This window comes from Eucalyptus grandis, chromosome 9 (assembly GCF_016545825.1).
Source record: "Eucalyptus grandis isolate ANBG69807.140 chromosome 9, ASM1654582v1, whole genome shotgun sequence".
Taxonomy (NCBI): Eukaryota; Viridiplantae; Streptophyta; class Magnoliopsida; order Myrtales; family Myrtaceae; genus Eucalyptus; species Eucalyptus grandis.
Genome location: NC_052620.1, coordinates 27,867,369 through 27,936,045, shown reverse-complemented (window position 1 = coordinate 27,936,045; position 68,677 = coordinate 27,867,369). Strand labels below are relative to the sequence as shown.

General features: G+C 42.2%; 11 protein-coding genes across 12 annotated transcripts in view; 7 read left to right on the top strand and 4 right to left on the bottom strand.

Moving 5' to 3' along the window:
* LOC104419084 (ATP-dependent DNA helicase At3g02060, chloroplastic) overlaps nt 1–5 on the top strand; it is a 10,836-nt gene extending 10,831 nt beyond the window's left edge. For both annotated transcript variants that reach the window (XM_039302198.1, XM_039302197.1), the window contains one exon: nt 1–5. This exon is cut by the window's left edge and continues 379 nt beyond it. The gene's annotated coding sequence lies outside the window, so the exon portion shown is untranslated.
* Nucleotides 6–1,410: 1,405 nt separating this feature from the next.
* On the top strand, nt 1,411–2,962 carry LOC104419083. The gene has a single exon (XM_010030612.3). The coding sequence runs from the start codon at nt 1,747–1,749 to the stop codon at nt 2,659–2,661; it is 915 nt and encodes a 304-aa protein (XP_010028914.2). The 5' UTR covers nt 1,411–1,746; the 3' UTR covers nt 2,662–2,962.
* A 5,337-nt stretch (nt 2,963–8,299) lies between these two features.
* On the bottom strand, nt 8,300–11,841 carry LOC104419082 (DNA cross-link repair protein SNM1). The gene is made up of 10 exons (XM_010030610.3): nt 11,587–11,841; nt 11,176–11,356; nt 10,796–11,035; nt 10,544–10,688; nt 9,589–9,723; nt 9,422–9,488; nt 9,262–9,333; nt 8,939–8,991; nt 8,654–8,844; nt 8,300–8,563 (listed from the first exon to the last, which is right to left on the bottom strand). The coding sequence occupies exons 1-9, from the start codon at nt 11,813–11,815 to the stop codon at nt 8,725–8,727; spliced, it is 1,242 nt and encodes a 413-aa protein (XP_010028912.2). The 5' UTR covers nt 11,816–11,841; the 3' UTR covers nt 8,300–8,563; nt 8,654–8,724.
* A 2,433-nt stretch (nt 11,842–14,274) lies between these two features.
* On the top strand, nt 14,275–19,281 carry LOC104419079 (probable magnesium transporter NIPA8). Its single transcript, XM_039301733.1, has 14 exons — nt 14,275–14,652; nt 15,070–15,363; nt 15,873–15,960; nt 16,062–16,123; nt 16,263–16,348; nt 16,464–16,537; nt 17,336–17,438; nt 17,548–17,676; nt 17,774–17,873; nt 17,965–18,084; nt 18,166–18,256; nt 18,342–18,411; nt 18,588–18,690; nt 18,780–19,281. Exons 2-14 carry the CDS (start codon nt 15,271–15,273, stop codon nt 18,990–18,992), a joined length of 1,332 nt encoding a protein of 443 aa, XP_039157667.1. The 5' UTR covers nt 14,275–14,652; nt 15,070–15,270; the 3' UTR covers nt 18,993–19,281.
* Nucleotides 19,282–19,458: 177 nt separating this feature from the next.
* On the top strand, nt 19,459–21,039 carry LOC120288208 (cytokinesis protein sepA-like). The gene has a single exon (XM_039301734.1). The coding sequence runs from the start codon at nt 19,823–19,825 to the stop codon at nt 20,720–20,722; it is 900 nt and encodes a 299-aa protein (XP_039157668.1). The 5' UTR covers nt 19,459–19,822; the 3' UTR covers nt 20,723–21,039.
* A 7,950-nt stretch (nt 21,040–28,989) lies between these two features.
* On the bottom strand, nt 28,990–30,169 carry LOC104419078 (hypothetical protein). Its single transcript, XM_010030605.3, has one exon. It carries the CDS (start codon nt 29,963–29,965, stop codon nt 29,318–29,320), a length of 648 nt encoding a protein of 215 aa, XP_010028907.2. The 5' UTR covers nt 29,966–30,169; the 3' UTR covers nt 28,990–29,317.
* An 11,182-nt stretch (nt 30,170–41,351) lies between these two features.
* On the top strand, nt 41,352–41,897 carry LOC104419077 (hypothetical protein). The gene has a single exon (XM_010030604.3). It carries the CDS (start codon nt 41,352–41,354, stop codon nt 41,895–41,897), a length of 546 nt encoding a protein of 181 aa, XP_010028906.2.
* A 1,028-nt stretch (nt 41,898–42,925) lies between these two features.
* LOC104419076 (hypothetical protein) lies at nt 42,926–48,588 on the top strand. Its single transcript, XM_010030602.3, has 7 exons — nt 42,926–43,156; nt 43,257–43,711; nt 44,126–44,311; nt 44,830–44,937; nt 45,521–45,721; nt 45,826–47,708; nt 48,014–48,588. Exons 1-7 carry the CDS (start codon nt 43,081–43,083, stop codon nt 48,534–48,536), a joined length of 3,432 nt encoding a protein of 1,143 aa, XP_010028904.2. The 5' UTR covers nt 42,926–43,080; the 3' UTR covers nt 48,537–48,588.
* Nucleotides 48,589–49,979: 1,391 nt separating this feature from the next.
* On the top strand, nt 49,980–54,566 carry LOC104419075 (OVARIAN TUMOR DOMAIN-containing deubiquitinating enzyme 12). The gene is given in 11 exon segments (XM_010030599.3): nt 49,980–50,208; nt 50,400–50,590; nt 51,534–51,561; nt 51,564–51,606; nt 52,405–52,459; nt 52,533–52,607; nt 52,904–52,977; nt 53,121–53,169; nt 53,649–53,733; nt 54,029–54,085; nt 54,167–54,566. Coding segments are annotated over 11 exon segments (918 nt in total). The 5' UTR covers nt 49,980–49,994; the 3' UTR covers nt 54,214–54,566.
* Nucleotides 54,567–55,906: 1,340 nt separating this feature from the next.
* On the bottom strand, nt 55,907–58,164 carry LOC104419074 (tyrosine--tRNA ligase, chloroplastic/mitochondrial). The gene is given in 3 exon segments (XM_039302502.1): nt 55,907–57,271; nt 57,273–57,703; nt 58,152–58,164. Coding segments are annotated over 3 exon segments (1,542 nt in total). The 3' UTR covers nt 55,907–56,173.
* Nucleotides 58,165–58,582: 418 nt separating this feature from the next.
* On the bottom strand, nt 58,583–61,064 carry LOC104419073 (glyceraldehyde-3-phosphate dehydrogenase A, chloroplastic). Its single transcript, XM_010030597.3, has 5 exons — nt 60,834–61,064; nt 60,559–60,672; nt 59,794–60,098; nt 59,440–59,684; nt 58,583–59,299 (listed from the first exon to the last, which is right to left on the bottom strand). Exons 1-5 carry the CDS (start codon nt 60,873–60,875, stop codon nt 58,797–58,799), a joined length of 1,209 nt encoding a protein of 402 aa, XP_010028899.1. The 5' UTR covers nt 60,876–61,064; the 3' UTR covers nt 58,583–58,796.
* Between the last annotated feature and the right edge of the window lie 7,613 nt (nt 61,065–68,677).

Genomic DNA, 68,677 nt, shown 5'->3' with positions numbered 1-68,677 from the left:
GCATTCACATCTGCCCGATTGAACCAGATTGATTTCACAATGTATCAAAGGGTTCCCTCGAGCATTCGTTGGTTTTCGTGGGATTACGCGGTGGAAGTAATTGTGGAAAGAAAGAGTTAAGAAAGCATGATTCATCGACGATGACGTTCTTTGGGACACTAGTGTTACTGGAGTTTTTCCTCATGAACTAGAACAGAGAACTCCCTCTCTTTCCGTCCTCTTCTCCTGTATGCTTATTTTTAGGGTCTTGATATTTTCATTTCCTTATTGACTCCGATATGGAAATTATAACAAAATTAAAACTAAGAAAAATAAAAGAACATCAATTTATGTGGAAAACCCTTAACAGGAAAAATCACAGGGGAGAAGAAGCAAAATTCACTATAGAAATTCAAGAATTACAGGAGGTGGCTTTAGAAAATTAAGATTTTTTTATCTCAACTTCGTAACCTAATAACTTGAGAAAAATAATATTTATTTTGCTCCCAAGCCCTAATGTTGGCCCGAGCCTATAAAGAGTTTAAAACATAATTAATATCCATTTTACATTAAATTGAGTATGTTATCCATTGAGGGCTCCACTCTTGATTAAGAATTATTTCATACCTTTTTTTCTCTTACTTTTGTTTTAATTTTAATGAAACTACCGCTCCTTTCAAACAAAATATATTAAGGTTAAACACGGGATCCACTCTTGATTTTAAGACTAATGCTTATCTTCTTCTTTTTTCTTTTTTCTTTTGTTCCAAAAAATAATTTATTTTGTAGATAGCTACCTAATTATTGTATTTCTGACCAAAAAAACTATTTATTTTGTTAATGAGCTGTACATATCTTTTTTTTTCCTTACACTAGGATAAACTTGTAAATTTGTTTGAAAAATCGAAGTTGAAAAATTCACGACTTTGATGATAATCTTAGGAGATTAAGTAAAAAATATGCAGATAAAACTAACCTTATTTTACATCGGTATATGATTAGTGTTTTCTCATAATAATGGAGAATAAGTGAGAAGAGGGCAAACGTGAAGGAAAAAAGGTTTTTCCTTTAGTGAAATGAATTTAAAATAAGAAATAATCTCAAATTAAGAGTGGGACTCGCAAGAGATAATGTAATTAGTTTAATGTAAGATGAGGTATCATGAGTCAATAAGAAGGTATAAATAGCGCGAGCCTATTTTTTTTTATCCATTTGCCCCATTTGTTTTCTTTCCTTCGGAGGAATATTTGAGGCAAGTGACAGCAGTAATTACTAATTAATACTGATCTTCCTTCATGGCTCTATCCCGTACTATAATGGGCCGTAGAAGAGCGTCGTCCAATATCATAACCCTCCACCCTCGGGCCGGCCCTCCAAGCCGGAAAAGCACCCCCCCACCCCAAAACAAGGTCAACGGAGCGCGTGCGCTCTCTCCGACTCGGACCGCGCATTACTGGGGAGGGGGGGATGCGCAGGAGAGGCAAATCTCAAATCTCCTCGTCCCTGTTCGGGCGCTGTCGGAGAGTGTCGTGTTCGCAAGACATAAAAGAGTTTTCGACCTGCGACGATCGCCATCGTCGTATCATCGCCGAATGTCAACATCGCCTCTCCAACTCCCCAACTCCGACTCCCGACTCCACTGTCACGTCGCGTCCAATCTGAACTAAACCCATCATCCCATCCATCATCATCATCATCATCATCAAGAACCTCGAACCTCCAGATCGATCACTTCCCTCCGATCGATCCGTCCACGACCCGATTCGAATGGCGGCCTTCCTGTACCACGTCTTCTCCTCCTCCTCCCTCCTCTCCCTCGGCCTCTACCACTCCATCTCCGCCACCCGGAGCCACCTGAAATCCCCCTCCACCTACGCCGCCCGGCCTCACCACCCGCTCCCGCCGTCCGCCCACCCCCGCCTCCGCCCCCTCCAGCTCTACCTGGCCTCCCTCTGCCTCCTCGTCGCCTTCTGCCACCAGGCCCTCTCCGCCTCCGACGCCGACCCCCTCCTCAAGGGCTCCACCCCCGTCCACCGCTTCTCCTCCCTCCAGTCTGCCGCCGTCCTCCTCCTCTTCCTCCTCCTCTCCCTCTCCCTCCTCCTCTCCGACCTCCTCCCCCTCCCTCCTCCCCTCCCCCACGACCTCTCCTTCGCCCTCGCCTCTGCCGCCTTCTTCCTCCAGTCCTCCTCCTCCTCCGCCGCCGCCTCCGTCCAGAACTCCGACCTCCAGGCCAAGTGCGACTCCGTCTCCGCCCTCGTCTCCGCCCTCTCCTCCCTCCTCTGCCTCGCCCTCGCCTGCTCCCCGCGCCTCTTCGTCGCCGACGTCGCCCTCGGGGCCTCCTTCTGCCTCCAGGGCCTCTGGTCCCTGCAGACGGGGCTCTCCCTCTACGTCGACGCCTTCATCCCCGAAGGGTGTCACAAGCTGCTCGATGTGGTCAATGGGGTGGAGGGATCTACCAAGTGCGATTTGGAGGAGTCGAGGTTGAGGGCCGTCGCCATTCTTGATCTGGTGTTTGTGGTCCACGTCATGTTCGTGGTGGTCATCGTGTTGGTCGTTTACGCTGCCGTGGCTAAGAGCGTAGGCGTGAGGAGGATGGGGTCTTACGAAGCGTTGCCTACGACTGGGGATCGAGATGCGAATAACCATATTCAGATGAAGGCTTTGTCCGGCACGCAGGCTTGACTCGATCTCCTTTTTTTCTCTTTTTACTCTTAGCATTGTTGGGTATGAGTGACGAGCTGAAATGGAATTCGACGAATCCTTTTCTTTCGCTTGAGATTTTGGAAAAACACTGTAACCCTCTTAGAGTTAGAGGAGGGTTTCTCTTGTACACAAACTTGGCTTTTTATCTCGAGCCGTAGCTATGGTACTGGCAGTTGATTTTTGGTCTCTGTTACTGTCTGTCATCACTACGGTGCTTTGTGACCGATCCACTTGGCGATCATGGTGGAAATTATCTGCTCGTTCTAAGATTTGTTGTAAATTGACTGTGGTTCTGGAAGTTGAATTATCTGCTGACTAACTGTTTCACTCTCAACAAGCTGTGCATCGTCCCTCCAAAACCTCTCTTCTCATGCCAAACCTGGAGGATGAAGAGTTCTTCTTTCATTTGATGAGGCCCAATAGAAGCTTGCATAATAGGCCGATTATATTGTCGCCAAACCACAATGAATGTGAACTTATAATTGTCTAAAATTCGTGAACAATAGCAGATACTGGTTTCTATGCTCTTCTCCATGAAGCTCCTAGTCTCAGAAATTACATTAGGTGGTTCTGTATGGCTGAGTGAACTGAATTAGCGAAGGGACATGTGTATATCTTAGTGCAAGCCTCTTACTGACAAAAGAATACTTTATGGATGTTGAAACTGCTTTTCTTAACATGACTGTCGTGTAATATTAAGAAGGAAGAGATGGCGACATCTTTATGTTACTTAATTGCTGCCTTTGAATCTTTGGTCCTTCTTGTTGGGTCGGCAAAGTGCAAACGACCCATAGTTCCAGTATTCTGTAAATATAGCCAGCAAGTTGGCTCGTCTTGTTTATAGCTTGCATAGTGGTGCATGAATCTGGCTTTTCTATCTCTTGCGCCATTAAAGGTGTAAAGCTTCAAGTGCTCTGATCTTGCATTGTTATCATCTTTAGTAGTAGCTGGTGATTCTGCATGTGACCTATTTGAATTCTAACGTTGAAGTTTTGATCTACTTGTCCTTTATGCCTCCTTGAAATAAAGTTTTTATTTGACTGGGATTCGTTTCACATTCTTCATTTGCCTGCTATATTAAGTGGAGTATGCATGGCTCCAAGTTTACTAGAAGGAAAACATATGCCATATGTTGTTGGCAAGACTATCTGGATGCTTGATTGAGTTGCTTCAAGGTTTTCTGGCTGTTTGTGGATGTTCCTATATTTGGTGCAAAGATTAGACTCTAGGAGAGAGTGGGTTTCTTTATTTTATTGTTCTTTGTTGCTGCATTCAGTGAAAATAAAAGTGGATTACTCCTTGAGCATTTACTTTCTGCACTTGAGCCCATTTGAACATGCTTTAGGTTTAGTTCTTAGTTCAGCTTCAGTAAAACTATTCACTTGTTAGCACTTGACGGTGTGATATTGAAATTGATGCGCATTACATGACACACAGGAGATGACTGTTTGCATGTGTTTTTATGTGACTTCTTGCTCATTCGTCAGCAAAATGCTCCTCTGCTTTTCAATTTGGAAAAAGCTGCACAAAGACAAGATCTTTTACTAGATAGTATTCTAAATCAAAAATCCAGTGGGAGGAGTTATTCCATAGTACCTTCTTATGAAACAGTTGGATGTCATGCTTAACCAGAATAAGAGTGCATGTCCCCGTTCGCGAGTCTGTGGCCATTCTGTCTAAACCAGAGGCTAGTCCAACTACCATCTTTGTTTCCACCCTGATTGACATTACGAGGCAATTCTCTGAAGGGGTAATGCTATTATCATTGGTCAGACACCTGGATCAGGGTCGTCCTACTCTTTGGATCAAACCCTCTCTTTTGTCGGTGGCTTCACAGTTTGGATCTGTTGATTTTGTATCATGAATCATCAGGCTATGACCAAAGACAACCAACAGATAGATGATTCTGACCTTGAATTACTCTTGCTGGCCAGGAACCTTCATTTTATATGGTAATTTAAATTCTAGGATCTGCTTCCTAACAAAATTGCATGATGGCATGTAATATGAATATTTAGGAGATTGTTGAACATCCTGTGGAGTGGGTTTGCATGGATGGATGGACCATAGAATGATCTCTTTGACAGGTTCACCAGAGCATTGCTTCGTTACGGTTGCAGCCAACTGAGTCTAATTCTACAACCGAGCATTCTACTTGGGGATTGCAAGAAGCCAACTGTTGACCAGTTTCTGCTTCATGAGGTCTGGCAGGTATGAGTGGTTAAGAGATGATGCGATGTAAATAAATGATGGATGAGCAGAGGAATCATCGGCTCATTGCTGTCACAATGACAACATCCTGAGTCATTTCCACCATTCAATGTGTTGGATTTTTGTTTCTTCATCAACAGAGATGAGGAAATTTCACTGTAAGAACCAAGAAACTTCAATGCACTCCCTCTTCAAATTTGGATGCAAGCCAACAGATTTGTTTTCATCGATCAAGTCATTATTGATCGAGTCATTGGAAGAACGTTTTTGCCACGTCGCAAGTGAGCATAACAGGGGAACCAGTAGTTGCAGTGCAATTTCACCCAATGCTAGTTGCTCGATGTTATTAGAAACAAGCAGATGTTGTTAGAAACGAAACGACCAGACAAACAAGAGGATATGAGTTGGTTTCCTATGTCGAGGCACGCAACCCAGAAGTTTCACCTGTCTAAATGGGACAAGAAAGAGTTGACTTTTACATCTCGTGCTGTGCCTATATAATGCTGCCTTAAAACCATCATCAGCATCTCTCTCTCTCTCTCTAAGCAAGGAGGCGTTGATCGACTGAAGCATCAGGAGTCTTAGAGAGATGAACTATATTTGAATTCTCTCCCTCGCAGGCTTCCTGTCCTCTCATTTCTCAGTGTCTTCTCTCGAGCGAATGATACAATCCACCTTTGACTAAGACGTTGGGGTGACTCTCCCCGTCCCCAACCAAACCACACCCCCAAAAAAAAAAAAAAAAAAAAAACCCAACAACAACAGCGTAGATAGTGTTTACGATAATTGCTTATTGAACTTACAGGGTAAAAGGAGGAGAAGCCTGCAGGGACGGAATTCATATAAAGTTTGTTTCTCTTCAAAATGTTCGTCAATCTGGCCCCGCAAGCAGAATGGGCGAGCTTCTTGCAATTTGTTACAGCTTTTTGCTTGTGATAAGTTTTCTATTACCAAAAGATAGAATTCTGCAAAACGGGAATTCATTCATTAACCCTTATTTGGAGAACCAGAATAAACTGCACGTGTTAGGCGATGTGCATTGAAAATTAGTTTTTCGACCAACCCAATGAGGGAATTTTTTTGATGATATCTTCTCTGTACTTAAATGCAAAAGGAGGTATATTCTCATTAGGTACAAAAATATGCGATTAAAATACATCTCTATCCATGTGAATTGGTTGTCTTTTCTGATTCCGTAGTCAAACTACAATACACGTCAAGGCTTGGCTAGTTGATCAGCTATTATTTTGCATGACATGTACACTCATTGTGCGTATGTTGGTGTGGAATTTGCTATATTCAAAGACCAAAATACACATGATAGAGAAAATGAAATTCTGTATTAGTAAGATTTACAGGGAAAACAAAATTATGAGGAATTGAACATTGAACAATAAGGGCATGCATGTTTATGTTCTTTTTTTCTATTCATGAACAAATTTTCGGTTTTTTTTTTTGTTTTGGGAACAAAAAGAACAAAAATGCGTTTGTTTGCGTTTTTGTTCAAAATCTGTTTTTTTGTTCTCGAAACAAAATTGAAACGGAAATGAGAAAAAAAAAGTTATTTTTTGTTCCGAAACACTTTTGAAGAACATTTTTCTCTCTCCTTTCTTTTCTTCTCTTCTCTTTTCTTCTTCTTTTCTTCTTCTTTTTTTCTTTGGCCGGCAACGCCGTCGAGAGTCGGCCGACCTCGCCGGATCCGGGCGAGGCCAAGCTCGCCCAACCAAGGTGAGGCCGAGCCTCGCCCGCACCGACGACACTCGGCCTCGTCGGATCTAGGCGAGGCCAAGCTCGCCCGGCCAAGGCGAGGCCGAGCCTTGCTCGGCCATGGCGAGGCTCGGCAACCACCAAAAGAAGAAAAAAAAAAAGAAAGGAAAAAAGGAAAAATAAAATAAAATTATTAAAAAATTAAAGGAAACTAAAAAGAATATAAATTTATCGTTTTATTCATTTTTTTCCCGGAATAAGTTTACCAAACGTATCTTTCTGGTCAAAAATTGTTCTCCGGAACAAAAATAATTTTTATTTCTGTTTCCTAGAACACTTTTTGAATAGAAACACAAACAAACACTCCTAAAGATCCTAAAGATCCATGAGAAGAAGATTCCCAGTCTCCCAGATCAGGTAACATGAAAAGCCTTGAGCAAACTGACTGCTTTATTTTTATCATTTTGCCCAGAACCAGCCCAACGGCGGTAAAGAGTGCCTTTCCAACTTGATTTCAGGTGCGTCTCTGCATGACGAAATTGCAGCTAGCTGGTAATAGAACGATCTTCACTCGTAGCAAATCGGACGTTCAATTCCATGTCCATGACAATATTCCGATGTGAGGTTGCAGCAGAAGTGCATGGACCAGGATCTGAGGATTATATTTACATGCCAGGGGACGAACCGATCATTGCCGTCCACAAGAATAGCAATCCCATGAGCAAAATTTACATAGAAGACGAGGCTGCAAACACAAGGCATTGCTCCATGAACCCACGTTTACTTGTTACTCAAGGCTTCGGTACTTGGAAGAAGTTGAATTTCATTATTTAGGAATGATTTAGGGTGCATTTGGTTGAACTTTTAGAAAAAAATTTTTTGAAAAAATGCAAAGGACTTTAAATTAAAGGGGTTTTTCAAAATACAAATTGTGTTTGTTAAATTATAGTTTGAAAGTTTATTGTGAAGTACCTTTGAGTAAAATAATATTTGGATAGATTATATTTATAAAGGATTTTGGTGATTAAGAAAAAAAAAAGAAAAAATTATCAAAAAAATAAACTAAAAGAGTTGGTTGGCAAGGCAAGCGGTCGCTAGTGGTCTCGGGCAGCCCCTAGAGACAGCGGCGAGGGCCGCTTGGGGTTGGGCGACCCCTAACGGTCCTTCGCGGAGGTCGCCCGACCTAGATCTGGATTCGCCAGAGGTCACGCAATCTCGCCACGAGCCAAATCTAGGTTGTCGGAGGTCGTGCGACCTCACGGCAATCAGATTTAGGTCGCCTAAGGTTGCAAAACTAGGTTTGGATCACCTCGATCGCTGCGAGGCCGAGCGACCTTCGGCAACCAAATCTGGGTCGCGCCTGAGGTCACGTGACCCAAAGCTAGGTCGCTCCGACGCAACTCATGGGGACTTGCCGAGGTCGCAAGACTAGCTAGTGATGGTCACCACGACCTCGCCGGCCTCTCAAGCTCATCTCTAATCAGCCACACGCCGCTAAAGAAGAAGATGAATAATAGACGTGGGGCTTTCAGCATTTCCAAAGCAAACTTTGCTTCAAGGTAGATTTCAAAAATGAAACCAAACGCCCAATATTTGGGCTAAAGATCCTTGAAAGCCCAAAGTTCCTTTGCAAAGCAATTCCAAACACAGCCTTAATTACAATGATCCTGGCATTGCCAAAAAGCCATAAGACCGGAAAAAAAAGGAAAACAAGAACCTTGCTTACAGAAATGCGTATATGTGTAAATAATAATGTTTTTCTCAAGGAAAATACAACAAGGTCATGAACCAACAAAGGTCGTCTGTATCTTTTGGCTTTATCAGTATGTCATCTTTCTCCTCTTGTGAACTCCCGCAAAATAGAATGTCGTATGAGCATGTGGACTTCCAGTACTTTGCACCAACTTAAGTTCATAAGTTAAGCCCGTTCATAAAGAGTTGGTGACATCTGTATCTTGTACAACTGTAATCAGGAATATTTGGAGAAACATCAGTAAGAAAGTGGGGAAAACACATTGAACCAAGCAGATTTCATTACAAAAGTATCCCTGACCTGATGAAGGTGCGGTCAAATAAATGGTAAACTTGTGGGGGACTGAAGATTTCTGCAGTGATGGGCAGAAATTATGAATTATGGCTCATGGATTTGTCTTTCAGCCATTCCTGAAAGTACGATTGCATCTTGTCTCTAGTAGAAGCATTCCCAACATTCACAGTCGGAATGATCTTGCTTGGCCTCAAAAACTGAGAAACAGCAGATTTTCAGTTATATACCAAACCCAAACGTCGAACTTAAAGAGAACAAGTTCATGAAAAGATAATGACTCTGGAAGCATACCTGCACAAACTCCCGCAATTCTGTAAAGCTGGAGTGCTCACTATAAGGAACTCCTGCAAAGTGCCAAATAGTGGTCAAATGCTGTCTATTTTTGTCACCAGATCTAATACATTGTCAAAAGAAGATATCAAATCTTTTACAACCAATTTTCTTTTCCAACCCCCTCCAAAAGAGAACATACATTTACAAACCGAGAGGCCAAACTATGCTCACTGCAATCTCTAACTTATTGCTAAAATAATAAGATGTGCTTTGGAACTACTGATGCAGTTTGCAGCTTGTGCAGTTCCAGTTTACCCGATAAACATGACATCAAATCTCACCATAAATGGTAACTTTGCCTTTGGAGATGGGTTTGATTAGGCTCAATTGTGTACGCTCGGAGTAGGTCCAACCTGGGGAAATGGAATCAAGGACCATAAAACAGATTGCAAAAGAATTTGTCTCAATAGGTTTTTAACTTGTGTATGTATATAGCACTACCAGTTGGTCGGAATGCCAAAACATCTGTGTATTGATTCCCATAAGACTTCAAATAACTATCAAGGATCTACAAGAAAGACATTAGCGTCGTCAGTTATGTGGGAAAAAAGGAGATAAAGATAAAAAGATGACATCTAATCTTCAAAAAGCTAGGCTTAGGATCAAACTTCAAACCGCAGGGATGATATAGGCAGGACATGAAGATTTGTATCCTTTGGATTCGAGCTGATCCTCTCGGACAGTTCAGACCAGTTGAAGGACTGCAGGATACGTCTCCGTGATGTATCTGCGTGGATTTTAACCTAAAGCAGCAACCAAAATATACTAAGGACTTTTTTGTTAGTAAATTCTTATTTGTCCTACGAACTGATAGTTTAATGGAGGCAGCAGAACTCAAAATATCACTAAAAGCTAGCTCCAAAGATTATCTACAAGAACTTACCACCAAATGCGTTCCATGTGAAAAAAAATTTGAATTCAATCAGCATCTCATCATCAGTGCATGACAAGGTAACAACATGAAAATGGTAATCCTTTTACCACCTATCCCCAATGTGGAGAGATGTCCAGCAATTTTGCAGAGATATGTTCAGCGTTCTGAGGTCGATGGGAAACAATACTAGCAATGGAAGCTATTCGAAAGAAACACGCTGGTTCTTCCAAGTGAGCACAGACCACATACACCAACTGCACTTGCTTTTTACGTTGGGAGCCTTGTGGAAGCGGCATATAGACCGTCAGACTTGGGTTAAACACGACATATCTGTGGCCTAATATTTGACTGGTGCTTGCTTCCCCGACTATCAAGATCGAGTAAGGCAAACCAGTTTATCAGACTAGTGTTATGTAGCAGACTTATAAATCAGTACTGCTTCTCAGATTTGGTTCTGTAGTTTGTATCGTGACCCCAGAAGAATTGAGACTATAAACTGCCTACTTAGTATTCCAAACCACCACATGACAGATACAGTTTGGGAGGCTTTATTTGCCGACACTCTGAAACAAACTAGTACGACAAACCCACCTGTAGAGCTTCTGTCAAATACACCTCACAACTTGGATGCTAATTGCTCTGTGAAGTGCAAATGTGTTATAAAAAGAGGAGGGAGTGCATTGCCATACCCCTAATGCCTTTGAAAGAGCAAGGTAGACACATTCTTTCCCAATGCTATAAGCCCCGACAACAATAAGGGTCTTGGGCCGCTTTTTGAGGAAGTCATTAGAAACTCTGACAACATAACTTAGTACATCTTCTTTGGAAGGGAACCTGAAAAGGACCGATTACAACAGACACTTGGAATAAACAAGTTGTTTGCACACAAGTTGCAACCAAAAAGATGTCTGTCAGTTATACTCTGCAGACAAGTGTCATACTTGTATCTTGGATTGCAATAAGTCGTGTCCAGGTAAAGCACATCAACTCGTTGGTTTGCAAGAAGAGGGTAAGCTTGCATCAGCTTTGAGGCTCTAAAGTCTCCCGTGTGCAGGTAGCATTGACCATTTGACAGACGAAAGTGAATCAAAGCTGCACCGGGACAATGATTAGCTTCTAACAGTGTGACTCTAACTCCTCCTATTATATGCTCTTCGTTCAATTCCAGAGGCCGGATAAACCTGCTTACACAGGAAGCACACAAAACTATTCTGAGTACACTCTTAACACTGTGCTGTGCAAAGTGGCAGAAACAAATGCTTCTGGAGTATAAGCACGAAAGGAGAGAAACAGGAAAAAGAAAACAAAGTCCGGTTCTCACAATGGATCGACATAGAGACACATTCTAACAAGCCGAGCGGTGAGAGGAGTGCAGTAAATAGGGCCGTGAGACCATCCTTTCCTAAGGCCACCATAGTGATCAGCATGAAAATGGGTGAGAAAATATGCCGAACATCCTTCAACACAGCCATAGCGGAATGCATCAACAGTGAATGGCGTCCCTGAGAAAACACCAAAACATCTCCGTTACTATACATGATATAGGAATGTCACTCAGGAGCCATTTTCGATCAACAAATTCAACCCAAAAAATAATAAGTTTCTGCATTTGGGGAACGATCGACACGGGTGTGTTAAGTACCCATTAATAAACCAAATTAACTCTCGCCCCGCAAGATGTGCATCCATCGGGTAAAAAGAACAAATTATTGAGTACTGAGTAAGTCCCGACCTGGAATCTTTTTGTAGAAGGGGCAAACTCTAGGCTGAGCCACCACGGCCCCACCATTACTCCCCCCATTCAATCTCCTCGACCTCTTCTTCGCCGGAGGCAGCTCCGACTCCAAGGGAGCAACCTCGCATCCTCCGTCTCCAGCCCCTTTCCTCTTCAAACCCCACATCTGAGAAGATTGGCCTGCCTCGGCTCCCCGGCTCCGATCTCTTTCATCTTCACCCCCCATAACTGGAGAAGATTGCCCTGCTTCAGCTTCTTCTCCGACGCCGTCCCGCTTCGCAGGCCGCCGCCGTCCTCATCGCCGTCCTCATCCAAAGTCACGCCGCTCCCGTCGCCCTCCTCCTCCGACGATCGCAGGCGAGACCAATCAGTCCCGCTGCCATAGAAGCTGGACGCGAAACTCCCCCCGTCGCCCTCGCCGAAGCTCTCGATCCCTTCGCCTCGTCCACCGCCGACCACCTCCGAAGGGAAGCCGTCTTCATCCTCGCGGTCGAGACGAGGCGATCCGGGAACGCAATCAGAATGACGGTCGTCGGAAATGGAATCGAGATCGTCGTCGCCATTTTCGGATGCGCCCATTTTTTCCCCTTCGTCGCTCCGAGTTCGCGGGAGGGTTTCGGTTTCGATTTCGATTGAATTTGTGTCGAACGCGCGCGCCGCGAGGATACGGCGTGTTTGGACATCGGACTTGGATTTGGCGTGTTTGGCTTAGGACACATATATTTTCCCCCCGTTATATCTTTCTTTTATGTGGTCTGAATTTATGACGTAGAGAAGCGCTCATTATTATTTCGCCTTCAAACCTTTTGACAACGTACTGAAATTTTGAACCTGGATTTCAAATGTTTTGTGATAAGGTCAACGTATGTGATTGGCAATATTTTTTTTAAATTATAAATAAAAAATTATAATTGCTTTTAAAAGTCAGATGACGACACAGCAATTCAATTCGACAAAAATGAATGCCATTGTTTTGAAATAAATTGTTAAATAATTCTGCTCTGATTAATCCCTTCTAGATGGATTTGTGAGCGCGTAATTGATCATGACAATACCAATTAGCTCTTCTTAATCCTCGTTTATTGGCAATATTCCCATTTCCCACGTGGGGTAGTGACCACCCATGTTGCGTATGGGGTCGAGCTGTCGTTTTGCATGCTTCTCCAATAGAGTTCTGGTCGTCTGTGTGGGGTACAGGGTGTCGAAATTTGACCATAGAACAAATGAATTTGCAAAAGTACCCTTTAAATCGGGTGATTTTAAAGATTGAGCGCGAAGACAAAGTTTTGAATTTCTACAAATACCGTTTAGATCTTGTGAATTTCAAGATTGAAGGTGAACCTATCAACCCAAACAAATTTTTTGATTTCTTTCCACTGCTCTTCTATTCTCGAATAAAAGTTTATTTCGATCCCCAACACTTCCTTCTTCCTTCGGTCTCCTTTAATTATTTTCAAGTGGAGATTGTTCATATTTGCTGATCAAATCCACAAAAACAAACATATAACCATGTATTTATACCCAAAAAATAAAGATGTTATCAATTTTTCAAACGATCCATATGAATTCCCTATTGAGTTTTTCGTTCCTGCAAGTCAATGTGGCAATTGACCTAGTTAACAACGCGGACTTGTATAATAGACATTTTAGCGACACTTGCATTCGTATGGCGAGATGACATAGTTTTTGAGTTTTCTAAATTGAGATTTGTCTACTTTGATGGAGTAAAATGAGCAACCCTAATTGATGATAGTCGGGATTCTTGAGCTGAGTACTCATTTACCCAATTCCAAAAATCAGACTTCCAAAGCAACAGTTTGGGCAAACTCATCCATTTAGATGGACAGAAAACCCTAGTGGGAACTTTCATTCATCGAGTGAGAATTTGTCCATTTTTTTGCCATTTAACAAGCCAGGATATCACATATCTTATGGGTATAAATTAGTACATTTTTTATTTATTAAGATACACATGTTAGGTATGCTAGAAATGTTTTACATCAAATAATTTATGTAGTGTAGAGTATTGAGCGAAAAGCAAATAAAACCAGACATGTTGATGAACTTGAACGTGAGCTATTTATCTGTGCATTTGGTGATCTTCTCTTTATATGTATCGAACTTATACTATTCACTTGGCAATAATTGGCATCGGGTCACTCCTAATCTGCATGGGTGCGACGAAAGTGCTTTTGAGGGATTGGGTGGATAAATACCCCTTTCCAAGCATCGCATAAAAGGAGACAATAAGAGCAAACTCTATAATTAGCTTCGCCCCAAAGTGAAAAATTTCCTCAAAAAAAGGGGGAGTGGGGGAAAATAATTAATAATCGCTTTCGAATGAAATTGGGAACCACTGATTCAAACTTTGACTCCCCCATTCCACGACATTTCAACGGCCGCCATTCCCTTGCTTTTCCCAAACGACGATTCCTCAGCATAATCCCCCAGTCGCCCCATATCCCCTAGATCGCGCCACATCGTAAGAGAGAGAGACGAACGTGGCGAGCTCGACGGCCCGCGGTCAACAAGGCCCACTTTCCAAGCATCTAGCGGCATCGCGCCGAGCGGGACCACGGGACCACGGGACCAGCCGTGGGCTCGGCCGCAGGGGATCCCGCGGTGGGTAAAGCATCGCGCTTATTCGCTACAGAGACCCGGCAACCTCAAATTCTCTCTCTCTTTTTTGTACATTTTGATTTTCTCTTTCCTTCCCACTTCCAAGCAATTTTCTATTCTCTGTAATTTCTCTTTGACGAAGGAGAGTACAAGTTTAGGAACAAAGCAAGAAATTTTTTTCTTTGAGGCGACCAAGAAAAGAGAAAAATCCCCCCCAGAGATTTTCTTGGGGCCGCAGCAAGCAGCAGCAGCAGCAGCAGCAGCATCGGATCCACCGCGTGCCTCGAAGCGTCAATCATTGTGATCCGCGTGCGAAAAGAGAGGGTCTTGGGAGGGGAATCAACTGCTTTCGGCCAAAGTGATTTTTCGGGAGGTTGCAGCGGGGAGCTTTTTGTTCGTACACGCATTCGTTTCCCCCGGCATCATCGGCCTCGTCTCGGGGAGGTTAATCTCTTCTTTTATTTACTTTCTTTCTTTTCGATCTGCTGAAATCTGGGTTTGGTTTGGTTTGGTTTGGTTTTGTCTTGACGTTGGGGGAGCTTGGTTAGATCGGGAGGCGATTCCCTTTTCCGGGTTCCGGTTCTTGTGGATTAAGTTTCGATCTTTCGTGTTCCCGATGGTTGGGTTCCGTGTACGGATGCAATTTCTCGTCTTGGAGCTGGCTAGCTGGAAAATTTTTGCATTTTTTTTGTTAAGTGATTGCAGATGTTACCTTAATTTTCGTTTTGTTTACCCTAAAGTATATCGTGGGTGATAGGAGCTTGTTGGGGATGAGATATCACGGCGTGCTTTGGGTTCGTGCTTCTTATGGTTTTTGCTATAATGTTGGAATCTGAAGTTGGGTGTCCGTGAATGTCGCAGGTAAAAGGGTTTACTGAGTTTTACTGACCTCGGTGTTGAGAATTCAGCTTGAAGCTGGGTTGTGAGACCTCACTGATCTGCAAAAGTCGTCTTTCTGAGGAGGCGATGCTTTCTCAAACGTTATGAGACTGCGTAGCTGACAGAGGACGGTGCCCGTGTTTCTTGTGCTTTATGCGGGGTGTCATTGGCACCTCTTAATCCATGGGGGAGTGGGTAATTGGAGCTTTCATCAATCTCTTCGGCAGCATTGCCATCAACTTTGGGACAAACCTTCTTAAATTAGGTCATAATGAGGTATGCCCCTCACTTCTTCTGTCATGACGATAGTTTACTGGGCGGATCTTTGCCCACTCTACCAATAGCTGCGAAAGTGATGTCCTTGGAGAACTCTTCTAGAAGCACTGTTACCACATTACTCTTCTACTGTTATATTTTATTCCCGGGTGGTGCTCCACCTACAAATTTAGCAAAGTGGTAGAAAACATGGTAATGAGCCTGACAGCTTATGGCGACTGTTCTGCTTAAACTTTGGCCCCTCGTTCTGAGGAAAATCAACTGCATTTTAGGTTGTTTGGATTGGAAAGATATGGTTGGTTTGTCTGATCAATGACATACGGCTGGTTACTTGGAATGTAGGAAGATGTGACCATCCTATATCTGTTCTTACACGATATTGCTTATCGTTTATCTCTGATCTTCTTAAGCATGATGTGAAATGAAATGAAGCAACTTATTACTATCACCAGAATCACTTATTGCTTTAGCAAAATTAGGTTTGATGAGCTTCGCATGAAATCTTGCAGAGAGAAAGGCAGTCCATGCAAGATACGGATGGTGCAAATGGCAAGCATCCTTTAAAACCTATCATACACTTTCACACTTGGAGAGTTGGTAAATTCTAGTCTCATGGTACTGTTTATGCTGTAGGAATTACATATTCTGTGAAACCAATGGCCTATGTCCTCATTTGGCTTATGTTTTAATACATGCAGGCATATTATTTTTCTTTCTGGGGAATTGCCTGAATTTCATTTCCTTTGGATATGCTGCCCAGGTGATTTATTTTATCTACTAATAGGGTACCTACTGTTTTGATTGTCATGGAGAATTGGTCAAGAGGATGGATTGCATAGCTCCATTTCTCGATCCTTTTACTTTAATTTCTTTTCATCCAATTCCTCCCTTTCATGCAGTCACTCCTCGCAGCTTTGGGGTCAGTTCAGTTCGTCTCCAACATCGCTTTCGCATACTTTGTGTTGAACAAATTGGTGACGGTCAAGTATGTTGATTAGAACCTTTTGAAGAGTAAAGTTTACTTTCAGGACACACATATTAGCATGTGTCTTTCTTCCTATGTATCATATTATGAAATGCTGTATAATTTCTTGTTACAGGGTCTTGGCTGCGACAGCATTCATAGTCCTTGGAAATGTTTTTCTTGTTGCGTTTGGTAACCATCAGTCACCTGGTTAGTGTGAACTGCAATCTTTTTGCTATCATTTGTTGCTTTCTATGTCAGGCCTTACTGACATTTGAACTAATGTTGCCAACATTTGAACTTAAATTCTTGAAAATTGTAATGTTGTCTTATTTCTTAAGTTGAGAGTCCCAGCCTCATACAGCAAATGTATTGTCATTCATGGGGCTTTACTGTTTCAGTAGATCCCATTTAGATATTCCCTTACAATTTATTTTGGCAGTGCAGTGCCTATGAGATGTGCAAATGCTGCTATGGTTGTGATGGATGTTTCATAATCCGTTGATTGTAAATTGTTTGTCTTTCTGTGGTGTACGTCTGCTTGTTCTTGTACTTGAGAAGTGTCTCTGCATTTTCAATGAACAATGTCATTGCAACTGCAATGTCAATTATTTAGCATCAATTTCAAAAACTATATGTTCTTCCATTAACCATCATAGTGATTAGACTCCGGCCATGCTTATTACTTATAGAAAGATTGTCATCCTTTCTTCAGCATGGCTGAATCTCATTTCGCTCTCTACTCTGCGTTTAGCTCTGGAAGGTTCACATAGAGTTCTTTTTTTCTGAAACATCATCTGTCGATGTGTTGAGTCCATGGCCTGTTTGGCTGTGAAGATGATTCTGTATGTGATTATTGGCAGGAAGCTTAGAGTTTCATAGTGTTCTATAGAGACACCTGATTACCTTGATGGATTCGGTCATTTTATGTCGACACCTATTCTCTACCTGCTTTACTGGTTCCTTAAGGTGGAAAAATTAAATCCTGTTCATTGGCTTTTCTTTCAGTATATACACCAGAGCAATTGGCTGAAAAGTACAGCAACATCACGTTCCTTTTTTACTGTCTGATATTGATGCTAATTGTTGCCTTTCATCATGCAGTCTACAGGTGAGCTTTGCAAAATCTCATTTTCCCAACTTTTCATCATGTGTGTGTTTCTTTACTCACTATATCATTGGGCCTACAATTTCTTTACCTTGTAAGGGTTGGATTGCAGGAGAGGAGAGCTTCTTATTGCAGTTTCAGGACAGGAGCTGAGACCATACTGGCATATGCTACTTCCTTTCTCGTATGCTATAGTTTCAGGTGCCGTAGGGTCATGCTCAGTGTTATTCGCAAAATCTCTGTAAGTACTTTATACATTGTAAACTCTTGTGGTGTGAGTGACAAGTAAAACGTGCAGTTATGTGTGGTATTAACACGGTTATTTCTCTTGTTTTCAGGTCGAACTTGCTTAGACTGGCAATGTCTAGCAACTATCAGTTGCACAGCTGGTTCACATACTCAATGCTTCTTCTGTTTCTCAGTACTGCTGGATTTTGGGTATGATAGCTGTCATAGTTTCTTACCTGGATCTTACAATATACCCAACTGTTGCAGAAAGCTTAACATTTTTTTTTTTATTGCTTTGCAGATGACACGATTGAATGAAGGATTGTCATTGTTTGATGCAATTCTTATCGTTCCAATGTTTCAAATTGCATGGACATTCTTTTCCATTTGTACAGGATTTGTTTACTTTCAGGAATATCAGGTCCGACAATTAGACAATCACATTGTTTTATTCAGCCAGAAGACAATCAGTTTGTGTGTGATTCACCCATTTTTTGAACAGGTATTTGATGCCCTGAGGACAACCATGTTCATACTGGGAATGACGTCCGTATTTGTAGGGATTTGTTTGCTGGCACCTGATGAGTCAAGAGGTACTGAGTTTCAAGAGCAATGAAAATTTGGTGCATTAAATAGATGTAAATTTACTTACACTTTTGTCTTTCATCTCCTCTTCAGGTGGTGAAGTAAAAGATAATCCATCCTTAGCGTCTGTGACATCTTCAGGCATCTCAAGTGAATCAGACCGGTAATTTTGAATTTGCCAAGTGTGTGTAGTCAAGTATGTAGAATGCCATTGAGATATTTTCCCGATCTGTGTGGTCCCTCACAAAATGAGGCTATCTACCGGTTGTCATTCATATGATCTTGCATGAAATTTGACAATTGAATTGTGGTTATCAAATGTTGTGCTGTCCGTGACAGATTGATTGTGTCAACTGGAGATGGACACGGTAAAGAGATGAGATCATCATCGTTCATGCAAGAAGTGACCTTCAGGATTATGGACATATTAGTGAGGGCGAAGGTACTAATTATGGAAGTTGACCAATATTTATCGTTGCGAATGCTTGACACATGAGATAATTAACATGACAGATTTCCATGATTCTGCAGAATGCTTGCTCGGTTTCACTAGGATTCACAGACGATTCAATCAACGCATCTGCTGTGCTTGTAATGCCCATGGTGTCTTCAAAGATCACGGGCTTCAGAAGCACTGGCTTCGACCGGTCAAAGGTGTTCTCCATGAAGAACTTCGGGTGGAACAGGATCTCGCTCGACGAGGAGGGTGCGAAGATGTTGGACACGGCCGTGGTGCTCCCATAGGATTCTTTATTCAGACTGTTGTAGCATATCATCGATTTGAACATCCACGAAGTAGGGATTGTTTAGATTACACGTATTTAGGAGCATATCCCTCTCGTTACGTAGTAGCCTCTTGTTTTGGCATTTCGGGGCTCGAGGATGGGGGGTTAGCACGGAGAGGCGACGTGCATTTGCTGTATATCTTGGCTCACTTGATGGACGAGTGAGGGACGTGGTGGCTGTTTTGAAAACTTTGCTGTAACTAAATGAAGTGTATCGTGATCAAGTTCATTACTCAATCTTCACTCGACTCATCGTGTTTCATTTCTGTTCGTATTTATGCATATTGGGTATGCGTGGCTGTGGCTACTGGCTAAGCCCTGTGTATCTCCGTCGTTATGGATCGATGCATTAAAATGCGAAGAAAGTTCTGTTGTAGATTACACTCGGATGTGGTGTGGCCTTTGGACCGGCTTCCATCGGAGCAGCCTCGCTACTCGGCAGTTTAAGTGCAGAGTCCGATTGCCGGTCTGTCATGTTAATGCAACTGAGGACCACAGATTCCGAAGATGGCGCGGTCATGGTGGTCCCTGAGTCATTCGAATTACGCGTCTTTCCTTATGGGTGAAGTTAACTCGATTCAATAGAATGAGCATGTAGCAGTATCGTTCGGAAATGACAGGTGAAGAAATTGCTCATCTTGATATTGCAGTATATATAGGCAAGTGCAAGTACTTCACTCCTGCACGCAATTGAAGAAATTACTCATCTTGATATAAAGGCTCGAGAGAGAGATCGAAACCCATTTCGCAGCTCGTCTCTCCGATACTCTTTTCGGGCTCGGCGCTCACATGGAATCCAACGCGTTGATCGTCAAGCTCCTCCACGGCAAGGACGTGCGGGCGTTCAACTTCTTCCAGAAGCTCAACGTCTACGCCCGAGCCTCCCTCGTCAGCGACGACCCGAGCAAGAAGCTGGACCAGAGCCAGAGCCAGAGCCAGCAGCAGCAGCAGCGCACTCCGACGGTGAGGGAATGCGACGGCGACCCGGAGTGGAAGCACGAGATGCGGTTCGACCTGTCGGGGATCCCCCTCGGGGACTGCGCCCACGTCTTCCTGCGCGCGGATCTGTTCCACGAGGGCGTGATGTTCGGCGACAAGCACATCGGCGAGGTCCGCGTGCCGCTCGCGGACTTGGCGGAGCAAGGGGACGGGGTGGTCCGGTTCGTGAGCTACCAGGTGAAGAACCCGGAAGGGAAGCCCAACGGCGTGCTGACCTTCTCGTACAGCGTCCACGGGAAGGGCGCGGCCGGCGACTCCGCGGCGGCGGCGGCGGGGACCGCGCCGGGCCCGATCATCGGCGGGTATCCGGTCGTCAATCCTCCCCCGCCGCACGGAGGATGGGTCGAAGCCGGAGCCGCCGGCTCGGAGAATCAACCTTCGTCGCCGGAGATTAAGTACCCAATGATCGATTTCCAGAGCGAACCAGGAGAAGCCTACCCTGTAGCAGTGCCTTACGAGAGCTATTATCCGCCGCCGGAGAGCTACTATCCTCACCCGCCGGAGATGCTGCATCCGCTGCCGCCGCCGCCACCTCCGCCGCCGCCGCCCTTTGCGCACGGGCCGTGTCACTACCCGCCGGGGCCGCCTCCGTTCCGTCCGTGGCGGCACGGTCCCCACGGCTTCGGCGGAGGGTGGCGGGGAGCGCCGTGGGAGCGGGACCGGGGCTTGTCGTATTGGAACGGCAGGTGAGATCGCGACGGCGGTTTGAATTGTCGTTGGGAGCTCGTGGGTAGCGTCGATGTATGTGTGGAATGTGTGTATATCTGTATGTATGCACTGAACTGAATGGCAGTGGCCGTCGACCAGCTGTTGAGATCAAGATTCTAGATTTTCCGTTGGGCGTCGTTGTACGTCACTTTCCCGGAAAATTTTCGGCCGGGGGAAGACGATTTGACGGGAATATCTGCATGTTCCGGAGACAGATTTTAGCATTCTCGTTGTGTAGCGTATGGCTTCAGTTGTCATCAGACATTATCAATGGAATGGAAAGTTTCCGACTTTTGGTATCGCATGGTGTTCGGTGTTTGATTTCGATCTTGCTTTGGACATTCCGAACGCTGATGCGATTGCTAAAACGGACGAAAGCGTGTTGCGATGCAATGGGTGTTCGGCAGCTGCTCGCAATCGATTGAAATGGTACTGGCTGGACCAACTTGGAACTATGCCAGTGCGTAGTAGCGAGTGCCTAATCATATCTCCCTTAACGGCGAAGCACGGTTCATCGGGTCTTGACTGGGAATAACTAGGCATCGGTTTGTGTCGACTTCGAGCCATCGGTATTGGGTTTGGGTTTCTCTCGAGTAGCAGTGTCGAGAATTTACCACCTCGGAATCTACCATTTTGATCTTCTTGGGCCTTTCATATGGCCGTTTCGCTAGAAGACAGTGGACGAAGGAGAGGGGGAGAAGAAAGAGAGGCCCATTTTATTTTTTTGTGCTATATGGACGTGTGTAAAGTGGAACGAGTGCGCCGTGAGCTCGGATTCTTTGTCCATTGCGCATTGTCTTGATCGCGAGGCTCCCAATCGTCAATGCCCATCATCTTCCACCAATTTTCACTCTACACTAAAAGTACGCCGTCAAAAGGGCCGGTCCGGTCGTGTTTGGGTGAGTTGAAAATTGTCCGACTCCCTTTAATATGCAATACAAATTTTGTGATTCTCACCTGGCCTAACTTGGATTTCTTTTCTTAGCGATTTTTTTTTCTTTAAATTGTTGCATTTGAAGAATGGATATCGGAAGGTCAGATATCGGCGGTCCAAGTAAGATACATGCTCCTGAAGGTCAGATATCGGAAGGTGATGGGAACTCCTTAGCTCTTGCTATCTCTAAGCCTGTCGAAGCTGTGGCAGCTTTGTCTTTTGGTGAAGAATTGGAGGAGGATGCAAGGGCTGTTAGCAGTAGTAGCAGTGAGGAAGGGGATTCAGCCCCTGGTTCGCCAAGCCTCCAGGATGCTTCTCAACCTCGGCCTAAGACGCCGCATATTCAAAAGGCCCCGTGAAGATTTCTTCTATGGCCAATCCCTCTAATGCTCCTAATAAGGGGGTCGAGCGGGAGGAGGCCACCCGGACGAAGGTAGTGTTTTACGCCCTCCCTATTTTTTGATGAATTTTGGTGTTTGGAACATTAGGGGATTGGGAAACCTGTTAAGCAAGCCGAAATCAGGAATTTTGTTAGGTCCAATAATCTTTCTTTGTGTTGGTATTATTGAGATCAAGATCTCGATCTTTGCTTTTAATTCGGTATCCCTCTGTTTTATTACAGTTGGCGGTGGGTTAATAACTATAATTATTCCCATAAGGGGAGAATTTGGGTGGGTTGGAACCCCGGGAGGTCGATTTTTGGTTAATACCTCCTCGAAGCAAGTCATCTACGGGAGGCTTCTTTGGCTGATTTCGGGTAAGGTCTGTTTCTTTCGGTAGTCTATGCCGAGCCTTTGCTTCATGTCTAGAAGGCCTCTATGGGAAGATCTTATTCATACCGGTGGTATCCTTTCCTCTACTCCCTGGATTGTTGCTAGGGACTTCAACGCAATCCGTGACCCTTCGGATAGAGTGGGTGGTTCAAATGCTTGGATCCAGGCTTTCGACGAATTTAAAGATTGTTTGACCCAAGCGGGCCTAGATGATGCGGTATCTTTGGATATAGGTATACTTGGACTACTTCAAGCTGGTCCTAACCGCAGCGAGAGGAAAATAGACGAGTATTGGTAAATGGCTGCTGGAATTCGACATTTTCTTATTCGGAAGCATCCTTTTTGGCTCCAGGCATATCAGATCATTCCCCGATGCTTGTTAAGGTTATGCAGGTACCAAAATCTTCCAAGCCTTTTAAGTTCTTTAATTTCTGGATGACCCATCCGGATTTCCTTTCATTGGTTTCGGAAGCTTGGCTTTCTCCTATTCAAGGCTCGCCCATGTTTACTCTCTGTGCAAAGCTTCGGCTTCGAAATGCAAGCTGAAACAGCTCAACAAAGAAGCATTTTCTGACTTGTCTATGAGAAGGGCGAGGCCGGGCGGGCTCTCCATGCTACTCGGGATGCATTGCAAGCGATCCCTCAAATGGTCGTCTTGCGGAAGCCGAGAAGCGCGAGATTCAAGTTTTCACGGACTTGCGACTTCAAGAGGAATCGTTTTATCGGCGAAATCCAGTGGTTGGTTGAAGGATGGGGACCTTAATACCAAATATTTTCACCAAGTTGTGAATAAGCGTCACCTTCAAAACAGAATTATATCTGTGACTAATGGAAATACCATTACCGATGAGCCTTCGGAAGTCCAGAAGATATTTGTTGATCATTTTCGTGATCTTCTTACTGCAACTCCTGCTGTCGCCTGTCCTACTATGGAGGAGATCCGAGCAGTGCTTAAGCAGACTCTGGATGTGGATTAGGTGCGGTTTCTATCTACCCCTATTTCGGATGATGAAATTAAAGATACTTTGTTTTCTCTTGCTACGGAAAAGCTCCGGGCTTTGATGGTTTCAATGTTGAATTCTTCAAACACTCTTGGGATGTTGTTGGTGCTTGGTTATCTTGGCGGTTAGAGATTTCTTCGTAGCAGGTGAGCTGTTGAAGCAAATTAATACAACCATTATTGCCCTTGTGCCCAAAATCCCCAATGCCTCCACTTTGTCCATGACTTCGGGCCTGTGCGTCTTTGTAACACTATTTATAAGTGTATCACTAAGGCGATTGCTAATCGTTTATCTCGTGTGCTGCCATCCATCATTAGTTTGCCTCAAAATGCATTCGTAAAGGGTAGGCATATCGGTGATAACATTTTGGTTGCTCAAGAATTGTTGGTGGGTTTCACCATGATCCGTATCGGCACAAATGCGTAATCAAGGTTGATTTTAGGAAAGCATATGATACGGTTAGCGGGAATTCATTGAAGTTTGCCTTCAAGCTTTCGGCTTCCCTCAGCACTTTATTGACCGAATTATGAGCTGTGTTCGTTCTCCAAAATTCTCGGTATCCTTAAATGGAGAGCTGCATGGATTTTTTGCAAGTGGCAAAGGTATCCGCCAAGGTGACCCTATATCTCCATACATATTCACTCTTGTGATGGAAGTATTTTCTGGTTTATTAGACATTCAAACGGGCGGGCTGGCCGGTTTTTGGAGATGTAAATCGACCAAACTCTCCCATCTATTCTTTGCGGATGATGTCCTTTTATTCTCGGAAGCTAGCTTGGCCTCTATTGATCTCTTGAAGGCTGGAATTGATTCATTCTCCAGTGGAGCGGATTGGAGCCGAATTTGAATAAAAGTGAAGTGTTCATAGTTGGTGGTTCGTCGATCTTGAAGTGGGATCTTGAACAAACTTGGCTTCAGGTTGGTTCTCTCCCTTTCCGATACCTTGGAGTACCAGTTATATCCGCAAGGCTAGGTAAAGCGGATTGTGTTATCTTTGGTCAATGCAATAACGGCTCGCGTTCAATCTTGGACCCATAGATTCTGTCATTGGTTTGGTAGACTTCAGCTCATTAAGTCTGTGCTCTACTCTATTCAAGGCTTTTGGGCAAGTGTATTCTTCCTGCCATGTGCTGTTTTAGATAGAATTGAGAAAATCCTCCGCCAATTCCTTTGGAAGGGGCCGATGTTGGAGTCCGGCGGGGCCAAAGTAGCTGGTGCGATGTTTGCCTTCCTAGAGAGGAGGGAGGGCTTGGTATTCGTTCCTTAAAAAGGAAAACAATGTTGCCTTGATGCTTAAGCACATTTGGAAGCTCTTTTCGGATAAAGAATCTCTATGGTGTAAATGGGTTCACTCCACTTTCTTAAATCGGAAAAATTTCTGGGTAATTCCTATTCCGACTTTTAGTTCTTGGGCTTGGAAAAAGCTCCTCCGCCTTCGTAGTATTTATCAGCAGCATTTTAGATGGAGGATTGACAATGGCAGGTCTGTGTCATTTTGGTTTGATCCGTGGCATCTTAATGGCCCTCTCAACCGCCTATTCTCTAACCAGGAGATCTACCGTTCTGGCATCCCTAGAGATGCCTCTGTTGCTGATGCTCTCTCCACACCTTTAGGCTGGTATGTCATTAATATTATGGCCAATTGGTGGGATCCCATCCCTGAATTTAACCAGCAAGCGGATCGTTTTCAGTGGATTCGGCACCCCTCGGGCCGTTTCTCAACAGCTTACGCACAGGAATTATTGAGGCCGAAAGGTGATCTTTGTGCCCTGGTCCTCGTTCGTGTGGAGCTCCTCCATACCGCCGAGGTACCAAACCCATCTCGGCTTATTACTCGTAATAGGCGCAACACGAGTCCGACTCCTCTCCTACACCAGGATTCCAGCAGCTCTCTGTCCCTTTTGCTCCGTAGGCTGATTCGGTGAACCACCTCTTCTTCGCGTGCCAAACTCCGGGTAATCTCACATCCTTCGCAGGCTGCTAAGTTTAATATTTTGTGGCGTAACAAATCTGGCGAGAGAACTGGTTTGGGCGATGAAGCACTTCTCGGATAAGAGCTTTTATAACTCTTTGGCTAGGTTTAGCTTTGGAGCCCTTTGCTATATCATTTGGAAGGAGCGCAACAATATTATTTTCAGAAACCAGACTTTATTCCTCCCGGCGATGAAGATGCATCTCCAGAAAGCAATCAAGGATAAGGCGTCGACCTTTAAGCATGTGATAGATACCCCGAAGAACAGAAAGTGCTACCAGATGAGCTGGGACTTGAGTCCTTCTATCTTTCTTTGATGGAGGGTTTTGGTTTTAGCTTAGTCTTTCTTGTTTAGGGTTTCTTTTTGTTGTCCGTTGGATCCCTTGGCACCCTCTCACTCTTCCTTGACTCTTGTCTCTGTGAGTGATCGTTTTGTTGGTGCCAGGCATCCCCCCCTTGTAATTTTGTGCAAAATCTATTACACTTCTTACCTTTACCAAAAAAAAAAAAAAAAAAAAGAATGGATGACTCTTGAATTGGCTTGCCAAGTCGATGAAGGAGCTTGGTTACTTAGGTCGGGCCATAAGCTAGGACTTCACGTAAAAAATAAGCGACGTGGAGATGCTCAATGCTGACGGACAAGACTACCCACGTGGATGGATTCAAGGATTGGTCTAAGTTGAGAGCTAGACTAGTTGAACCTATTTAGAATTGGCTTGAACCGGTTCCTGAGTAGAAACCTTGGTCTTGGCCTTGGGAACCCAGCACTAAATGGTCTAGTGTCAGCTCTAGGTTCGAACAATGGCGTAAAAAAACTAATACTATTGAAAATAGAAAATCCTTCAATGACAATAGCTACCACTCATCGATCAAAATTGAGAACTAGACCGGTGCAATCCGATCACCAAGTTGATTTCGACACAATATTCATCTCTAAATATTGTTGTCACCGTCTTATCGCCACCATCTTGATATATGTGAAAATATAACATATGTACATACATTTGATAAAAGAAGATTAATAAAATTTCAAAAGTACTTTTTTCGCTGAAAGAAAATCTTAAAAACTTAATAAATCGAAAAACACAAAAACGAAAATAAGGAAAAATTGTCCAAAAGTCATAAATCTATTACACTTTTGTCAATTCAGTCATAATTAACTTTGCCAATTGAGTTCTAAACATTTTCACTTTTTGCCAATTTAGTCAATCCGATCAATTTTGGTAGAAAAATGTTGACATGGACGCCGGCAATGTCACGTAGACTGTCGGCGGCGATGTGGACAATTTTTAATAATATCTTAATATATTTTTGAATTATTGTTTTTTTTTCTTGGCCTTTTCGGTGGCCGGCCACCGCCCATAGCCTGATCGGCTAGCCTCGCTCGCCATAGGCGAGGCCCGATCGGGTGAGGGGGAGCCCTCGCCTAGGCACGCCCTGGCCAAGGTCGCTTGGGTGAGGTGACCCTCCCCAGCCGGGCAGCATCGCCAAGCGTTTGCCGGGGGATGGCGGCTAGGCGAGGCCAACGCTCACTTGGGCGAGGGTGAGCCCGGCGAGGGCTCCCTCGCCAAATCTAGCAAGGCCGGCCCTTGCCGGGTCGCCGTCGCCCAGCCGACGCCGGCAAGGCTGCCTTAGCTTGGGGAGCGTTGGCCTCGCCTAGGTGACCCTAGCCGGGCCACGGCTAGGCGAGGGTTGTCCTTGCCAGGGCTCCTCCTCGCCCGGTGGGCCTCGCCGGTGGCGGGTTAGGCTAGCCGGTGGCCGGCCACCGAAAAGGCCAAGAAAAAAGCCAAAAAGAAAAGAAAAAAAAAAAAAAGAAAGGAAAAAACATAAAAAAATTCAAAAAATTCAAAAAAATCAAAAAAATATTAAAATTATCTACGTTAGCGCCAGGTAGTCTATGTGGCACCGCCAACGCTCACGTCGGTATTTTTCGGCCAAAATTGATCGGATAGATTAAATCAACAAGTAAAAAGGTTTATGACTTAATTGGCAAAGTTCAAAATGTTTAAGACTGAATTGGTAAGAGTTATAAGTTTAGGACTTTTTGGACAATTTTCCCTGAAAAAGAAGAAGAAGAAAGAATAACAATGCTTGCCTTAAAGCTACAAACCTACAATGACATAGAGAAGGGAAGATAAAGAACATCCACAGATGCAATCGACCAAGCCACGGAACGGCGCCCAATCATCCAAATCCTAAAGAACCTCCAAGTCCTCCAACTCCTCCAACCCATCTTATCGTCTTCGACCTCTCTCAACTTAATTAGCTTCAACTCCTCCTCCAATTCGTCCTCCCTCTCGACCCGACGACACTCCTCGTCCAAGCTCAAGAATTCTCGCTCGAGACCCCCTCAAACACAGCCTCTCCGACCTTCGCCTCGCCGCCAACAACTTCCTCTTCGGCCACCTCTCCTTCTCCCGGCTCGCCTTTTGGCACGGCCTCATGTAACCCCTTCACCTCCGCCAACTCCGAGTGAACAGTGCGTGAGGGAGCTTTAAGGGGTGAAAGTGGACTTTATTTATACCGTAGCAAAAATGGACTTGAAAAGGGTACGTTCTCCACCCATTCCGAGCCACATATAGTTTGACATTTAATTCTTTAAACCACCTAAAACTGTTTAAAACATTTTAGCCAATCCATTTATGACCCATAAAAACTGAGTTAAACAACGGGCTTTGTGCCCATTTTGACACCTTTAACTAATAATAAACTATAGATCAATGGGAAAATTTCTTTATGTTTTAGGAAAACTATTTCTTCAGCTCGACATGCAGGAGCTATGTATTCTGAAGGCTTTATTTGTGAGGGGCAAATTGACGATGAATGAAGAAAATTAGCAGACCTTTAAGATTGTTCCTCCAAGTCCTCCTTACAAAAAATTCGATTTCAATCCAATTTTTCCTCAACCCCTTCGTTTTCATATGAATGTCAATCAAATTCAATCGTTGTAAACTCACAGTGTACGTGTAAATTAAGACTACTTACAAGTGGCCGGTCTATTTATAAGATCGTCAAGTAGCTAGGACCGCATCTAACTTTGGACATTATATAATGTTGTGTCTAGCCCAAGTTACTGTCCGTGAGATCCTGACTATGCTCAATAGCTGCCTTGGATCTTGCTTCTCTGGTGCTCCAATGTGAGCATTTACTTCACGAAACCAAACGAAACCTGTTTTTTTGTCCCCCTTTTTTCGGCTCCACGGTTCGCCCGAACGGTGGGCGTTGTTTAGCATTCTTTACTTTGAATACCACCAAGAATGCTTAGCTAAGCGAAACGTGAAGACCCAACCTGGCGATTCCGATGTCCAGACAGACTCTTTTAACGTAGGTAATAAAAAAGGTTCTCGAGCACGTTGCGTCTTATATGTTGTGTTCCATCAGAAGCAGATCGACATACACGCAGCCTCACCCACCACGTATTCTCGCAGAAAGTTAAAAGGAAAAAGGAACTTTTTTTGGGGCAATTGCTGATCCAACATGCATGGAAAGCGAGGAGGAGGGTTAGGTGAAAATCATGGACATCGGCGGGACTCAAAGCAACCCAAAAAAAAAGGGAGCAGAGGAGCAACAGCTGCAAGCATATGGCGTTATTATGATAGGCCACCTAGCATCGTCCATATTCTAATAAGACCGTTTTACATAGGAGGGAAAGAATAGAACTCGAGAGATCTACAAGCACGACGCGACCGATTCACGGTGTACATAGAAAGGCCGTGTAATATATATCATCGCTATTTCGGTAGTTGGGATTTGGAGGTTTGATCTTCATGAAGTGATAGCCATCTTCATCTCCATAATCTCGACCCGAAGCGAACCAGATAAGGCGAATGAACAGTGGCATGCCCCTTTCGGGGTTAACTGCTAATTTGATTCTTCAAGATGTGGCACCAGGTTCACTTAATACTGCAGAAGTTGCATCCGACTTTGCATTCCCAGTTGCTCACGGAACCTCCTGATGAACTCCTCGGCCTCGTCATCGACCCTTCCGCTATAGTTGCCACCTTCTTCTTCATCTTCATCTTCATCTTCCGATGAATAGTTCGAGACCCTCACGGCGAATGGAGATAGCAGCAGAGGGCTCAGCTTCTCATCCTCCATGTTGACGCGTTCACCGCGGGCGCCGAAGTGGAAGCTGAAGTCGTACTCCGGGGTCTTGGGCATCAAGACAACGGCTTTAGCCTCCTTTTCACGATCGTCTTCTTGATCTTCCTCTTCTTCTATGACCTGGGGAGGGTTGATGCATGGGAAAAAGTGGTGCTTGTTCCGTGTTGGCACGCGGAAAAAAACAGGGTTGGGGCTGTTGCTGCATGAGAACTCGTATTCCTGTAGGGCAGAGCCACCGCGCGCCATGGCCTTGGAGTGGTGGAAGAGGAGGTTGTTTAGGGTTTTCCTCATGAGCTTCCCTCTCTTCATCATCATGTTCATGTCCATGATCAACTTCCTCTTGGACATGATCCCCTTCCTTATCATGAAGAAAGAGACTCTAAGCACATTCCATAGCCTCTTGGCCATGGCAGAATTCACTCTAGAATCATGCAACTCCATAATTTTTTCACAAAGCTAATTCACAAACCACCCTCTCAAAAGCTAAGAAAAAATTCTGATAAAAGCAATAAGATAGATTCTTCTTGCTAGTGTTGATGAGAAAGAAAAGAGTTAGAGATAAACGGGTTTTCTTGTTTCTACGAGGCGGGCTAGACCTCGCAGAAGTAGAAGAAAACCCCGTGATGATGAGAATAATTAGGGAGCCGAATCGGGTGCCAATTTATAGGGGAGGGACAAGGTGTGCCTTGAGAGGAAGAATTTATTATGAAAAAGTGAAGGCAAAGGGAAATTAGAAAAATAAAATTAAATGAAGGAAAGAGGAAATAGGAAAGATGTACCCATCAATGTCCTTTGGGAAAGCATCGCGACCATATATTTTCAAATGAATCCAACAACCGCTCCTCCCCTCTTTAACATTAAGAAAATGTTTATTTTTGTAAAAGATGAAAAAGAATTAAAAACAAATTGGCAAAATAAGAATGCGAAAGGTTGAGGAGACCACCTATATAAATAAATAAATAAATAATGTTTTTGAGTTCAATACAGCTAACGCGGTTTTGTCTGAATGAATAGTGGTAATAATAGAGCTGTGGAGTGGGACTACTTTTGGTCGGTCGGACAGAGGTTTGAATTTGTTGTTGCCATCTTTTTCTTCAACGGCTATTTAATCGCCTGCGCCAAGAAAAGAAAACTAGAAAGATCCGCGCTAGGGTGCTTGTATGGACCTCGTTTTTGCAAAAGGTAAAATGAAGAGGCAATTCAGGCATTGTGGATTCATTTGGAATATACATGATGCGAGCGTATATTTACGTGTATACTTTGACAATAAGATAGTATTGTTAGATAATTATCCAAAAAGTCTTAAATCTATTACATGATGACCAATTTAGTTTTAAACCTTTTAACAAATTTTAATGTTATTATTTTGATCGAAAATCACTGACATGGCGACCTAGTTAGTATCAGTTATCTTCCATAACATTGTTAGCGCTAACATGGACAATTTTTGCAATTTTTTTAATTTTCCTTTTTTTTTCTTTCTTTTTCTTTATTCTTGTTTCTTTGGTGGCCATTGATTGCTAGTTAGGAGCAAGGGTATCGCAGTTGGGCGAGGGCCACAACACCTTTACCGGATGTTCCTAAAATAGATTTGGGCTAAGGCAAACGAGTGGGGGTGGTGCAACCCTTGCAGGATCTGTGCAAAGGGCATGATGTGCTTTGCCTATGGCTAGCAATTGGCCAAGAAACAACAAGTAAAAGAGAAAAAGAAGAAGAAAATGACAAAAAGAAGAAAAAAAGAGAAAGATTTAAAAAGTTTCCGAAAGTTTAAAAATTATTTTTGTCAACTTTGAAGATGGTTAACGCTAATTAAATCACCGTGTTAGTGATTTCATGCCAAAATTAATTAGATAAACTACATTGAAAAGTTGGTAAAAGATTTATGAGTAAATTGACAAAATTGAAAAATTCACAGCTAACTGGATCACTGTATAATATGTTTAAGGCTTTTTGAATAATTTTCCCTTAATATTGCTTTCGGAATGTGTCCATCCCAAAAGCTTAAAGAAATGACACGTGTCCTCATTAACAAGTGATGTGGAATACTTTAACACCTCACCTTACGTGCAAGTCTGATTATGAATGACACAAGAAATTTTATGAACAAGAACTAAAAACAACACATGGAATTCAATGAATAAGAGCTGAATGCACAAAAAAAAGTAGAGCAGAACCTAACTTCAATATTATATTAGAAAGTCCAATAAAAAAGCTTAAACTTACAAATGGAGGGAGAGCAAAAAGCATATAAACCCCTTACACGAGAAATGCGAGATACTTTGATAGATCAAACTGAATTGTTCTATCAAATTGTAAATTAGTCACAATAAATTGATTGCACCATATCATTTGCGTTTTCCTTAAAACTGAGTATTTGTATTACTAATGGAGTTCATTTATTTATCGGCATAATTTGATGAATAAAGTTTCAGTTTTTGGAGGTCTAGATTTCTAGGCACGTTGTTAAGCTACTCGCCCCTCTCAATTATTCTGGGTTGACAAAGTCCCATCCGATAGATAATTTGGTCAACATTGGCAGGAGGCTGAAATATCGTGAGACCCTTGTTGCAAGAAAATGCCAGCTGTGTACTGAAATAACAGGGGCCCCGCAGTCCAGAATTTATTTATTCATTTATTTGTTTTCCCTCAACTATTTCCTGTTCTCATTAAGATCTGCATCGAACTCATGCAAAAAAAGGAAATAAATCAAAATCAATCTATTTAATGGTTGGATCCATGTCTTTGACAGGGACTCAACGACTTCTCGTCTCCAACAAAAAACATTTTCTTGAGGGGAAATCTTTTTTTTTTAACGTTTAAAAATATTAACTAAAACTACTAATTAGGAGTGAAATCATAAAAGAATATGCATTACAAATCACCACTGCAAATTATCTAAATTTAATTACGTAAATGCGTAATTTGTTCATTTTGAATTTGTGAATATAAATGTATTATTTCTTGGGTAACTTAATGACAACTACCCTTTACTTAGGGGATTTATCGCAAACTTGCTTCACAGAGCATTGCTCTCTATAGGGATGGCTCAGCGGCGAGATCCCAAGATATCCCTATTTGATTGCGATATTTCAAAGAGTTTTCATTTAATGGGTTTGGAACATGATTCTTTGGGGATTACTTGGTTTATATGCACTATAACCTTTGTAGTGGATTTGGTGCCGGCTTGTATTGTAGTGGATTTGGTGTCGGCTTGTATCCAATCGACATGTGCCAACCCTCTTTGTTGGCTCGTATCCCCTAATCATGGTAACCTATTAACTGGTCGATTTCCTACACCGTGATCACCTCATTGTGTGATTCTGTCCGCTAACCATCTTAATCTTCTCACTATAATTACCTCACCAATTCATTCATTTGGAGGGCTTTTGGTTGCTGGCTCTTTTGTAGTTCTGGATTCCGATACTTCCAAACTTTGGGATTTTTAATGATCAAATCACTGAGAACTCTTCCGTCTTCACAACCGATGACTATCTAATTCAACATCATGTCGGTGCTGGCCCTCAAGACGCTGACCCTTCCATAAAGCCAAGGGATCTCGGGAACAAGCCTCCTCGACAACTTCAATTATTGCCGATAGAAAGTAAGGCCATGCGGTAGGAAATGGCGTGGTAGATCGGGAGTAGTCATCGCGCACGAAAAGCTCGCGACATTGGAAAACCACATGGGGACGCATACTTGACGTACGGCCCCGGACCAACGCAACAAAAGTGTATTCTCTTGTCCAAAAGCTGTGGGCAAGCTCTAGCGCAATCATTGTTGAGTCACATGTAGTTGTTGATCTGAAGAAGCATCGACGCACCATCCTGTGTACTTATCAAGCTCTAAAGCTAGGAGCCACGCCTCCATTATTTTCCGTAGCCCACCAAGAAAACACTTTCGCAACGACGCATGATCGAAGCTCCAATTATATGCCGAATATTCACATGAATATATGTTGGATTAACGTAGTAAAGGCATTGATGTCGGCCGGAGAGTGCTATCGAAATATAGCCACCAATCGAGAGTTATGATCAATCAAAACGTGCGCCTTCTTACGAAAGCAAAGCTTGCCCGTGGCTTTGTTTCTGAAGTCAGAGAAAGCGGTGTAATTTTCATCTCTCTGCGATGCACAAAATAATAACTTACGAGATAAGTAAGTAGGTTTTCTCCTATCTATCATAGCATGTGATGGCACGACAAAAAACACATCGAGGGCATGTCTGTTTTTCCTTTTCTCCAAATCTTGATGGCGATGGGCGTACGTCAAAGAGGAAAGATTCCAGCGTTCGAGCTTTGAAATGTCAAAGGCCTTTGCAAGTGCTCCTCAAAGTGAGTTTTGGAACTTAGAAGGAGCTGTGACCAGTCTGGATCGTTCCTTTCTAGCTTTTCCCCATAGCACCTAACCAGATTTCGATTAATTAATCAATAAATTAGTTAATTTTTCCACGCGAAACATCTGGGAAGCTTGACTTCTCCGCTCAATAATGGAGCATGAAGTATGGCTCAAGTCCCCCATCTCCTGCTTTTCTCAAGGGTTGAACGAATTTTTGAGATTTTTTTTACCCTTTTTTTCAACTTTTTGAACCTCAGACATCATTAGCTTTTGCAGATTCGACCCTATTGAATAAATCGTCTTAAAAAGTAAGGTTGGCGTGCAAAACCCATGTTCAAAACCCATGTTTTTCGTTCAATTCCTTCCCCTGTAATCAAGCTACAATGTGGTTAGAGGAGGACGGAAATCGTGCACGTGAGTTTTGTTCTTGAATTGGTTTGCCTTTTTCTCCCTTTGATCTTTTCTTTTTACCTTTTCGCCATACAATGCAAGGAGCACTCCACTTGATCATTGGAAAATGGCCTTTTTGCGAATGCATTGGTGTTTACCTTACCCCTTTTCCTTTCGCTTTATTGTCATCAAGTGGTTCTTGTCCTTCAAAGTCAAATTGTAAAACTGAAAAGGAGAAGGAGAAGAAAAGATCCATCATGCCAAGCAAATATCGCGAATCACTTTGACATCTCGTGACTTGACGTTGTGCTGGTTTTGTGCCAATCGGTGCTCTTGCCAATCTATGATCAAGCCCGTCCCTTAACCTTTCTGCAATTTCTCAATCACCTTATAATCATGTGGCTCTATTTGTTCTAGTAAGATGCGAGATTTGATATTGTCGATTTCTAAGGGCCTGTTTGGTAACCGGCCAAACGGTGCCGAATTTTATGGGAGTAGTTTTGGAATAGAATCGTGTTTGGTAAAAATTTTGTTCTCGAGAACAAATTTCTATTTTTTTATTTCCAGAAGAAGATTAAGAACAGAATCAAGAATAATAATAAAAAAGAAGAAGAAGTTGATTCTTGTTTCTCGGAACAAATCTAAGAATCAAGCCATTTTCTTCTTTTTCATCTACTGCCACCCACTACCACCGGTCACCAGCAATCGATTCGGCGAGCTCACCAGAGGCTTGCTAGGCTAGGCGAGGTCCATCGAACTCGCTGGAGGCAAGCCCAGCCATCGATCAAGCTAAGCCAAGCCTCACCGATGGCTAGGCGGGCCTCTCCCCGCCCCAGCGAGGCTCACCCAGCCCTGGCGAGGCCGAGCCTCGCCTAACTATCAGCGAGGCTCGACTGACAAGGGTCGGCCTCGCCAAGGGTCGACGATGCTCCAGTGAGGTCACCGGCTCTTGTCTACTTGAAGAAGAAGAATATGAGAGAGAAATAAAAAAGAAAAAGAAAATTTTAATAAAATTATTTAAAAATTAAAAGAAAATGATTTTGAGTAGAAATTTTGAACACGGTACTCAAATGTAATTATATTCCGAATTAGAAATTTTGGACAAATACCAAACGACTTAAAATACTTAGAAATTGTTCTTGAGAATAAAACAAAAAATAATAATTTATGATCAGAAATTATTCCCGAAAACATAATTGTTACCAAGCGTGCCCTAATCCAGTCGTTATTGGTTTCGATTATTTCGCACGAAGAATCATGTATACGGGTCGTCTGAGCCTTGCCGTGTCTCGATAGATGGACTGTTGGGTATATCCTTGAGATATTCTTAAGTTAGATTACCTTTTTTCATTGAGTTTGCGTAAGCGATATTGAGAATTTAACAGAATTATTGGTATAATAGAAAAAAAAAGAAAAAAAAAAAGAGTTGGGCCTCATAAAAGTAACGACGAGAAGGCTATGGGCCAGAACCCACTTACGGTAGTAACCGGCAACCTGAAGTTCAGGTCTCCAATTATTAACATGCTGAGCTCCGTATGATCTATCGATGGACCTAGATCTATTTCTGACTTGGTCCTCGCAAATGTTGGGATTTCTACTGACGGATGTCGAGTAAAGAATTATTGACACGTTTCCTAATTCCTGAATAAATATAAGTGTGCCCTCTTACGAACATCTCTACAGGTTTTGATAAAAACTTTCAGATTAAAAATCAATTTAGGTTCGTCTCGCGTGCATAATCAGATTCACACACACACATGAGTCTTAGTAAAATTTATATTTTTTTTAAAAGTTGATCCGTCTATAATATATCTTATAGGATATGGAGCTAGGGTTTGTAATCCTACGAGATTATTATCAATTTTTTCATCATTATCATTGGTATGATTGTTGCAATTACCATTCTTTTGAGGAATAATTATCAAAAAAGTTATAAATCTATCATACGGATATTAATGCACCTCTTAATCTTTCGTATTTAGTCAATTTCTAAGTTTTTTTTATAATTTGTTAATGTAGTCTTTACAGTCAATTTTGACCATGTGATTATTGACATGGATAATTTTTTTTTTAATTTCTCTTATTTTTCTTTTTGTCATTCCTCCATTGTAGGTGAGGCGAGCTTCGCTGAGATGTAGTGAAGGATGGCAAGGGTAAGACTTGCCTTACGTTGGCGAGATCAGCCTTTGCCAAATCCGACGAGGGTTGCCATGGAAGAAGGGGAAAAAAGAAGAAAAAGGAAATAATTCAAAAAACTATAAAAATTTAGAAAATTTTTAAAAAAACTTGTTCACATTAATATTAACCATGCCATGTAAGACAATGAGCCTTCATGTCAGCAATTACTAGTCAAACTTGATTGAAAAGATTATATAGACAAATCGTCAAAAGAATTCAGACTTAATTGATCAAACTAAAATATTTATGATTACATTGATGTTCGTATAATAAATTTATTTATTTTTTTAATAATTTTCTCGATCTTTTTTCCATTACCTCTAGGGATTTCGATCCACGCCTAACTTTCAACATGGTATAGAGCATGGGTTATGGCTAAAATAGACTAAGGAATCTACCAAATTCGATTCCACACATGACAATCATGTGGGGGGAAAGTGAGTAAATTCGTGTCTCGCATCGACCGCACATTGAACCCCACGAGCATGACCATATATGCATCTTTTTCTAACGTTGTTAACATCAACATCGAGCAAAGCAAATCTCACTTGTATTGATGTCTTGTCACCTTGCTCTAACTTCTTTCCGGGTGCTTCTCTACTCAGACAAAAAAGGTAAAAATAGAAAATAGAAAAGCAACATCAAATAAAATAGTAAGAATAAAATTAAAATGAAAAAGGGCAACCTCCACCATGTACTTGTGCAACTTTTTTTTTTTTTTCTTTTCTTTTTTGCCCCTACTAATTATACATTATACGGAGCTTTACAGCTTTGAGCGCAGCATGCACAAGCTCTCACGCAATGTATTATTTCTCATATAAATATCAATACATTATAATATATATATATGTTATAAAATTATAATAAACATTTCTGATTATGGACATTTGCTTTACCCTTTTTTAAGGCTTTGCTTCGCCTACTTTCGGAAGAGCGACAAGTGCACATAAAGCAAAAGCGACCCCCTCTCTTACCCTTGCTCTTCTTCACATATACATATAATCATGTGCTTTATTTTATGGAATTAATTATATTTATATTGCTTAGTGGGGTCTCTTTTCCCTCCATATTGACTTTTCCCCAACAAATTCCATCAAGCGGCCGTGGTGCCTCATTTGGCAAGCCCCCTGGATTTTGCGGAAAGATAGGAAAAGAATTTAGGGTTTTCCTTCGCTTTGGCACCAGTTTCGTTTAACTATTGCCAAAGTACAACGGACCACTGTAGCTAAATATCTTCGAGGTACTATCGAGGATGCGTGCCCCCCAGGGCGACCTATGAGGACATGGGCCACCGGGTGCTATTGGCCTCGATGGGGTCGGCTCTTGACCATGCACGATTGCTCGATTATGGTAGTCTTCCTTAATCACGATTTGCACCTAAATTCGAGTGCGTACCATGGCGCTTCGTTTTGCTTTGCTCGCGCGTCTTTGGCTCGAGCCCTTGTTGGAAGCTGTTGTCACGATCCATGTTGTTGCAAAAAGAAGATCGGAGGGGATGACTACGGACGTGGGCATATACATGTAAGTTATGTATATGAAGGATGCATCTTATACGATCCGAAGGCATATATTAGCACAAGTGGCCTTGTGGAGGGGGTTACTTAAGTGTTGATTACAATCGTAATTGAGAAAATAAAAAAAAGTTTTAAAATTATTATACGGTAGAGGCCCTTGCTTCAGTTCTCCAACCATCATTGAAGCCTAGACGACCGGCGGAGGGAAATAGGAAAAACAAGAAAAAGGCAAAAAGGAAAGGAAATAAAATCAGAAAATTTAAACGAATTGCTTTATTCATCCATGTCAGTATCAGCCGATGCCGCTTAAATGGAGATGCCTGTGATTTCTAATTAAAATTGACTGTAATGATTATATTGAAAAAATCATCATAAGATTCAAGACTAAAATTAGTCAAATTGAAATATATAAGACTAAATCGGCAGCCGTATAATAGATTTAGGATTTTTTACATAATTTTTCCTATCGTAAGATATGGCGGTTTTCGAAATGGGAACAAGCGAGTTAGCATTTCCTTTGCCCTTGTCTCGATTTTGAATGTCAAGTGTGCATAGATCAGTGAATAGATTCAATAAACAATGATCAAACCTTTATGGCAAAAGGAGTCAAAACTCGCACCTTCATCGTTGCATCCAGCGTTAGAGTCACTCAGTTCAAAAGGTTAACGGTGTAATGAATAATTAAAGCAAGTGCGACACTAATGCGCCGAACGAGAAAGAGAGCGGGCGAGAATGTCTGCTCGTTAGTTCCAATGCAAAGGAAGACTACTTGATTAAGCAATTGCCATATTTCAGTTGAGTAAGGCACGTGAAAGTTGGTAACTCAATAGAAAGTGGGTCTGTTGTTTTAATTAATAAAATGAATGTCGATAAGCAGCTCGAATGAGAGTTGATAAATCAAAACTAATAAATAACCTAATGGGAGAAAAACTAATTAGCCATGCAAATAAGAATTGGAAAATTTATACATATGAGTCGATAAATTTAAGGCATTTGTTGTTAAAATACACGTGTGAATTGTGTTAAAAAGTCTTACATAAGAAGTTTGGTTGTTGTTGAATAGTAAATATATCATAATTAGCTCATAACTCACGTGCTTTAAGCTTTTGAGTGAATGTAAATTTAATTAAATTGTTAATAAGCTCGAATTTGGACTCTCTCTTGGTGATCTCTTTGCAAGAAATTGTCAGACTTGGCGATCTTCGATGGTAGATCGGTAGGCTTCTAATTTGTTGATGTGTTTGGTGAATATCTCAAAGAATTAAATTGGTCTAAAGAAAGAGATCATGAATAAAGTTGCGTGTTGGTGATTGAGATCAAGGATGAAGTTGCACATTGGAGATTCAAGTGAGATAAGTTGGGCTCTCTTTTGACTCATAACTCATAGGCTTGAATTTTTGAGTGAATGTGAGTCTAACTAAATATATTAGCCTTTTTTCGTGCACTCCTACCATTTTGTTAGAAACACAAGTAAAAGTAAATAAAACGATAAGAAACGTTGACAATGATATAAAAAAAAAAAAAACCAAAGTAAATATTGTTAAGTAACTCAAATGAAAGTTGGGAATTTTAAACTGGTTGATAACATGATCGGGAAGAAAAAAAATTAATTTGTAAGTTGCTCAAATAAATATTGATAAAAGTTGGTAAATTTAATGCATGGGGATAAAACTAAATGGGTTAATACTCTGAAAAACGCCAAACTGTTATACGTGTGATAAATTTACCATAAACTAGTTTTTTGACTATAAAAAACTCAAAAGTGGTATACATGTGACAAATTTACCCAACTGATCATAAAAAACCTAAACTGGTATACTTGTGATAAATTTATCCTAAACTAATTTATTCAACTACCGATAACCCTAGACTGGTACATTTGTGACAAATATGCCATCCGTTAAATTTGATTAATACTACAAAAAATCGCAAAATTTGTATAACTATGATAAACGGAAAGTAAAATAACAAATTAGTACACTGATCAATTGTTACATATCATTGAACTTAATAATTTGACATTAAAATTTAACAGAAACTAATATAGGGGTAAATTTGTTATGAGTATATCAATTTACAGTAAATTTGTCGAATGTATATCAATTTGGGGTTTTTTGTGATAAAAAAATTAATTTTTGGTAAATTTGTTATGAGTACACTAGTTTAGGGTTTTTCAGAGTATTAATCCAAACCAAATTAAAGTTAATTTATAAATTGTCAAAATGAGCTGGCAATTTTATGAAAGTGCTGATAAGTTACCGGTAAAATAACCGAAAGTTCAGGTGATTAATAATTTGTTTTGTTGTCGATTTTTTAACACTAATCCGTGATTTCAAAAATCTATCATGATTAGAAAAAATCCTTTCTTATTTTTTGGAAAATGGAACAATAGCATTGTCCATATTAAACTCTAAGAATAATATGGACTAAGAAAAGATCACTTGAGTATTTTGAGGAACCGACGGTCTAAATGAGTAGTCACTTGATTAAACGTGTACGCAACATCATTTGAATCTGACGCGCAAAGCTCTTCTATTTCGCATGATGCTCCCTTTCTGTGAATCTATGGTTTGAGATGCCACTAGAGAACATCATACGGGACAAAGGATTCTGTCCCTTAAAATATTCCAACTGCATCCAAGAAAATGAGAAGAATATTTCATTTTGAAATTTCTTGAGTGTGCTTCTACTTCTTGTCAAATAACTCCTGATCACGCTGACCTATGGCTTTTTCATCGTTAACAATAAGAAACAGTTCAAGGTTAGACTTGGACGAGAATTATTTATTCCTGTATAGTTTTCCCTTGATGTCTCAGTAAATGCCAGTAATAAATTAATGAAAAACGAGATTTTTAATCATCGTTTGAGATATATCGAGACATCGAAATGGAATGGGTGGAAGATCTTTTACCTTATTACTAAATAGAGATCCATTTCCCTCCAAAAATACGAATTAAGTAAGCGACTCACGTGTTTAGCGCGTGTTTCGACCCAAAAAAGAATATCTGTACGTGTCCAAACGACATCCCAGTGCGGACTATACGAGGGATAGGATCGAACTGAATTTTTAAAGATTATTAATCCAATCACGTCTCACGAATTGGAGCCACAGTGGATTCTGGATCATACATCACAACCAAACAAACGGAGCCACCTGTACTTCCACCAACTCTCCTTTTCGCTTCTCTCTCCAATCTCTCCCTACAGATCCATGCAATGCAAAGCGACCCCCAGACAAAGCATCCTCCGCTATATAAACCCCGTCGATCTTCACACGCTCTTCCCATGCCAAACCAGCGCTGTAAAATCTTCAAGAACGAAAAATCTCCACTCGTTCTAATCCGATCCAATCCATCGTCCCGATCCGATCTCCGTTCGATTCGGAAATAAAGGGGGCCGAAGGCGATCGACGATGAGGAACAAGGGCTCGGGATTCCTGCAGCACATCCTCGGCTTCCTCGCCAGCGTCACCAAGGCCAAGGCCCTGGCCCTCAAGAGCAAGACCAACGCCCTCAAGGCCCGCCTCCTCCTCCTCTCCCTCCTCCGCAACCGGCCCCTCGTCGTGGACTCCATCTCCCACAAGCTCCGCAACCTCCTCGGCCCGCGCCAGCCCGGCGGCAGCCGCGGCGACGGCGACGGCGCGGTCGTCGTCTACGCCGACGGCATGGCCCGGGAGCTGGCCCGCGGCGAGCTCGTCGAGGTCGGTGGGGCCGGCGGCGAGGAGGACAAGTACCCCGATCTGGCGCAGTCGCTGTCCGAGCTGGAGGACCTCGAGGACCGCGGGGGGTCGGTGATCGATCAGGTGAAGAACTCGAAGCAGGAGGGGGAGGACTTCGTGCTGGAGAACGAGATCGACCGCGTGGCCGACCTGTTCATCCGGCGGTTCTACCGCCAGATCATGATGCAGAAGCAGCTCTCGCTGAAGCGGTTCAACGAGGCGCTCGACCGGAGCCCGTAGCGATTTCGCACTCGGCCGCCGTCGAGAACTCCACAGTCCAGTCCAGTCCAGTCCAGTCCAGTCCGGTCCGGTCCGCCTTTCCGTACGAAAACTCAGATTGACGATGAATTGTACCTTATAGAAGGGGAAGGAAGGCGCTAGAAGAACGATGGTCATGTCGGTCTTTCGAGTTCGAGTCCAGTCCCCCCCCGCCATTTTTTAGCTAATTCGTGTTGTCGGGCTCCGTTCGCCTCGCGAATTGGATATAGCCAGACGATATTTATTTAGAGAATAAAGTGGATATTTATTTAGAAAATAAAGTGGATTAAGTGTAATAAGCATAATTGCAAATGACCTTCATCCCTCCATAATATCCCAAGAGATCTTCGAGCTCTTCTAAAGAGTCGTGCTTTGGTTTGCTCACTGAATAACTCCATCGCAATATGCTAATCATTTCATGATTGATAAGGGCAAGTGATGTAAAACACAGGAATTGGAGCCTTTCCTTGCAAGGAGTATTTATTTTCCTCGACTCGTTCGCCGTAATCCTAATATTGGACAAATTTTTTTTTTTTTTGGGTGATTTGGGAGCAAGATATAGTTCTAAAAGATATCTTTAATTATATAATGCATCGAAAAAAAGCTCACTTCGTCCTAAAGAAAATTCTGAGCATTTTAGGTGTGCCGGGTCTCGTTGGGTATCGACCCCTAATGCCCATTTGTGCAAAGATCGAAGTTCCAATTACGGAGGAAGCCAAAAATTGAAGTGTAAATGATCACTTTTTAGGTTGTGAGTTAAACCTGTGCAAATACCTAAAGCATGATTTATCGAAATCAAATTAACTTGTGATTTTTTAACGACTTTAGGAAATAAGCATTGTCAAGAAAGGAGAAACAGATGCAAATTCAAACCCAATAAAAGAAAGCTAGCAACCGGAGACAAAAAAACGGCGTCGTGGGTAGAGAAATCGGGCCATCCGACTGCGAGCCCATCCATCGCGCCGACGAAAACGGCGTCGTGTCCGACCCCCCCAAACTGCCTCCGCAAACCAAAACCCCGCGAAATCTCTGCTGCCGCTTTCGTCGAGCAGAGAGGGAGGACTAGGGTTTATGCGCTCGATTCTGGGCATCTCCTAGACTTTCGCGCTTCTTCTTCTTCTTCTTCTTCCTCCTTTGATGATTCCGCGAAGTCGAGGCGGCGACGATGGAGAAGATATCCGCAGCCTGCGCCATGGATTGGAGCATCGAGCTCGAGAAATCCCTCCGCTCCAAGATCCCCGGTCAGTTAAACCCCTTTTTTTGGCACCTCCCCACTCGCTTGTAATCGACGCCGTTCGCTGATGACGTAGGCGCCGTCTCGCCTTGCCTCGCTGACCACAGGTCGGCCGGTCGAAGCGATACTGCAGGCGGGGCAGAGGTTGGAGCAATGGAGCTCCGAGCCGGAGCCGACGATGTCGGTCTACAGCATGTACGGGCTGGTCCCCGGGGAGGAGAGGCTCTTTGCCAACGCGATCCTGCTGCGCCTCGCCGACGCTTTTCAGTCCGGCGACCGCGAGATCATGCGCGCCGTGGTTAGGGTCTTCCGGAGGCTACGCAGGTGCGGTAGGAAGAGGAGGAGGGGGAGCGCGGACGCCGTGGTGGGGATCCTGTCGAAAGGCCGCGTGAATAATCCCACGGAGTTGCTTACTAGAGTTAAGGTTGTGTTTGATGGCGGGGATGTCGAGTCGAGAGCGATGGCTCTAGTGATCTTTGGGTGTTGCGCTGATTTTGCTAAAGACAGTGCTCATGTGCGGTACCTGGTGCTTTCAAGTTTGGTTTCTTCCGAGGTTTTGGAGGTGAGATTGGTTAACCGATAAGTGATTTGATCCCCCATTGCCTCACTTTCGTGGGCACTGTGAATAACTTACTTCCAATAGTGCTTTTCTAGCGGACGCCTGTTTTTTCTCTAGATTGGAGCGGTAAGGGTAGTGTACTTTTAAAATTGGATTAGCATTGTTGCTTAGTAGTGTATGGATGTTGGAGATTTTGTCATGAAGCAGTAACATTGGTTGACAAAACGAGTGTTTATCAAGCGTGTAAGCAGGGGGATTACATCTTTTGCTAAATGTTCACACCTCTCTAATTTGCTAGGACAATTTTCTTGTCGGATTTTGTTCTGTTTTGTTTTCTACGCGTGCCAATTTGTCAACTTAATGCCATTTATGATGGAAAAGGAGTTCATTTTGATTTTGTTGTTTGTTTTTTTGCAGGTACAGGGATCTTTATTTGCCGGAGGGTGCTTTTGTGAGTTAGCAGATGACTTTGCATTGGTTTTCTTGCACATGCTTGTTAATCTGATGAGTTCATCAGATACATCATCTACTGTTAGGTTGGCTGGAGCACGTGTTTTCCCAAAAATGAACTACTCTTGTTCGATTGCAGATGAAGCTTACAAGGTTTGGCAGTTTTTCTATGCTTGCTTGCAAGACATGCATTGGCAAGAAAAAATCTCCTTTAACTATGGCATGATTGGTTTGTTATTGTTTGTGCCTCGATATGAGAAAAATGTGAACAGAGACTCTAGTGTTGATGTTGTGGCCAACAGTAGATGTAGCTTGGCATATTAGCTGTGTTATTTTGACATGTTTCTAAAAAGTTAATGCTAGAGCTAAAGAATTATGTTGTATTGGTTCAAAATCCGCTAATATAAATAAATAGTCTCGCGTTAAAGTCTGTCTCTTCATGTACTGTTGGTAAATGCCTTGCCACTCTATCATATAACTGCCCGAAATGCTGCACCATACAGGCAATTAGCATTTTTGCTCTTAGCTATCCCTAGCTTGTTCTGTTCTTTGATAGTATAGGATGATAGTCAGCAGTCAGAAGCAAAAGTCTTATTATGAGCTTCATAAGTTCATTTACATGCATGTTTGTTGACAATTATTCACAATACACTAAGCATTTATTTTTGCAGACAGGTCTAAAGATGCTTTTAGGCTCTGTTGATGATGAGTTTCTTGGTGCCATGATGGTGTCCTTATCAAAACTTGCTTGCACATCACCTCTACTTGTCCTTGAACAGGTAAGTTTAACATAAAATATTCATAACTTTGAGAAATCTCGCAGTTGAATGTTTGTCCTCAATTGGGTTCTCATGCTCGTGGCGTAAATAATTTGTTCAAGGAAAAGCTAGGATGTTTCTGCCTGTTAGTTGGTTGCACTCTTCAGGACATTCTTGGCTCTTTAATAGGGTAGCAAATCCAGTTGATTAAACTATTCTATCATTAACCATTCTCGAAAGGTACTTAATCTCACTGAAATTTTTCTCTTCTCTTGGCCTTGGAAAGTCTGGAGTTCTGTGTTTGATAACCCTCTTCATCTTCTGATTTTCTATGTTTCTTTCTATGTTCTTCACAGAGAAGAAAACAGCTTGTTTTAGTGCATTTGGTCTCTACTAATGTAGGACAAGAATATTATCTCCTTGTAGTACTGTTTTGCTTGACTTGGCCTTGATAGATTACGAACTGTGGCTTGTAGTTGGCAGTAAACCCGCTTATTGGTTTTAAACTGTATTGAAAGTTTCCTGTTAATCCTTCCTTGTGGCAATGATTGCAGATTTCTACTCCTGATGTATAATTGCATAGCATTTTGACATTTAAATGCAGGTGGACTTGCTTTTCTCAATTTTGAGTGAAGGGAAAACATTGTTTATGGAAGAAATGGCTCTCAGATGTATCAATTATGTCTACAGAAGAGGAGTTCTCCATTTCCCTGATGCTGGAAATGTTAAGAAGTTGCTCAGAATTGCAGATGATCCTAAACATCCTACAGGTCTTCAATGCCAAGCTCTACGGATTTTGTTTCGGGTCATGTCTCTTAGATACTCCTAGATACTCCTGCATTCTTCATCTAAATTTATATTTTTGTATTATCCTGATTGAAGTATACTGAGATCTTTCCACTTCTGCAGGTTCGGTTCTATGTATTGCCAAGCATATCTCCCATGGACATGCTTGATTTCGCTAAGATATTTGTAAGTATTGCATCCCAATGTCCTACCAAGCGAAAGAGCCTCTTAGCCCTTTGTCTTTTAGTAGATGCATCTCTTATGGTGAGTGTGAGAGAAGAAATGAAATCTGTTGGGTACTTTTCTTCTCTGCCTCTGCAAGTTGTGAGATCCATCATTGATCGGATACTTTTTTCGGTTAGGCTATCCTCTAATCCTTCTTATACTGACTCTCAAGTGTTTGGTGAAGTAAAGATTATGCTCAGGCTACTTCTTCATCTGGCCAGCAGAGACTTGGATCTGGGTGCTTTGGTGCTGGATCAAATCAGTTTGGTTATTAAAGGTCTTTTAAATGAGTGTGAGGGTGCTAGGTCTTCAGAAGAAAATGGCCTATCAGTGGCTGACAGTGCAGAATATATGAAGGAAGGAAACATAGTTAAAATATCAAACCTTGTACTTATTATCTGCAAATTTTTGACATCTTTCCTTGAAGTTCTAAGTGAAGCTGGTGCTATTACCATCCATATATTCGAGAAAGTTAAGGTTCTGGCCGAATGCATTCAGCACTGCAACTTTTTTACATCTTATGTACAGATAATATGCTCAGTACTGTTGCACAGTCCATTTATCTGGATCTGCTTAGTAAAGAAGAATGAGGAAATTAATAAGCACCTCCATGCTACTCTTTGTGGTTACTTGATTGAAAGTGAATGCTTTAGTATTAAGTGTGCAGTAAAGATATTGGCTGACAAGGAGTACTGGCCTGCTTATAATGCTGGCTTGTATGCAGCATGTCGGGGCACATGGTTTACATCAAATTGTATATTTACTGATCTATCAGCCAGAGTCAAATGTAAATCTCATTGTTGCTGGTTGAAATCACTAGCTCAATTTTCTCTGGCGGAGATGAAACTTCAAATGCTCATCTTACCAGATAAAGGATCAAGTTTGATAGAATGTTTAGAGAAGATCAAGATCCCAAATGTACCTATTCGAGGAAAGTTCTGTAGGACTGGAGAAGGTGCCACCAAGTCTATGAATTCATCTGAATTTGGAGATAAGGTTTCTGATGCTTACTTTTATATGCAGTCTTCGTGGAAAATGCTGCAATCTGGTACTGCATCTGACAGAGCATTTCTCTTCCAGACATGGTTTATGGCATTAAGAGTGAAACTGTTGGAAATTGTGGCTGAAATGATCAAAGTCTCGGCTTCCATTTCTTTTGATAAAGACAATGGCAATAACAAAGGTATTGAGAGAAGAGGGGATGAGTGCATGAAGTTCTTGCGAGAGCTCATTCTAATCTCATCTCGATGGATGATGCTATCGAAGGAGTTTGATTTGCTTGCTGTATCTTTCATCGGTATTGACAGAAAAAGTTTGCAAGTCATTTCAACCCTTGCACTAGGTTGTTCACTGCTCTCATTTGTCACTGGTTTTGCTCTCTTTATTCCAAGCTTCTATCCCAAAGAAAGTTTAGCGTCTGGTTTAGAAGACTCCAAAAACATTACATGGACAGTGGTATTGCAAAATCTGTCTGGACGCATAATCCATATAAATCACGAGATCACCAAAAGTATCCTTTCACTCTTAGATGTGAAGGAGCGGCCCAAGAGCTGCTTTCACTTGCAGTCCAAAAATCAGCCTAGCAGCTGCGAAGCGAGGGAGCTGCTCAGCATCTGTCACTCTGCAGTTTCTGGAATTATTAATTTGCGAAATCAGACAAACGGAGTATGGGAAGAATCTCTTTCCCAGATTAGCAAGGTTGGTGGAGGACTTGCAATGAATGTCATTATGAATTGGTTCCAAATTCCTATTCCAGCCCCTAAATACTATTTTAAAGTAAGGTAAGTACACTTTTACAAAGACTTTGGCCATCTTAGCCTGCTCTTTATTGATCTTACAACATTAGTGTAACTTAATGCTCTTTCAGATCACTCTTTATTTTTCTTCTGCTAATCTGTTAGGTTCGTAGTTGATTGGCCAAGAGAATGTCTGAGATTATTGGTCAGGAATTTAGTTAGTTTTGTTTTTTTGGTCGAACAGGAATTTAGTTAGTTTGATGTCTCTTGTCTGGGTAGTTTCATTGCTTTTGACGAGCGACCTTTTGATTATAAGGAGCTCTTTTAACACTGGACGTGTTTGATTTCAGGCCTCCCATCGGTGCAGAGCTCTATGTCTGCAATGCTGATCCGAGGCACCCAGATGGGTTATCCGTCTCACAAGGATTCCAACTGTCTCTGAATCTCTGCCTTCAGCTGAAGAACATGGCCCCCGATCTTGCCGTTCAGCCAACAGAGTTGTACTGCATCATTCGCTGCAGAAAACCCATCGGGTTGCAAGGACCAAGCGGAGCATGCGACGAGGCTGCATCTTCGGTTTGTCAACCTTGGGGGAGCGATGATATGGTCGATCTGAACGAACAGCTGTTTCATCAGGTGATGGGATGTGGAGGGAAGTGTGATGCGAAGAATGTCCGAGGCGATGATGCCACGGCATTTGTGCATTTTAAGCTAAACAAGAGGGGCCAAGGGTTCTCGGACTGCCTGCTCGACGTTTCTCGTTTTCCCCTGGGTAGTTACCGACTGAGATGGCATGGCGGGTGTATGGACGATGGGGATTCTTACTGGAGTCTGCCCCCCTTAAATTCAGGACCCGTAGTCACTGTTTATTAACAAACATACAAAGATAAATACAAATCCAGTTTCCTTTAGGGCTAAAAATTGATATCCCGTCATGAAGGTTTTTGAACTCCGAATGGATGAAAGGGGTGTGCTTAATCAAATAGCTTACCGCTTCTTAAATCTCTCACGGCTTTACCTTCTCTTTCCTATGAAGGGGGAATTGTTTGTCAAATGGGTGGGTTGAGTTAAAAATGATCTGATTTAAATTGACTTATTTCCATGCAACGGAAATCAAATTGATCTATACTCAAACCGTGCGGACTCCGATTAATACTTGACTCAATTTATATTGTAGGAAACATATTTAGAAAAATTTAAATTTAAATTAAGGTGAGAACAAGAAGTGAGAGAGTAGGGGAAAGTCACAAAAGTGAATTGGATTTAAGGAAATCGTGAATCCATTTAATACTCAAATTACTTTGGATTTTACAATAAATGAGTGCACGATCTGTTTTGATAGCGTTAAGAGGATAATGGAACGCGCATATCCGGTGCGGATGCAGGCATATGTTGCGGGTCCCAGAAGGGATCGAAGATCTGCGCGGCCCGCGCGCGCAAACTGAAGGGGCCAATCCGACCAGGACACGCGTCGGCGGGGCATTGCACCCCCTCTCCCATCTCAGCCTCCCTCCCGTGTGAGAAAAGTCCCCGCGAAAGCCAACCAACACCAAACCGCCCCCACCCCCTCCCTTCCTGCCCTCCACGAGGAAGGCCGATTCAATATTTCGTTTTAATAAAACGGGGGTTGCGGAGAAAAGATCAAAGCACCGGTCGCAACTTGAATGCACGCGGAAACCATCTTTTCTCTCCGCCCCATTTTTTTAATAATCGTTCTCTCACTTTCCTTCTCCTTTTTTCTCCTTTTTGGGGGGTGGTGGGCGGGCGATAAGCAGCGAAGAAGAGCGTTATCTTTTTGCGCCTTCGATTGACGTCGACTCGTCATCGTCCTCAGGCGAATCGGTCTCAAAAGGCGTGGCGTGTCCTCTCTCCCTCCCTCTCGATCGGCCCACCATTCTCTGATATAGACCAGCCTCTCCGGGCATCGACCTCCCCTTCTTCCCTTCACGTTTCCGACGCCCGATTCCGCTCGATCGCATTGCCCGGAGTCCGTCCAGCCGCCTTCCGCCGGTCGCTGTTCTTCGACCTCGATCTGCCTCTTTCGCTGCTCGGTAATTATTTCCGCGCGATTCTTTTCTGCCATTGATTTCGGTTGTGCTCTCCTTTTCCCCCTTTTTTTTTGTTTAATGAGGATTTCATGGGTTCGAAGTATGGATTCTTGCGGAATTTTGCTATCGAATTGGCAGAATGCCTCTGGTTTCTTGAAACCGGATGATCGCTAGAGACCAGAAACCGGTACTGTCCCCCCGTCCCCCCGATGAATTTGCCTGCCCGCCACTAGGCGGATGATATCTGCATGTGGGTCCTCCGCTGCCTGGGGACCGGTCGAAAATGCACGTCGTGAAGTGCCAAACGAGTGTTTTGGAATCTTTGGATTGTGTCTTTCGTTATGGGTCGCCGGTGGGGCGCAGCTTTCTACCTGCCCCATTGAATGAACCGCATATCTCAGTGCAGGAAAGATCTCCATTGATTGGTATCTCTATCTTTCGATTTTTCGCTGAAGAGGTGGTCATACACTTCCTCGTCCTTTCTCCTGAAATCGCAAGTCGGTAACTTTCCTCTTTCCGAATTAGTCACGAGACTCTCGTGTCGATATTATTTTCTGGGTTTTGATTGGACTATCCATGGTGCTACGTGATGGTTTTTCCGCAAGTTGTCTGATTGTCGTGCAGTTTTTATTTCTTATTGTGAGCTTTGAGCTGGGGAAGCACGCTTAAGGTTTTTGTCCTTCGGCAGGTGACGGACTTTTGTGGATGTCTAATATGTGGAATGGAACTCATAGTGTGGGTGAATGTTCCAGCTCAACTTCTTTAAGCAGTCAACAGGATCTTGAGGATGATCGGATGATTGCGCTTGTTCTGTCTGAAGAATTTGCGAAAGTAGATGGAGGAGTGGCTAGACGCCTTTCTAATCTAGCTCCTGTTCGGGTTAGATCTCATACTCTCTTCTGTAAATTTTTCTCATATCCTTAATTCTTAAATGCCACACTCAATGGAGGAGAGGCCCCCAACAAGAGAGAAAAGAAAGAGTTCCTTCTTTATCTTTTACTGGAGCATTGTCATTGTTCGAGGTTGTAGCTGACGCCCTTATGATATTTTATGTCATTGAACTTGACCATCAAGTGTGAAAGATATGCGGGAAATCTGACTATTGCATGCCATCTTCGAGAATATGGGCCTTTTTACATTCTATATCTCTCAAATGCACGCATAATGGATTTGCATCGTTACAACATATTAAGCTGTTATGATCCTAATTGCAAGGTATGGGGCTTAGCTCCCACATCGATGGTATAAAACTTGGATGTGGGATTTATATGGACCTTAGGAGAACCACACCCATGCTGGGCTGGCTTTGCACTAGCCTTTTTGCTAGTCTGGGACGAACACTGCAATAGCGGCGTCACCACCTGTGCTGCTGAATTGCGACTGGGAGAGATGATAGATGGCTTTGATTTAAGCTGACTGTGGGTCCATTCTTGAGGATAAGAGAAAATAACTTTAGTGCCATAACGAGCAAGGATTTAATGCGTTGGAGCCCAAAGTTGTCAATGATAAAAATTAAGTGCGTTTATTTGCCATGCCGGTGAGGTGTGCCTGGATGATCTGGTCATGTATCAGAAGAAATGAGTACAAATGAGTGCCCGTATTGACAGGGTAAAGGATGTATGAGCGCACCTAAAAAGATAGGGTTGAAAATGATTAAATTCAAGAGTTCCATACCTGTGAATTTGGATATTGTTTTGAAAGTTCTTTCTGGTGGCTTTGTTGCTTCTCCTATTAATTGTTGCTTCATTCATCTATTAGCACCCTCTTTTTGTTCAGTAGTTCTCTATTCATTAATTCCTTGAACTGGTTTCTGAATTCTCAGCACGTTCCCCGCATAAATACCTACATCCCGATCTAAGTGATGCCAGTTTAGATCACCAGCGACTTCTACAGAGGTAATATCTCTTTCACTTGCCTACTAAATTGCAAAGGATTTTTTCGATCATCATTGTTATTGATACCAACAGAAGTGTACATAATTCTTTGGAGCTGGTAAAGAAGAAAGCTGGATTATTCGGGGGAGTGAAAGTTTTCTGGAGAATGCCTTTTGGAAGTATGATTACCATTGAAAAAGCTATTAGGAAATGGGACCATTTTGTATATCAAGTGTATATTTGAGACACTGCCCTGTGCGTAAGTAGAGACATGAATTACCCAACGTTAACTTACCCCCATCTATCAGTTGACCAAAGAATAGGAGCCTTATCTGTAAGAAACAAGGCAATGACCTAAATAGGAGTGCTAGGATTTAAAAGCATGAATTGAGCTCTCATACTATTCCATGTTGGATGACCACTTATCCTGTAAGTTTAGGTTATTAGAAAATGAACAAATAATCAAACTCCATGCCCCTTTTATTTTTATTGGAGTAGCTTTCTATCATTTTTACCATGAGAAGCTATTTGTTGTTGATTTATGCCCCCTTGCATGCACCTTTTGGATATGATTATGAATGCTATCTAGGTGACGTTTCTTCATAGATGTGTGTTTCATTTGAACTCAAATGGACTGATACCCCCCTCTTTCCCTTTCGCCCCCACGTTGCCGCGCAGGCTGCTTCGTCTGGCAGCACGACGCTTGTATTGCTCTCCCTAGAAAATCCCATGTGTTTAGTTTAGAATATTCTCTTTTGGTTGTACAGCTCTTCATTCCATGTAAGCTATTAAAGCCAATTGCTTCATTGTTCTTTCCAGGCTGAATATCTATGGGTTATATGAAGTGAAAGTCTCTGGTGATGGAAATTGCCAGGTATATTAGATTCAGAAAGCAATATTATAAATTCTAAAGTTCAAATAAGTAATTTTTTTTTTCTGCCTTGCAGTTTCGTGCACTGTCAGACCAGATGTATAAATCACCCGAATATCACAAGAATGTCAGGAAGGAAATAGTGAAGCAGGTACAACATCACATTATGCGATTGTGTCCACTAGTTAGTCAGATGTATGAATCGTATTTCAATCAAATTTTGCACTGTGACCCTTGTCTAGCATGATGCTCTCTCTTTCAGTGTGAATTGGATTTCCATAAGACTCCCCCTGCATAAACTGAAGATTAATTCCTATACATCTTTTTAAGTTCAGATAGGTGTGAAGGGTTTGATACATTATTTGGCTAGTTTGCAGTGAAGAAATTAAAGTTAACATAAGCAAGTGATTTTTGTGCTCTAATATTCTTGAACTCTCTTTTTTCCAGCTTAAAGACTATCGTTCTTTATATGAAGGTTATGTTCCAATGAAGTACAAACGTTATTACAAGAAGATGGCAAAGTATGTTAACATCTTGGTTCTGTTATTGCTGACTCAACGATGTACCTGTCTTGAAATTTCAAATTCTATTGTTACTTTTTGTATCTTTATTTTTGTATACAGAATTTATAGCTTATCTATTTTCTGACCGCCGAGTGATGCAGACTTGGTGAATGGGGGGACCATGTTACCTTGCAAGCCGCTGCAGATAAGGTACTCTATTCTTGTTCCAAAGCCCTTAATATTTTTCAAGAATTACATCTCCGGCTTTATCTCATGTCTATGGGCTCTATGCAATGCAATCATAGATCTGCCATTTTCTGCAATGTAACTCTTTGCAAAACAATACCCATGACTTGATGTGAAATTAGAACATTGAGGGACTAACTACTTTAAATTTCTGTCACAAAGGCATCATTACAACTTTATTGCTAAGTTATTCTTTGTGATTGATGTGATCTTTGAGTTCTGAACTGGCCCAGCAAATGTGGCTGTAAGCACATAATGGGAAAGAAAGCATCTATCATAAAAATAATGTTGTGATCATGATGATATGGTACTTTGCATGAGTTGGTATAATTGCTTTATTCTTTTGTCCTTGAGGTGAATGCCTCAATTTTAATCAGTTACGTCCCTTAACTTCGGCGATGTTGTTTCTTGAATTAGTAATGTCATATCTTACTGCAATGCAGTTTGTGGCGAAGATCTGCCTGTTAACTTCATTCAGAGATACATGTTTTATTGAAATAATGCCCCGATCTGAGGCGCCCCAACGTGGTAAGTCTAACTCTCTATTTCATGAAGGTCTGTTGATTTTCTTTGACTTAACTAAAAGGAAATCTCTCTCTCTCTCTCACATATTTTCACTCCATGCAAATTTTGTACTTAACCAAGTTTACAAGTTGGCTCGATTTCTGGGATTTTTTTTTTTAGGGCATGGTAAGCACGTAGAGAATAGCTTGATTTAGAACCTGGATGTAAACATATGCAACTGATCTAATATTACTTTTGTTCAATGTGCAACCGGTCTTTCGTAACTCCATATCGTCAACCCTGCTTTCAATTCATGCAGAGTTTTGGTTGAGTTTCTGGTCTGAGGTTCACTATAATTCCCTCTACGAAATACGAGGTGTGTTTTCTTATTGGCTACTTATAATTTTTGGCATGATACTACAGTTGTGTTGCCTACATTATTTTTTATTTTCTGCAGATGCTCCAATTCCTCAGAAACCGAAAAAGAAACACTGGTTGTTTTAGAAGAAGCAGGTCGCTCATGACCTTGCCACCTGCAGGAAACGGGGAATCAAATTTATACAGTCCATATACCTTACATGTTTTTCTTGTTTCTTTTTTTCTTTTGGCTTGTATAATATTTGATCATTTTTGTTGATCACATAGTGATAGTAGGTTTATCATTGATGAGGTGCGATGATCCACAGGATACGTTTCAGATTCATCATAGATTTTTTTTTGATGAGGTAGATGATCTGTTGCAGGCTTCATTTGATACCTTTTTCGTTGTTCATGTACAGTGTTTGATTTCTTCAGATTTTTGAAAAATTTCCTTTGCTCGATCACAATACATTCTTTATAATACTTCTTACTATGACGATTTCTGTATGTCGATATATAATGGACGGAATTTAAGGGAATGGTTGAAGTGTACCGACAGCTTCAATTAACTATTACGGATCCGATCTCTTTATCCGTTCTAAGCTCCAGCAATGACATGGCATTAATGTGGACAGAAAAAGGAAACGATGCTTGAGGAGTTGTTCCAGCTCTGTCTTGGCTAATTAGCGCCATAAACCATAGCATAAAATTGATTTCGACAGCGGGAAGGCACCTGATTATCAAAATTTGGAGTTTTAACGCCCTTGATATGCCGGTGTTTGTAAGATGAACGTAAATAAACATTCACCCTCTTGAGGCTATTATCAGGCTATTATCAGTTGCTTAACTCATATAATGTATCTATAGCTCAGTCTCAGTGGGTTTAGCTATACCTTTTCTACATTCTGTCGTAGTTGCTGGATAATGCACGTTGCATTTTTAACTTATATTAGGACAGGAAGTAATAGAAATGTACCGTCCAGAGGACTTAGCTTAATAGATCCTTTGGAGTCTGAAGATCCACATGGGATGCAGTCTTTAATTTGCCTGAGTTGACTGAGGATCTAGGGAAATCTATGAACCAAGTCAATTACATCACCCGTTCACAAACCAAGCAGGGCATATTATTTACGAAGACCAAGCTCACCAGCTCAGTTCTCAGATGTTGGTCTATGGTGCAGTTCGAGGTCTCAAAATTTTTAGATGCAATGTGAGCAGAACTGAACAGCTATTATAAGTTGGAACACTGAAGTTTATCTCACATGCCTGCTCGGCAAAGCCTACTCTCTGTGCCGTGAAATTGATATCAAATAGTGCAACTCTCTCACCAGCAAGGACCGTAACTTGCAAGTGCGCAACTAACGCCCCGGGACTGGCTGCACCACACACGCAGGTGTCACTGGAGCTGGACTACCCCAATCAACCACACCCAGATGGGCAATGCACCTAGTCTGAGCTGAACATAAATCTATACCCTCAGTTACCTTGTTTCGCATCTTCACAACATTAGGTGAATTTGAAGAAAATCTTCATTTATCCTGGCTCTTCACAATTTAAGCACAATGTTGAAGTGTTTCCCAGATTTGCATTTCCACTTGCCATGCCCACATACATTGGGAACCCCCGATATTATCAGAACTTCAGCATCAAACATTATGCATCCATCCTCATCAATGCAAACAGCTATAGATTGGCCATCCATTAATTCTTGCCATCATACAACAGATTGCAGAGAAAATGGTTGACAAGACAGGAACATAAGGACTGACAAGCTTAACTCACCAGCCTCAGCATGACGAGTGACACAAGTTAAACAGAGAGCATAGTTGATGACAAATAGAAGAAAGAAAGCTGCTTTTATTCATATGAGTTCTTTGATTGCTCTAGAAAATCGCTCTAGAAAACCAATGAAAAAAGGGAGGACTTCAGAAGATACAATACAGTGTTCAACATTAGCTGAATTTCAGCAATCTTAGCTGTGACATAGGAAAGTGCCAATACACTGTAGCGTAGAACCAAAATTCTTGTGCATTCAGATACTTCACAAAAGAAAGCAAACTCAATAATTTTGGGAAAAAAAAATGAAGTAACTCAATTGGTGCGGTTAGGAAATCCGTACAACGACCTTATTCTTTTTACCTGCTGATAGCAGAAGAACCTTCCCATCAACAATATCTTCAGCCTCAATCCTCTTACTCTCACCATCGACTCTACCGTTGTTCAAATACATGCCCCCTTGCTTCAGCAATCTACGGGCAGCTGATTTACTTTCCATCAACCCAGCCAAAACCGAAAGGTCTACAAGAGAACAATTCAACACATCATCATAATTTAAGGAACAAGACGGGACATCTTCTGCTATTCCCTCGATGGTCTTCCAATCCAATTTAGTTTCAGCTCCAGGTCTCAATGCTTCAGTCGCCTTGAGAGCCTCCTGCAAACCGTCCTCCCCATGAACAAAACGGGTGACCTCCTCAGCAAGCCTCCGCTGCGCTGTGTTAGGCATATAGCCTGGTCTTTTCATATCCTTCTCAATCTCATTTATCTCCTCGATCTCCAGGAAAGTGAGAACTTTGAGAAACCTAATGATGTCCGTGTCAGGAACGGAAAAGAAGTACTGATAAAACTTGTAAGGGGACAGCATTGACGGAGACAGCCAAATCGCGCCATCCTCCGACTTCCCAAACTTCGTGCCGTCGCTCTTCAGCAGAAGGGGAAATGTGAGGCCATAAGCCCCTTCCAACTGCAAGATCTTCCGGATCAACTCGGTGCCGGCAGTAATGTTGCCCCATTGATCACTTCCTCCAATCTGTACATTAACCCCCTCATTCTGAAACAAGTGCAAGAAATCATAACCCTGTAACAACTGATAAGTGAACTCAGTGTAGCTCATCCCTTGCTCCGATTCCAACCTCTTTTTCACACTCTCCTTGGCTACCATCGTCCCAACCCTAGCATACCTCCCTACCCTCTTCAAGAAATCGAGCAATTTCACATCTTTCCACCAATCATAATTATTCAAGATCACAAAAGAACCATCACCATCATCATCATCATCATCGCCGTCGCCGCCCTTACCGAGAATCCTGGTCACCGTCGCCGCAATCCCCGCAGTGTTCCTCTCTAGGGTCTCCAAGTCCAGCTCGGGCCGCTCGAGGCTCTTGCCGGAGGGGTCGCCGACGCGGGCGGTGGCGCCGCCGAGGAAGCGCGACGGTGCGGTGGCCGCACCTCCGGAACCAAGAGAGCACGATGATGCCCAGGAGGTTGCCAAGGTGCAAACTTTCCGCGGTGGGGTCAAAGCCGCAGTAGACCCGCAAGCCGGAGCCGGAGGAGCAAGCGGAGCGGAGGTTCTCGCTGGTGACGGACTCGAGCAAGCCCCGCTCCTCGAGGACGTCCACGACGTTGGGGGGGGGCGGCGGCCGGAGGAGGAGGAGGGCGGGGGCTGGGGGAGAGGGTGGTGGAGTGGGCGGAGCGGGAGGCGGAGTTGAGAGGAGAGGGAAGGAGGGTCGGGGCGAAGGCGGGGAAGAGGAAGGAGGGTCGTCTTCTGAGAGGAGAGAGAGAGGCTGGGTTGAAGGAGAAGAGTCTGCAAGTGGCTGCGGCTGCTGTTGCAGCCGATGTTGCCATGCTTCCTCTGCTCAATGCCAGAGAAGAGGAGGAGACGCTGACGCCCTTGAACCAGGAGCACGGCACGGAGCCTACCCACGATCCAATTACCTCCTGCGGGACGAAAAGTTTTCGACTTTTGTTTTGGGTTTTTTCTCCTGTTCCTTTTCTCGTGTTTTTTAAGGAGAAAAGATGGAGAAGAAGAAGGTTCTCCTGCTCTGCGGTGGTGACAAGAATCACTGTCTAACTCTCTGGTTCTGAAGAATTGTAACAGATTTTTTTGAGGTTCTTCCTGTGATTATTCTTTTTTTGGGGCGGTTGTGATTCCATTAGTTAAAGGTTTATTCCGTTAAAGAATTTTTCGGAGTAAAAAACCAGCCTTTATCATGAATTAGGTAATGTATTTTTCGGAATCGCCCAATTTGATTTGTCTTTTTTCTATCCAATAGCTCCGATTACTCACCCCAATACCAGCAAACAAGAATTTGTCATTTTGCGATGAAATGGCGATTTTTCTGTTTTTGAGCAATGCATGAAAGTCGAAAGTATTATCCGTTCGTGATAAACTTCCCTTTTGCGAACATTTTCTGGTCATTGGAAAAATGGGAACACCCCATTTCACGGTTTGGAGTCGCGGATAAGTTGATGCATGAGGAATTGAGGAATTGAGGAATTATACAAATGGGTGTCCATGGAACATTACTTGCTGCTTCAGCAATGAAATGAACTCTTAAAAGTGCTTCCCGGTTGCCTGCATACAAATGGGGGATTGAGTGCTTGAAGTTGGATCGTGAATTGGACAAAGCCAAGCTCTCTCTAACCAGACTGACCCTTGACGCTAGTAGTTTTCCAGTCTTGCTTCCAAGAACAGCAAGAATTTCTGATTCATAATTTGGCAGTAGACCAGCAATTTGAAGAAGTTGCTCAATCCTTCTAATGAATAGAAAGGTAAATTATTTCATACATTAAAGAGAAGAAAAGAGAAGTGGTTCCGCAATTCTCAAGTCACATTGCAGATTCAAAAAGAAGAGGAGAATAGTTAACTTTCTAAGAATCCAAATTACACAGATTTTTCTGAGTGGAAACAAAATCAGATGATGATGACGTTGTCCGGATTTGATTTTTCACTTCCAGTTGTCGGCAACGATGTGAGCCAAGTCCACGACTCTCTGAGAGTAGCCCCACTCATTGTCGTACCAGGCGATCACCTTCACCATGTCATCCCCCATGACCATGGTCAGCGACGCGTCGACGGTGGACGACACATCGGAGCACCGGAAGTCGACGGAGACGAGGGGCTCGTCGCACACCGAGAGGATGCCCTTGAGCTCATTGTCGGCGCTCTCCCTGAAGCCCGCGTTCACCTCCTCTGCGAAGGTCTTCTTGGAGACCTGCACAACGAGGTCGACCACAGAGACGTTTGGGGTCGGCACACGGAGGGCGATCCCGTTGAGCTTGCCCTTGAGGGTTGGAAGGACGAGGGCCACGGCCTTGGCCGCCCCCGTGGATGTCGGCACGATGTTGAGGGCAGCAGCCCTGGCACGCCTGAGGTCACGGTGGCTTGCGTCGAGCAGCCTCTGGTCGCCAGTGTATGAGTGGGTGGTGGTCATGGTGCCCTTGATGATGCCTGTCACATAAACAATTTTGTCACCACAAATTCATGTCAACACCATCGTTGTAATCTTCTTTGTCATGGCGCATGGGGTGTGAAGCTAGGAAAGATGGCGGTTGATAGAGGAGCAGCAGCAGATCGGTGCGGTTAATTACCGAACTTCTGGTCGAGGACCTTGACGAAGGGGGCAAGGCAGTTGGTGGTGCAAGAGGCATTGCTAATGATGGGCTCGGCCGGGTTGTAGAGGTCGGCATTGACTCCGACGACGTATGTCGGGATGTCGCCTTTGCCGGGTGCAGTGATGAGCACCTTCTTCGCCCCAGCCTCAATGTGCTTCCCTGCGCCGTCCCTGTCAACGAAAACTCCCGTTCCCTCGATCACGAGGTCAATCCCCATTTCCCTGGAATTCATTCCATAAGACAGGTGAAGTTTATGTTAGATTGAGCATCGTACGAGCGAATAAATGTGTGTGTGTGTGTGTGTGTGTGGGTGAACAATGGAGGACTTACTTCCAGGGGAGGTTGAGGGGATTGCGGTCAGAGACGACCTTGATGACCTTGCCGTCGACCGAGATGCCATCAGTGCCCACGGGCTTGACATCAGCTTCGAAGATGCCAAGGGTGGAGTCGTACTTGAGGAGGTGGGAGGCTTGCTTGATGCCGCCGGTGTCGTTGATGGCAATGATGTCGAGAGGTGAGTCCTTGCGGCCATGCCAGCACCTAAGGAAGTTGCGGCCGATCCTGCCGAACCCATTAATGGCCACCTTCAGCTTTGCCTCTACCACTCCCTTTCTGTATCCACCATTGCTTCCCACCTTCAAACAAGAGTTCTTTTTTCCTCACTCAAAGGGACATGGATTGACATTCACAAGATCAGCACTAGCCCTTAGTTGTGACAACTAGACTTGGATCAGTAGAAGACATGACTAGCATACCGATGGACCAACTGCACAACGCTGGCCGTCTTATGTTCATTAAATGAGGCTTCACTTGTTGTATTATAGTTCATGCTTGAGAAAAATATGTGAACATCTAATTGGTTTAATCATAGCATCTATGACACAGGGTCATCGGGCATCGAAACTATTGAATTTCGCTGTCAACTTTCCCTCTCAATTCCAGCCAGAGAGGCTGTCCCTGATGCATGAGCATCAGTGAAGGATCTCATCAAGTTTTTTACAAGGGAGGATGTTTTAGAAGGCTGATCGTGTTGGTTTACAGTAGGAATCGATTAATACGGTTGCCGAGACCAGGAAGAGAAAAAAAAAAACTCACTGCAGAGGTCTGGAAGGCAATGACGGAGAGGAAGTCCTCCGAGTTCTTCCTCCCGAACGACACTGAGGCGGAGTTGCGAAGGCCGGAGAACTCTGCAAACCCCTTTCCGTTCGCCTGTGCAGAATCAAGAAACAAGACAGGTCAGTCAGATGGACACGACACGAGACGAGTGTATGATCAAGATGGAGACGAGACAAGATGGTTCTCATGCTGATGCACCAAAAGAAGTGAATCTGCCTGAGAACGGCTGAGGGAAAGCATTTGGGGGGTTGAACCTGAAGGGATGGCTTGGCTACAGAAAGGGCAGCAGAGGCCATGGTGGAAGTGAGAGTGCCCCAATGCAGCAGCTAGCAAGAAAGTGTAAGTAGGCTCTTTTCAATTTTAGCTTAAAACATGAAACAGGTGAAGAAGAAGAAGAAATTTGTGTGTTGGGTGGTGATTGATGGGTGTAACCAAGGACAGGATGAGATTGTGGATAGCCTGTCATCCAATGTATGGCTCTTGTTCGCTCCCGGTCTTTATATCCCTCCGCTTTCTCTCACACCACATGAGTCCGCCTCTCTTCATTTTTCTTAAATTTTGTTTTTAGATATAATTTGTCATAACTCGGGTTTAACCACGGGGTCAATTCCTCGGGTTGGTTTTATGACATTGCCGGATGAATTTCAACAGTTGAATTTGGAATTGCAGCTGACAACATTTCCATGCCCAGAAAAATAAAGAAAGGGAGAGTTGAAAAATGGTTGGGATTGGAATGGATGGCCAATCTGAGTTTGGCTTCACACGAGAATTGTGGCTCCACCAAATTCTCTTCATATGGACAATGTTATCTGCATTCACACCCTCTTTTCTCAGCGGCATATGTAAAGACCAGTGGCCACAATTCAGGGATGATTTTCTGCATTGGGTGGCCATAGAAAGCTTCCCTTTTGGGTGGCCTTCACCCCATCTTGTGCCTCTCAAGAGTGCTGGTGTCTCCCTCATTGTTTATGCATAATGGAAGCTATTAGGGGTGAGCATGGTCCGAGTTGGATTGGTCCACCCCCTAATCTTAGAACCAACCCACGCAGTGTTGGTCTTCAATTTCTGAGACCGAGGATCAACCCTATTGAGTCTAGGATTGAGGATTGGACTTATCCTATGGATTTAGTACCGTTTTAGGGTCAATCCGGGATCAATCAATAATTTTTTGATTGCATTTTTTGTAGTTCTAAAAAAGGCAAATCTATCATTTCAAATTACATATTATATTCAATAAATTTAAGATAAGGCAACAATAAAAATTTTACACATGCTAAAAGTTTTTTTTATTTGTTGGTCCTACTCTACTCCTATTCTAACTCTCACACTCAGACTTTTGCCCTGCTACTTGCCTCCTTGCAGGGCGTGGGAGTCGAAACCCACTTCTGAAATTAATTCGTCCCCACCCCAACCCTCGAGAATGTGGTGATTTAAACCCCCTATTTCCTCATTCCATGTCGGAAGGGTGACCACTAGAGTACACTTGCTAAAAGTAAAAAGCCATAAAAATGATTATGACCACTCATAGAGATATAGGACAAGATGGAAAGTTTTTCATCTATCAATAATTCTTGTAATACCGTATGCAAAAGCATTATAAGTAATATATTATATGTAATATATACAATTAGGATTGATCTCGGTTGAACCGATTCTAAACTTTTAGGATCAAGGATCAACTCGCACAATGCTGATCTAGGGATTTCAAGATCAATGATCGATTCAGTCTCCCTTGAAACTGGACCAGGACCGACAAGGTCGGGCTGGTCTAAGGTCAGTCCAAAGTTGACCTTCGACCGATGCTCACCTCTAGAAGTTGTGCATCTAAGTCGAATCTTCTATTGAGGTGAATGGCACTTGTTAAAGACAAATCATACTAAATCAAGAGAGAAATGTTTGAACCATGCACATCCTAAATTGTAATCTAAGTGTGCACAAACAAATTGACCGCACTAAGTGGCGCTGCTGGCTTCGGGCTTTCTCTCCCTCACAAAGGGGAGAAGTTTGAATCCTTAGCACGTCGCAGGTGGACTTACCCGCTTCACGGGAGTGGTGGGTTCTTCCGTGGATCCCAGGGTTTGCCCGCCGGCTGTCGGCTTACGGGTTTCCTTGGGTCATAAAAAAAAAAAAACAAATTAACCTCAACATGGGATATGATTAGTGCCTTAAGGACTTGTTTTGGCCCAAAACGAGCCAAAACTATCTTCTCTTGAGTTGAATGGCACTTGTTAAAACACAAATCATACTAAATCAAGAGAGAAATGCTTGAACCAAACTACTGAGAAAATTATGCAAAAAGTCTTAAATTTATTATATTTTTGTCAATCTTACCTTAAATTTTTTAATTTGCCAATTGAGTTGTAAACATTTTTACATTTTCCCAGATGACTTCATTTGATTAATTTTGTTTAGAAATTGCTGACATGGACCTTGCCCAATATATATGGCACAGCTAATACTAACGTGGATATTTTTTAATAATATTTTTTACATTTTTAATTATTTTTTCCTTTTATTCTTTTTAATTTTAATTTTTCTCATTTCTCTTCTCTTCTTTTTTCTTTTTCCTTTTTTCCTTTTTTCGAGCCTCGTTGATGGCTGGTAGACTCTATGTGTGTGTGTATAACAAAATATGTGAAAGTAGGTGGACATGATAATGATTGGGTCAGTCTACTTTTAAATTTCATTGGAGTATTGAGTGATGAGTGTGAACGGACAAATTGACCTTAGCATGGGATATGATTTGTGCCATAAGGACTTGTTTTGGCCCAAAACGAGCCAAAACCATCTTCTCTTAAGTTGAATGGCACTTGCTAAAACACAAATCACACTAAATCAAGATAGAAATGGTTGAACCAAACTACTGGGAAAATCATGCAAAAAGTCTTAAACTTATTATATTTTTGCCAATCGTATCTTAAATTTTTTAATTTGTCAATTGAATCCTAAACCTTTTACGTTTTCCCAATTGACTTCATCTAGCTAATTTTGTTTGGAAATCATTGACGTGGACCTTGCCCAATATATAAGGCACAGCCGACACTGACGTAGAAAATTTTTAATAATATTTTTACTTATTTATTTCCCTTTTCTCTTGTCTTCTTTTTATTTTTCCTTTTTCACTCTATTGGGCCTCGTCGATGGCCGGCGAACTCTGTGTGTGTGTAACAAAATATGTGAAAGTAGGTCGATATGATAATGATTGAGTCAATCTACTTCTAAATTTCACTGGGGTATTAAGTGACGAGTGTGTACAAACAAATTGACCTTAGCATGGGATATGATCCGTGCCTTAAGGACTTGTTTTGGCCCAAAATGAGCCAAAACTATCTTCTCTTGAGTTGAATGGCATTTGTTAAATCACAAATCATACTAAATCATGAGAGAAATGCTTGAACCCAACTATTGAGAAAATTATGCAAAAAGTATTAAACTTATTATATTTTTGCCAATTGTGTCTTAATTTTTTTAATTTGCCAAATAAGTCCTAAACCTTTCACATTTTTCCAATTGACTTCATCTGATTAATTTTGTTTGGAAATTGCTAACGTGAACCTTGCCCAATTTATATGGCACGGCTAACACTAAGGTAGATAACTTTTAGTAATATTTTTACATTATTTATTTATTTATTCCTTTTTTCATTTTCTTCTTTTTATTTTTTATTTTTTATTTTTCCTTTTTCACTCCATTGGGCCTCATCGATGGCCAGCAAACTGTGTGTGTGTAACAAAATATGTGAAAGTAGGTTGACATGACAATGATTGGGTCAGTCTACTTTTAATTTTTATTGGGGGTTTTAAGTGATGAGTGTGCACAAACAAATTGACCTTAGCATGGGATAAGGTCCGTGCCTTAAGGACTTGTTTTGGCCCAAAACGAGCCAAAACCATCTTCTCTTGAGTTGAATGGCACTTGTTAAAACACAAATCATACTAAATCAAGAAAGAAATGCTTGAACCAAACTACTGAGAAAATTATGTAAAAAGTCTTAAACTTATTATATTTTAAAATTTTTAATTTATCAATTGAGTCCTAAATATTTTCACGTTTTCCCGATTAACTTCATTCAACTAATTTTGTTTGGAAATTGCCAATGTGAACCTTGCCCAATATAACCCACCTCGCTGTGGACGTGTTGGTTCGGGCATTCCCCCTCTTTTGGTTGGGGGGAGGTTCGAGTCACCGTAGTCACATTTGCGCGACTTAAGTGCAGCGCCATGGGAGGTGGGTCCCCGCGCTAGCGTCGCCTCGGATTTACATCGCTAGCTGGCAGCTGTGCGGCAGTTCTCGAGTCATAAAAAAAAAAAAAAAAAAACTTTGCCCAATATATGTGGCACACCAATTGACTTTGCCTAATTGAGTTTTAAACATTTTCACGTTTTCCCAATTGATTTCATCCAGCTAATTTTATTTGGAAATCGCTGATATGAACCTTGCCTAATATATGTGTGGCACGCCAACACTAACGTGGATAATTTTTAATAATAATTTTTTACATATTTATTTATTTATTTATTTTTGGTAAGTTACAGTTTTATTTATTTTTTTTCCCTTTTTTCTTCTCTTCTTTTTTCTTTTTTTCACTCCGTTGGGCCTTGTTGATGGCCGGCGGATTGTGTATATATACATATATATGTGTGTGTGTCTTTTTTCACTCCGTTGGGCCTTGTTGATGGCCGGCGGATTGTGTATATATACATATATATGTGTGTCTTTTTTCACTCCGTTGGGCCTTGTTGATGGCCGGCGGACTATGTATATATATATATATATATATATATATATATATGTGTGTGTGTGTGTGTGTGTGTGTGTGTCTTTTTTCACTCCGTTGGGCCTTGTTGATGGCCGGCGGACTATGTATATATACATATATGTGTGTGTGTGTTTTTTTGGGGGGGGCATGCATGATTCGGGCGGGCGGTTCCGATCTAGAACCGGAATCGCCCGCTAAGGACTAGTTCCAAAAAATTGAAACCTAATCCACCCGTTAGTTACATGGATCCATCCGGAAACCGGACAGTTGGTTTAGTCCGGTTCCTGAGTGGATCCATGGAACCGGTCTCACAATAATAATAACATCATTTTAGCCGTTTGACCTATTCTTCTTCTCCTCCTCCTGCAGCTCTGCTTCTTCGCATGCTTGCTTTTTGCCCACCAATTATTTGATGTTTTGTCAAGGTGCGCTTTGGACATTTTAGCTTCAACGCCTCTCCATTTGGCTTGACTGGAGATCAGTACCTCTCCATTTGATGCGCTTTGAAATTTTTTTCCACTTTAATTAATTTTTTTAATTATTTGATTTGAGTTTGTTAATTTGTAATTTCATTTTTAAATATTAAAAATTAATATATTATTTTAATATAATCGGTCCAAGTGAACGGGTGGACGGGTGGACGGATCCGCCCATGGAACCGGGAATCAAACCGGTACCCACTGGTTCCTATAAATTGGAACTGGGAATCGGACCGGTTTCCTCAAGAACCACCGGTTTTGGACGGTTTCGGTTTGGCTCCAGGCGGTTCAGGCAGGTCCCGGTTCTTTTGCACACCTCAATGTGTGTGTGAAAGTATGTTGATATGGTAATGATTGGGTTAATTTACTTTTAGATTTTACTAGGGTATCGAGTGATGATGTTCATTTTGAAGGATGGATCATTTGGCATATAGTGGCTGTCAAATATGAAATTATGTTTGGGTTGTGCCTATCTGGAAAATGTTTGAATTTCATAGATCCTGTTTCAAGCAAAATTTGTTCATAATAAGTAATGGGTTTGTGCTTATCATGAGGTGTGAAATACCAATTTTCATAATAAGCAATGGGTTGGTGCTTATATATATTCCTCGGCCGGCAAAGTAGTCTATAATTTCTCTTCCCACCACGTTTACAGCTCCAAGGGCCCAACGTGAACAAAAAAGATGCAATTCCAATGTAATATAAAAAAAAAAAAAAAAACTCCTGATGGACAAACGCCGTCAATAGATGTCTCTTGAACGGCCAACAAAACTTTGACTTTTATCAAGGCGAAGGTGAGACGTGTGGAATGAAGAACGACGGGGACGCATGCTCACCTGAAGAAGTGCACATCTACTGTAGATGCCTTCGCATAATACAGAAGGATCGTTTACTTTTTGGTTATGTAAACTACAACCTACTTTCTATAAGTCCTTTTTAAATGAAGAAAATTGCTTAGCTGACCGTCCTCCATCAAGTGAGGGAGTGACGGTCAGCATTAGACCGTTCACATTGTGTGGAAACCGGTTGACTTTTTCAACCGGTTTCCTCTCACCCCATTTTTATTTTTTTTTTTTTATCGCAAGCGTAAATTGAGGAATAAATTCTAAGAAAGCCCACACAATTAATTTTCATGAATATGATGAAAAAATAAATTAAATACTAAATATAAAAATTACAAGTAAAAAATATTATCACTTACTAAAATGAAATCATTAATGCTATTATATAGGTCTATTAAATTTAAAAGATGAAAAAAACACTTGAGACTAAGATTGATTTGTAATATTTGAGGTCATCAAAGGTACAATAAAAGTATCAAAACTTAGCACGAGAGGACATTTAAATGCCGAAAGTTACGAAAGGTACACATATGTGCTTTTTTTTTTTTTTTTTAAATTAAGAAATCTGAGTACTAAGTCCGATGAAGGCTCTTGGAAATCCTATACAACATTTTTTTTTTAATAATATAATTTGCTTACATGGCTCGTTGAAGAGCTGAGTTAGCAAAAGAGACAACACAATGCCAAAATGACATTGCAGAAGGCATTGGGTGGGGATTATGCAAGCCCTCGTTGCCGCCTTCCCGGACCGCCGCCTCCCCACCATTGCTGGGAAGGGCCAGCAATTATGGGGGAGGGTTGGTTGGGGTCGTCGGGCCATGTTTTACAACTTCTTCCTCTTCCTTTTTTTTTCATAAATAATTTAGTTGTAAATTCAATTTAATTAGTATTTATATTAAAATTTAAATCCGAGCCAAAATTAAGTTATTTTGTGCTTATCTAGTCATATCAGCATATAAAACGACGTTGCAAAATGATGTCTTTTTGCACTTGTCTCGCTGAATCAACACCTCATGAGCATTTTGGCCAAATTTTCTCGCTGATAGCATTTAACTGATTCATTTTGTTCAGATTTTGACATTTAAATGTACATTTCCTAAATTTTGACACTTAAGTGTCATTTCGTACTGAATTTTGACATTTCAGGTATCCACGTCTTGTTTTAGGTCTAACATATCTTCATCTACGAGGTTTGAATCAATGGGGTAAATTTACTTCTCCACTAATTCAATGTTCTTATTTTGTTCTTTTCTTTACTTCATTCGTTTTACGTGTAATCAAAATCACTGGCCTTAATTTTAGATTATCGGAGAGTTCTTCTAAAGTAATTTGGTTTTGGTGAAAGGACTGAGAAGCCAACAATGATTTTGTTATTAATTGCAAAGCTAACGTCTCAAGTGTTTTTCTATCTTTTTAAATTTAATAGATCTATATAATGACATTAACAATTTCTTTTTAGTAGGTGATAATATTTTTACTTGTAATTATTTATATTTTAGTATTTAATTTATTTTTTCATCATATTCATGAAAATTGATTGCGTGGCCCCTCTTAGGATTTTATCTCTTAATTTAAGCTTGCAATAAAAAAAACGTAAAAATTAAAAAGAAAAAAAAAATTGGGTGAGATGAAACCGGTTGACTTCAACCGGTTTAATCACAAAATGAACGGTCATTAGTTGACCGTCACTCCATGACTGGAGGGAGGATGGTTAACTAAGCCGCACTCTTAAATGAACTAGGCTTACTCATCAATTTGAGATGATGGGGACGCGTGCTTGCCCGAAGAAGTGCACATCTACATCTAGTGGATGCCTTTACATAATACAAAATGACCGTTTACTTTTGGTTATGTCAAATTACAATGAGATCGGCGGAGCAAGCGGAGGTAATGGCTTTGGTGGAAACCCTAGATTTTATTTCATCTAACTTGGTCCCAAATAAAACTGGAAAAGAAATTATCATACATTCTGACTGTAGTACAATGGTGAATGGGGTCCTTTCTTCAGAGACCTGTAG

Coding starts and splice junctions, on each gene's coding strand:
- LOC104419083 (XM_010030612.3), top strand. CDS start 1,747: ATGGCGGCCTTCCTGTACCACGTCTTCTCCTCCTCCTCCCTCCTCTCC.
- LOC104419082 (XM_010030610.3), bottom strand. CDS start 11,815: ATGGGGGGTGAAGATGAAAGAGATCGGAGCCGGGGAGCCGAGGCAGGC. Junction 9,724..10,543: donor CTCTTTCAAAGGCATTAGGG/GTATGGCAATGC, acceptor TTGCTGCTTTAG/GTTAAAATCCACGCAGATAC. Junction 9,489..9,588: donor TATCATCCCTGCGGTTTGAA/GTTTGATCCTAA, acceptor TCTTTCTTGTAG/ATCCTTGATAGTTATTTGAA.
- LOC104419079 (XM_039301733.1), top strand. CDS start 15,271: ATGGGGGAGTGGGTAATTGGAGCTTTCATCAATCTCTTCGGCAGCATT. Junction 15,364..15,872: donor TTAAATTAGGTCATAATGAG/GTATGCCCCTCA, acceptor GAAATCTTGCAG/AGAGAAAGGCAGTCCATGCA. Junction 15,961..16,061: donor CTTTCACACTTGGAGAGTTG/GTAAATTCTAGT, acceptor TAATACATGCAG/GCATATTATTTTTCTTTCTG.
- LOC120288208 (XM_039301734.1), top strand. CDS start 19,823: ATGGAATCCAACGCGTTGATCGTCAAGCTCCTCCACGGCAAGGACGTG.
- LOC104419078 (XM_010030605.3), bottom strand. CDS start 29,965: ATGGAGTTGCATGATTCTAGAGTGAATTCTGCCATGGCCAAGAGGCTA.
- LOC104419077 (XM_010030604.3), top strand. CDS start 41,352: ATGAGGAACAAGGGCTCGGGATTCCTGCAGCACATCCTCGGCTTCCTC.
- LOC104419076 (XM_010030602.3), top strand. CDS start 43,081: ATGGAGAAGATATCCGCAGCCTGCGCCATGGATTGGAGCATCGAGCTC. Junction 43,712..44,125: donor TTTCTTCCGAGGTTTTGGAG/GTGAGATTGGTT, acceptor GTTTTTTTGCAG/GTACAGGGATCTTTATTTGC. Junction 45,722..45,825: donor CTCTACGGATTTTGTTTCGG/GTCATGTCTCTT, acceptor CCACTTCTGCAG/GTTCGGTTCTATGTATTGCC.
- LOC104419073 (XM_010030597.3), bottom strand. CDS start 60,875: ATGGCCTCTGCTGCCCTTTCTGTAGCCAAGCCATCCCTTCAG. Junction 59,685..59,793: donor CCCCTCAACCTCCCCTGGAA/GTAAGTCCTCCA, acceptor AATGAATTCCAG/GGAAATGGGGATTGACCTCG. Junction 59,300..59,439: donor GGTCCTCGACCAGAAGTTCG/GTAATTAACCGC, acceptor TTTATGTGACAG/GCATCATCAAGGGCACCATG.